The sequence below is a fragment of the Gastrolobium bilobum genome, unplaced genomic scaffold (assembly GCF_033153095.1).
Source record: "Gastrolobium bilobum isolate Gb01-03AN ecotype WA unplaced genomic scaffold, APGP_CSIRO_Gbil_v1 utg10104, whole genome shotgun sequence".
NCBI lineage: Eukaryota > Viridiplantae > Streptophyta > Magnoliopsida > Fabales > Fabaceae > Gastrolobium > Gastrolobium bilobum.
The window spans coordinates 23,486-95,425 of record NW_026897721.1 but is presented as its reverse complement, the minus strand read 5'-3'; the positions used below and the strand labels follow the sequence as shown (position 1 = coordinate 95,425).

The following is a 71,940-nucleotide window of genomic DNA, read 5'->3' as shown; positions in this document are numbered from 1 at the left end:
AAATTCTGAGGGTAATTAGTCCCTAATTAATTAATTCCATCCTTATCTCTCCATTAATTTTCTTTCCTAGGTCGTTTTCCTTAATATGGTTGATCACTGTCTTGAATTTGAAATTGCATTTCAGAGGCTATATGATATTGGAGCACGTAGGGTACTGGTGACGGGAACTGGTCCACTGGGTTGTGTTCCAGCGGAATTGGCCATGCGAGGCAGAAATGGGCAATGCTCACCTGAACTGCAGCGTGCCGCGTCCTTGTTCAACCCTCAGCTTGTTCAGATGATCCAACAACTCAATAGCGAAATTGGCTCAAATGTCTTCATCGGAGCCAACACGCAAGAGATGCACAATAGCTTCATCAATAACCCTGGAGCATATGGTAAATATACTAAAATTTTGTGTAAGGACGAAAGTTGTGTATTTTTTGTTTTTTTAATTTATGTATTTCTCATAGATGCTAGTATATAGTTATAATATGAAAAATTATTCTTTTTTTTTCTCCACATCAGCTGATGTGGAAAGTGAAAAAAAAAGCATTTTATGTTATAACTATATATTATCGGGAGTACATAGAGTAAAAAAATTTAAAATGACACAACTTACGTCCTTTAAAATGACACACATAAAATTCATATACTACTAGTTTTGTTTTTCACTTGTAACTTAAAACAAATAAATGAAAAACACATATTTTGTTAACTATTCTACAAAATAATTTAAAAAAAAAAATCAAAAACACAATTAAACAGATGCTAAATTTCTTTGTTTTATGCCAACTATTGATCATTCATGAATATAGATAGATAAGAACTTTCATTTATGAATATGATTAAAATGAGGTTCTCCTTTTGACACCAGTGTCAAATTTGAAATTTGACACTTCATCTGAGAGTCGTTAGATCAAAAAATATTAAATTGATTTGTAAGTATGTGATACTATTGATATTTTTTAATCTAACAACTATCGAATAAGGTGTCAAATTTCAAATTTGACACTAATATCAAAGAATCTTTCCTCTATTAAAAGAGGAATGCATCTAAATCGTAATCAAATCAAACAATTAAATGTGGCATTAATGATTGATGATATAATAAAGCGTGTGGTTGTTGTGGATGCAGGATTTATTACATCAAAAGTAGCATGCTGCGGTCAAGGACCTTATAATGGTGTTGGGCTGTGCACTGTGGTATCCAACTTGTGCCCAAATCGTGACCTTTATGCATTTTGGGATCCTTTCCATCCATCACAAAAGGCCAACAGGATTATCACTCAACAGATCATGTCAGGCACCACAAAGTATATGTATCCCATGAATCTCAGCACTGCTTTGGCCTTGGATTCTCAGAATAGCTAAACCAGGAACTGTCATTTTAGTACTGCACCCTCTTTGTGTCCTACAAAAATTCTACTCGTTAATTAATTTGTGATATATCACAGTGTTGCAATGTCATGAAAATTAGTTTGGAGCCAAAGTAGTAACCGAGTCAATGGTTACCAAATAGTATAATGTTGTATTGGATAAATGAGGATGAGTGCCGTCTTTATTCTCATTCTCTCTGTAAGCGCAGAAAAAAACCGCAGAATAAAAAGTGAATTTTTGTGTTCTATAATTTTTTCTCTCTTTTTTTTTTTTAATTTTTTTTTACATGACTGTCTTAAGCGGCTCCTACTACAGGAATAGTTTTATCATCTAACACGTGTAAAGTAATATGAATAATTTTATTATTTAATATGTCCTTATTTTATGTTAAAAATTAATTAAAATTTAAACAAAAAAACAAAGGCAACAAAGATCCATGTTTATGGATTAATTTTTTTAAAAGTTTAAATTATTAAGTAAAAAAATATATAATAACTCAAACATATCCATCACAAATTTAACTTTTTTATTTTAAAAATATATCTTTATTGTATAGAAACTAATACTATCATATAAATTAGTTATTTTAAAATTGTTAATTATAATGGCCAAATGAAAATTCATCAACCGGCCTTAATTTCTACGACACATTGAACAATTTGATTAAAAAATTATTCAATGCTCAAAAGGCATTGAATTTTTTTTTTTCCAGTTCTACAGAATTAAAAGAATTGATGAAAGAACTTGTAGGGGCACATTTGAGGGAATACATATGTCAGGTGACATCTGCTCGGCGCTCTGAATTCAATCTGACCGGGTTAATTTCCATGAATTTTTTTTAAAAAAAATTGCAACACTAATATTGTTTTTAAAAAATAAGTATATATCTAATACAATTAGGAGTCATAAAATAGAGCGCAATTAGTTGCACGCACAATATCGTGCGCAACGAACATAGTGGCAAGGACGATTGGAGTTAATGCTCTTGATGCGATCAGTTTCCTGTAGGCTGATGGAGTTGCTAAGGACGATTGGATAAGGAGATGAACGCTGATCTAGTGCAGCCTGATTGGAGGAGAATCTCCCTGTGAACTCCTCATTGAATGGGGCGAGATAAGGATTAGCTGATTATCCAGCATCGGAAAACATGATATGGAAGCATGTTATTGTTGGGCATGCCCGGTGAGCATGTCTTTTTTTTTTTTTTTTTAATTGAAAATTAAGAATAGTTTAAATAAAAAAAATATTTGAACATATTTGAATCTTGTTTTTTTTTTTTTTTCCATCGGTCTATAAGAAGTGTTTTTTGTTTTGTTTGACATATTTGATCTTTTTTATTATCAGTCTATTTTCTTTTGTGCCAACAATGTTTATTTTTGGGAAAAATTCAAAAAATCCTCTAGCATTTTGCTTTGAATCACTTATTTTCTATGCTTTTTTTTAATTGCTTATTCCCTATGATTTTTCCTATCCAAATCCATTCTTAACATGTTAGAAACTAATCTAACTATTTTATCCTTTTTAGAAGAAAAAATATACTGATGATAAAAAAGAAAAAAAATAAGATCAAATATGTTCAAAACTTACAATACTTATAGAAAAGACTAAAAGTAAAAAAAAAAAAAATAGAATAAATCAAATATGTCTAAATTAAAAATAAGAAAATAAATTAAGGATAAAAAATAGAAGAAAAAAAATAAGATTAAATATGTTAAAAACTCACAAAACTTATAGAAAAAATTAAAGTAAAAAAAATATATAACTGTTGCGGACTCGGCAAGTGCACCTGTCATACAACTGATACAAGTAATAAAGTTTACGAGTACAAGATCGTTCCCACGAGAATTATAGTTTTAAACACTAATTCACTATTTCTACTTAAGTTGGACAATCAATTTTGAATTTGTAACAAGATTTGAATTTGGATTTAAAATATTAAAACTAATTAAAAACAAGAATAAAAACAAGAACGTAAAAGTTTGGATTACTTGACTGAAAAGAAACGTAGTTAGGGTTTTGACTTCCCTCAACCTCTCTATTATATTTGAGTTCGCTCTTTATATTAATCATCCTTAATATCAATCCAATCGATTTTGTTAATTTAATTAGGATTCAATCACTTGACATCATAAATGTTTATAATCTTGCAAGAACCCTAGTTCCCCGGTTATTCTCCAAGAAAATAAGCATTACGTTCAAGAATCATAAGATTGCGCAAAACCCTATATCTATCACTAGAATCATAAATATTACGATGAAATTGTCAGATACGGATCATGCACCAACACTCCTATTGCCATGCATTTACCTAAGATCAATCTACAAGATTCAAGCTCATAGAAAGCATTAAGAAAAGACAATTTCATTCATGATAAAAAGGAAAATTAGCATAAAGAATTATTCAAAACATAATACATAATTTGAGTTCCATCTAACCCTAACTACTATAAAGATTTAGCCGGACATAATGAAATCAAGAAAGAAAGAAATTAAGAAATCTCCCCCAAACTCTATAGTTGAATGGTGAATCTTCAATAATTCCAGTGCAAACTTGATCCTGATCCGTCTCTAACTCTCAAGAACATGAACTAAGTGTTTCCTCCACTTCTCTTATGCTTCCGATCGTCAAGAATGATCAATTCTTTCTCAAATTGCCCTCTTATGGGTAAAGATTCTGTGCCCTAAGTGAAAACCTTCAATTAAGCCTAAGTTGGACCGTGATGGGCGCTTAAGTGTCCATGGGCAGCCATGCAATTTCACATGGGGCACTTAAGCGCAGTGATGGGTGCTTAAGCACCCTCTTCGAAGAAGAATTTTTAATTGGCAGCGTGCTTAAACCCTGAGTTGGAGGTTTAATTAAGCTTTCTCGTACAGAGACATTTAGTGACTTTGGGGCTTAAGCTTCGAAATGGAAGCTTAAGCCTCCTCTTCAATAATTGCAATTTTTCTATATTTGCACTTGGGATCTTCATGATTTTTAAGTCCTTGATCTCCAAGTTTTAACTTCAAATTTGCTTCCATTTAATATCATTTACCTTCAAAATAGGCAAACATCAATTATTTAACTCATAATTCAATAGTTCATGTTTTTATATTAATAAACCCTAGTTTTCATATATTTGACTTGATATTTCATGTGAATTTAATCCTTAAAACTAGATAAACTAAAGGTTTATCAATAACTAAATCTAAAGAAGAAAATAAATTAAGGAAAAAAATAGAATATATATATATATATAGGGATATGATATTCTTACACCGGTGTAAAAATTAAAAGTATTACACTCAATCTTAACTATTGATCCACTTGTATCCAATGGCTCACATTGCTAAGAAATTAGAGCCCTTAGATATAAGTGGGATCAACAGATAAGATTAAGAGTGTAATTTATACTGGTGTAAAATGATCCTGATCCATATATATATATATAATCAACTTATATCAGTATAAAAATAATAAATCTATATCTTAATTATTGATTTTTGTGTATTTAATGGTTAAGATTTATTGAATTACAATAATTAATTAATTAATATGACCCAATAAATTTTTACTGTTGGATGTATAAAAATTAAGATATGACGTAAAACTTATTATTTGATAAAATTCACATGCTAGTAAAAATTGCCTTAGGGGAGAGAAATAATTGACAGACAATTAGATCGTGGCAACTTGTAAACTGCCAACTGGCAATAGTGTCTAAAGCGCTCTGCACCGCAGTCTTAGCTTGAATATTCAATTCGTGACAAGAATAATTCATCACCTAAAAAGTAATTATACTGGTTGTATTAAAAGCATGCATCAACCACAGGAAACATACCTGTTTTCACTTTTCTGTTTCTTTCATCTCTTTTTTCTAATTTTACAATGACGTTTGTTTGGGCGGCGGAAATAATTACTAGTTGCATCTTCGTTCATCCAACCCGTCGTCTCTTTTACCCTCCTCACATGTCATGCACTTTTAGAACTAGAACTTGAATCATTCAGATTCAATTAAAGACCACCTAAAAGTTGACATGCAAGTCAATGTACCCCAAACCTATATTGGCTAGTGGAATATATCTAATAAATAATAATGTTCTTTTCTTTTCTTTTTGGTTTGAAAAAATAAAATAAAAATACAACCAGCTATAAAAAGCCTTGAATGCCTATACACGATACTGCATCCACATACACATCGAAAGGTTATTTTCAACTCAATGGCACATCCCTCAACTTTTGTTACCTTGGTGATAACAGTTCTAGTAGTTGGGGTCATTGTCCCAGGAGCAGATGCCAAGCCAAGGGCTTTCTTTGTATTTGGTGATTCACTTGTTGACAGTGGCAATAACAATTACTTGGCAACTACTGCACGGGCTGATTCCCCTCCTTATGGAATTGACTATCCAACTCGCAGACCAACTGGTCGTTTTTCAAACGGACTCAACATTCCCGATCTGATTAGTTAAGTATCATTAATTCCATAAACTAATTAATTATCATTTATTAATTAAGTATCATACCATAAAACCTTAGTTCTCCAATGTGTATCTAATATTTAATACTATTTGTTGCGTTGATTAACAGGTCAACGACTAGGTGCTAAGTCCGTGTTGCCATACTTGAGTCCAGAATTAAGAGGTGACAAACTTTTACTTGGTGCCAATTTTGCTTCCGCTGGAATTGGGATCCTTAACGACACTGGAGCTCAGTTTGTAAGTCCACTGCCACTATATATATATATATATATAATGCACTGCAAGCTAGAAGTGCATGCATGGTATTCATTTTTTTTGCATGAATTGAGATCTCAAATTTAACATTCCAATTATAAAAATTGGAATGAAAAAAATTAAGCATCTTTGGTTAAAATTAAAATGCTAATGTAAGGTGGCAACGACTTAATTTTGCAGCTAAATATAATTAGAATGTATAGACAGTTGGACTACTTTGAAGAGTATCAGCGACGATTGACATCTCAAATTGGAGCAGCGCGGACTATGACACTTGTCAATCAAGCATTGGTTCTCATCACTGTCGGTGGTAACGATTTCGTAAACAATTACTACTTGGTGCCTTTTTCTGCAAGGTCTCGACAGTATACGCTACAGGATTATGTCAAAATTCTCATTATAGAGTACCGTAAACTCTTGGAGGTAATCAAGTCTCATAAAAAACACACACACACACACATTAACAATAATTAACTTATTGTAAAATGATAATAATAACTTAGCTAGCCAAATGAAGTTCATGCATGTGGTCCTGCTTCTTTGCGTAACAAATTATTAATTATTGCAGAGACTATATGATCGAGGAGCTCGCAGAGTGCTTGTGACGGGTACTGGACCATTGGGTTGTGTTCCAGCGGAATTGGCAATGCGTGGAACAAATGGAGGGTGTTCTGCTGAACTTCAACGAGCTGCAGCATTGTACAACCCTCAACTACAACACATGATACAAGGACTCAACAAGAAAATTGGCAGAGACGTTTTTATCGCTGCAAATACAGCACGAATGCATTTTAATTTCATTAATAATCCTAGAGCTTATGGTACTCTAACTTCTATGCCTACTTGTTTATCGAAATTAATTATATTATTCAAAGGAAACAATATTATAAATTAAGCACCAATTAACACTTATATATAAATATGTTGTTTGTTGGGCAGGATTTACTACCTCACAAATTGCTTGTTGTGGGCAAGGACCCTACAATGGAATTGGGTTATGCACACCGCTCTCTAACTTATGCCTAAATAGAAACTCATATGCATTTTGGGATTCATTCCATCCATCCGAAAAGGCTAACAAACTTATTGTGGAGCAAATTATGTCAGGTTCTACAAAATACATGAACCCAATGAACCTCAGCACCATCCTAGCATTGGATGCTAGCACATGACAACTCTCATTTCTTCTCTGTAATGGAATTTTTATTAATTTGTATCAAGTGTTTGTGACTTTCATAGTCTGTAAAATTGATATCTTGAAACAAATTCTTCATAAATTAAATAATTGGCATCTTCTGTGTTTCTTCCCCCCTTTTTTTTTTATAAATGCTGCTTTGCATGCTTTAGGGTTGCTAATAAACTTGAAACGCATATTCAAGCTAATCTCAATGAAATTTTTGAAACAAATCATGGAGCTAGAAAGTTAGTGCCTAGCTCACGGAGGTTTCGCGCAAGTAGAATTGATCTAACTTAACACTACTTAAAGTGATCGTTAAGTACAATGATAGTTGTTTATTGTGGAGGCAAAAGTCAATTAGGCCACCTCCAAAGTGTGACTTCTATGGCTATATTGGTGTTGTCATGTGTATAGCTATAGTTGCATGTATTGTCAGTTAAGGAGTTGTAGTTGATTGCCGGAATCCAAAAGAGTTAATGTTGATATCAATGAGTTAAAAGAATTATGTTTTGAAGTAGGTGTGGCTTTTAAAGGAAAGTGTGGTGGATGTTGTAGATCGAATTTCGAAAGGTTAAGTTCCGTGCATAGAACCATCTTAGCGCAAGGACCAATTTGTAAAGGTACAAAGTCTATATAAGATAAAATGGAATGGCTAATTCCTTATACAAGATAAATTGCATCTATTTAACTCAGTATTGCACAACCTGTAGTAGTTCTTTGGGCAGCAGAGTAAAATTTCAAAATGGCTTATATATGTGGTATTCAATAAAAAAAAAATGATAAAATTATTGAAAACCAATAATCCAATCACTACTGGGACTTACAAAAGTTTTGCAAATACCTTGAGGTGTCATTTGCTTGCTACGGTATCAATTTGGGTCAAGTTAAATTATTTGGATTAGCCTGTTGTAGTTCAAGCCAAATTTGATCTGACCCGTAATTAATGAGTCACCTATGGTTCGGGCTGATGAACTGTTAGCCAATAAAATCCTATGCTAGTTACAGGTTATTCAGCTGACCTATTGGCTTGCATTTACTTCTTTATTTATTTATACAGATAATTTTAAAATGTTAACTTTAAAAAATTTGTATTGAAAACTTAAATTAATTTATATTATAAGATTTAAAACTAACTATTACTTAAAATAGATGAAATGTTGGTTTTAAAATAACATTGAAAGTAAACATAAAAAAACCCTAATAATTATATAGTTAATTATATATTTTTTAATTAACTGGTGGGAGTAGTACATGTGGCAGAAAAAAAAATGAGAGAACATAAATTGATGTGGTTTGGGCACATAATGAGAAGATCCCTTGATGCTCCTATAAGAATAAAAGTTTGTTACCAAGAGTTTGACACAAATATAGGTTGAGGTAGATCGAAACTTACTTGAGATAAAGTAGTAATACATGATTTAATGAAATGAGATATAGATTGAAGAATAGTGCATGTTACGACGGAGTGCAGAAAAGCAATAAGTATGGTGAATAGTTAGACCCGTTTTTATTCTGATTGTCTAAAAACGGTCCATTTTTAGTCATTTTTTTCTTTATCTCCCCCCCTTCCTCTCTTTCTTTTTCCTTCTTTTCTTCTATTTCATTTTTCCTTTCAATCTTTTTTCCTTTTCTTTTTTCTCTATATTTATTTTATTTTTATTCTATTTATTTTTTACTTCTTACCTTCTTATTCTTATTCTTTTCTTTCCTCCTATATATCCTTATTTGTATTTTATTTTAATTTATTTTTCCTTGTAATTTTGTATTACAAATAGATGTATATACTTAAAGTTTATTTTGATTATTTTTCTCAATTTTTTCATAACATTTTTTGCGTTCATGTATCACCGACTCTAACTAATTTGAGATAAATGTACTGTTAAGTTTATGTTGTTGAATTATATATTTTTTAAGCGTGTGCGCTAGCCAAAGTCACTACGGATCAGCCTATGTGGCCCCTATGGAATATATGGGCCAAACACTTGAGCGTGAATGCAAGGGAAACGAGGAATGTTCCAATGCATTGGCCCGAAGTAGGTCTCAAGGAACGCTAGTGGTGCTGGTCAGGGACAACTTTCATTCCATTTCTTATTTTTTTTCTGATATTTTTAATTAAGTGTTATAATGCTTTTCTTATTTATACATGCAATTCAAAGTTATCACTAAAAAATATGAATATATCTAAAGTAAACAAGTCATATTTAATTTTACGAATAATTAATTTAAATAAATTGCTTATTTTAGAGAAAGGTGAGGGTGATGGAGATAACTCTACCTCTTACTTTGGTTGAGGAGAGAACAACTCAAGAGTTATTGTTCATCAAAAAGTATTTACAATGTAAACGCTGGTTTTAAATTTTTTTAACTTAAATTTTTTAATCAAAATATAAATCAATGTATTAAATATTTTTCATTAATAATATATTTCTGAATTTTTAATACATACTAATGATAGTTAAACAAATTAAATTTCATTAATTTGAACATTTAAATAATAATTGCGCAACACATAGTAGAATTATATACTGATTAAATAGGCTAAGATTAAGTAGTTCATTGATATTTAAACGTTAAATAATTGAAGTAATTAAAAGTGGCTGGTGATAAAGTATTTGGGTAGTTTGTGACGAATCATAATTGCATAATTTTGAATATAAATTCTTACAATGGTATTAATTACATTGACGTTTAAACTTTAAAGTAAATGTTACATTGAGTCATGCATGCGGAAAAGTGATATCAGAATTTCTGTCTGAAAGATGTAATATGCTTGTTGACTATTGAATAATTAATAACCATCATTAAATTATTATTTTTAGCTACTTAACATTGCTCTTTATTATTCTCTTAAAACTGCTAAACTGAAAAATTAAATGTCAAATCCATAAATCTTTAAATGAAATGGTTAAAATGAAATCCAATAATTTAATGGATAAATTAAGTAAAGTGGGATTTTGCATCTCCAGCTTTGTACCCTTAACTCTAGCTTAAATATCAAGTCAAAATTCAAATGAGTGGATCTTATTTATTTTTAAAGTAAAGATTTTCTTTGGGCTTTGTCCCGAGTGTTCATCAACCGATCCAAACCGATTCAAACTGCGGTGACCGAACCGAAAAATCGAAAACCGAATAAATCGAAAATCGAAAAATTCCAAACCGAAAAAAAACCCGCAAATTTTAATTGAATTGAACTGGTTTTCGGATGGGTTGATGAAACCGCGGTGATCCAATATATTAATTCTCTTTTACCTACTTGGGTCTTTCCCCAATCATAGCCCAAAAATTTCTTAACCCAAGACCCATCAACTGAAACCAAGAAAAAACCTAACCTAATGCTTTTGTATTTAAAAAAAAAAAAAATTACAAAACCAATATATACAAAAGATGTTATTTGCACAATAATCATGAAATAAATTTTAGGATTTTCAAAAAACCGAAAACCGATCCAATCCAAACCAAAAAAAATTGGATTTGATCGGATCGGATTTGAAAAAAAATCCAAACCGAAACCGAAGAGATTGGATCAGATGATTTTTGCTTCAAAAACCGATCCAATTCAGACCGCGAACACCCCTACCCTCTAGTGTAAAATAAATAAATAAATAAAGAATTTTAAATGATGGCCAGTGACAACGTGTAGCATTTTTATGCTCGATACAGCATCAGCCATAAAAGTATAATAATTATAGGGCAATCTATTTGAATTAAATATAATTATATGGTGATAATTATTACACATTCAATATATCAAAATTAATAATTATTGCGTATCTGGGTGGTGAAAGTAATCACTAAAACGAAAATACTTTTTGAAATTTTATATCTAAATTTTCAAAAGAAGAAAAGAAAGACAACCATACAAATCAAACTTTCATATTATTTTATCTTTTCTCTTTCACTTTAGTATTTTTCCCCAACGAAAATTTGATGTATATCTTGCTATCTTTGTATTAATTAAAAGTATTATCTGAAATTTATTGAGTATTTATACAGATCTATTACAGATAGAACCGTAAGATGAACAGTTCCCGGATAGAGCGCTTCTTAAAAGTTAGAAATTAAAAGTGAGTAGTTCGAACACATTTTCTCTCTGTCCCATAATCATAATCTTCTTCTTATTGCTTTTATAATGTAAAGCATTTTCATGGTGATTGTATAAAATTTGTGTGGCGTTTAATTTACTTGATTAGTTAAGCTTGAATTTAGGCTAACAGTTAAGATAATTGATTATGGTAGATATAGTATGAAAATATAGAGCAGTGCATCCTTAAAAATTTTCAAGAAATGTATAGTATCTTCAGTTTATTTTTGCTCTGGACCCATCTCACAGGTCGTCAGTTTTTAGAAGCTATAATCCTAGTTAAGTGGCTAGTTTAAATGATACGGGTTATTATCTGCTATTTTGTCTATGAGAGTTTGATTCTTAATTAATGAAATTCTCTCATCTCTTTTATAAATTAAAGGTTAAACAAATTTTATTATCTTAACTAGCACTATACATGGTTCACATTTGCAGTGATTTGCGTGTCTCTTTCATAAATTCCCTTAAGCATAAATGTAACCTTACTATTGCACATCCTCTCGAATTCATCAATTTTATAGTTGGATTTTTATTTCTATAAATGTCATTCTGTATAATTTTTCTTGTTATTTATAATTATCTTTTTATTCAGATATAATTAATTTCTTTATGCTCAATGGAATGGGGACAGGAATTAAATGGAATCAAAGATGCAACAGAACACTGGAGACAAAGCGAAAATTTCAGCACTGATTGTGGACGATGATTCTGCAACTCGTTTAATCCACAAGAGCATGCTTGAAAAATTGTTTAACATAGAGGCGAAAGTGGTTAAAGATGGAAAGGAAGCAGTGGATCTGTATATTTTTGGGACAAATTTTGGCATAATTTTCATGGACAAAGATATGCCTATCATGGACGGTACAGAGGTACTGTATACATTTCATGTTAATTATTAGTTTAGATAATTAATCAACAAGTGAAGTTTATTCAATAATAATTATTTGTTAATTACTAATAAAATGAATTGTCTCACAACAGGCAACAAAACAGCTGGATTGAATTACTGTTTTGAGAAGCCTCTCAACCGTGCAATGGTTGAAGTTGTCTTGCAAGAATTTGAAAATTTTTAAATTTGATTCACCTTTATGGTTTTTGTTACCGCCCAATAGACAAAGCCACATTAGTCTTTTGTGTTGTTTGGCTTCTTACCTTTGCCAATTATCTCTAATGTTATCCGCAACTTCGTGTTTTAGTATGTAATTGTCAAATATTGGGCACCCTTTCTAATAATCGTAGTTAAATAAATGTCATTTTCATATTTTGCATGCAATGCAAGTACGTAAGTATTCGTGTTTGTGTTTATTTGATAATACATGGATTTGATAACACGAAAGAAAACATGTAATATTCCTTACATGTTTTCTTGTATATATGTTTTCGCTTTATGCATCGTCAGTGAGAAATAAGACGGAAAGAAGTTAATGTTGTTTAATTAATACACATTGATAATAATAACAGTAAAGAAAATTATATAAACATCCACCGACATTACTTTATAGATAATGTTACGTCAGGTACAAAAGGAAGTTATTTTACATAGGTCCTACAGTCTACTAAATATTACATCACTTCAGTTTATATGTTACATACTGGCATTACATAATTATACAATACAAAAGTCTTATCCTAATCTAGTCTATAGGTGTAAGTCTCCACACTCTCAGCATAGAATATGGAAGCAGCTCCTTGATTTCCTACTACGATATAAAACTCCATGCGGTCCTCATAAAAGTAAATATTGATACTCCATCCTTCACCTTATAAGCTTAGACTAGGCATTATGATTTTCTGGAAAGGTTAGCACAAAACAAACACGCGTGAGAAAATTCTCAATAACATTGAGGTTTTCTAACTATAACTATTTCCAGCCGTAATAACGGAAAATACCATTCTCTCAGATAATTTAATAAAATGAAATAATATAATAAATAATACATTGTGTAATATTTAACTGAAACTAAATAATTTCCAACTTTGTGATCTTCTGCATATGAAAGATTTATTGTGGAGGAGCTCAAACCACGATAAGGCGTCCCTTACCCTATAATCGTCTGAACCCAAACTCTGTGGTTCAGTTCATAGCAGTCTTCATCAGTTAAATATACACATTCTCTTCATAATTATTTGATACTAAACAATTAGTTAACATAACAATCAGTTGCTGAAAGACATAAAATTTAAAAGGAAACCAATAAACTGCAAAATATAAAGTCAAGGAATAAACTTAAACAGAAGAGTAAACTTAAACAGAAGAGTATACAAGGAAAGAGCTCAGTAAGATGATAGGGGTATAAAAATTAAACATTATTTTAGCAAAATGATGGAAAAATATGAGAGAACATATTTTATATTTACACTCAAAGTTACCTTCTGCTTCTGCTTCGTCGCTTTCTTTCTTTCTTTCTCTCTTTTTCTGTTCGCTGTTCTTTCTCTCTTTTTCTTTTCTTTTCTTTCCTATGGACAGTGATGTATATATATATATATATATATAAGGAGACTTGTTTACGTTTTAGTTGCATCTCGTTAGATTCGAACGAAGTGGAAACTAAGTAATCATTACTTCGGATGATAACTATCCACGTTATCAGCAACGTGAGAGTTTCTAGAAATATTTCGTAAGTGCCTCCACGTAATACGTAATACATTTTAATTTCTGTATATTATTATTATTATTATTATTATTATATTATTATTTATTTATTTTATTATTAACATATTATATTTTATATAATTTATTTTAACATTTAATTACTTATTTCTTATTAATATTATTATTATTATATACGCAAACATAATATATATATATATATATATATGTGTGTGTGTTCAGCGTAAAGTTGACGTGAAAGGCGTCACTATTTAGCGCTACTTTGGCGCTAAAGGCGTCATCATTTTTTTAAATTTTTTTTTTGAATATTACAGGTGTATTAGATTAGGATTTTAAAAGACTTTTTTTAAGATAAAAAATCTTATAAATTTTAAAGGACTATTTAGAATTGGAGGAACTTGCACCACTGGGGTTAGCCTAGTGGTGTGGGGTGTGTGTGTTAGGAGTGTGTGTAGTGTAGGGTGTTGTGTTCAATTCCTTGTAACCTCCAAAAAAAAAAAATTGGAGGAACTTTAAAACTTTTTTAAAAGATTTTTTTTACAATCAAGATTTCATAAGATTGGATTTTAAAGAATTTTAATATAATTTACAAGATTTGAAAGGATAATATGAATTTATAAAATTTTAAAAAACCATATGAATTTTTAACAAACATTCAAAATTACAAGAGTCAATAAAAAATAACAAAGAAATGCAATGATATTAATAAAAAAAGAGTAAAGCCAAACATAATTTTCTCAATCAGTAAAACTTAATATAATTTTTAATAAACCTTCAAAATTACTAAGTAACAGCTCTCAACATATCTAAAGCTATATGATATGCCTCAAGCATATATATGATTTTAAGCCAAAAAGAGAAAGAATATTGATCAATCTTGGATAAAAGGGCTAGAATTGTTATTAAATTGATAAATCTCAATCAGATATTTTGTCACTGATTTTATTATATTTTTGTAAGAAAACAGACAAGAAAGAAGCCCAAATTGGAAGCACAACTCTAAAGCCCCGCGCTATTAGCGCGGGTGTGACGCTAGTAGCGCCAGAAGAACTTTTTAATACAGAGACTCCCACGCTTCTAGTGTGGAACTGGCGCTAGTGGCGCCAGCCATTCAAAACTCCCACGCTATCAGCGTGGGAACCACGCTAGTAGCGTGAACCTGCAGTATGCTGAACAAAACTCCCACGCTATTAGCGCCAAACTAGCGCTAGTAGCGCGGGAGGCATGTGGTGATTTTTCAAGCTTATATCAAATTATATCAGAAAAAGATTGGACCAACATATATGATGAAGATTTGATCAATATTTCTACACAAGGTCATAAACTCTATAAATAGAGACTCAGACCTCACAGACAAATAATCTTTGGCTGGAGAGAATTCTTGGAGACTCACGCTGGAGATCAGGATTTCGACGGAGTTGAAGAACGAAGACCATTGATCCTTCATCTTCTTCTTCTTCTTCTTCTTTATTGTTTTCATGAATACTTTTTATTTCTTCAATTTGTTTAAGCCAGCTATGTCTGACTAGTTTCTTTTTGTAGTTGGGATCACGGACCCGATGTGAATCTTTTATATTTTCTGTAATAATATTTTATAATTTAATTAGTTAGTTTGTTTTATTCTACTTGTTTTAATTTTTTCATATCCTGTTTAGAATTTACCACTCTAAATTATAGGGCTTTGAGGGTTAGAATTCACAATAAACATATTGGGGTTTTAATCTGGATAAGAGTAGAATAACAATTTGTGTATGATCTATACATAAGCTTACATAAATTGCAGACTCATAATTCATTTGCTTAAAGCTTAATTCAATAGGTATTACTAAGACATTAGAATTCTGATTGGGTTAAAGGGTTGAAATCACTAAGACATTAGAGTTCAACTATTTTATAGGGAAATAATGAATTGTCTGAACAAACGAACTAATTGATTATAAAATACAATATAGGAATATAAGGGAGGATCAGAAGTGAAGTGCATCCTGGCTACATCGTTTTTATAAATTTTTCATCAATATTTTCTCTCGTTCTTGATCTTTTCTTGCATACGTTCAAAATTAATTGTTATTAATTTTCTGTTTTAAATTTAATTGTTTTTAAATCTGTTTTTAAATTCCAAAATCAATTATTTTCACAACTTAACCAAATTTTATTTTTCAACTTAAGGGGAATAGTTAAACTTGTATTTGGTGTATTAATCCTCGTGGGAACGATATTCTACTTATCACTTTATTACTTGAAACGAATGGTATACTTGCCGATTACGCAATAAGTTTTTGGCGCCGTTGCCGGGGATTAATTACGCCAATATTATTTTTAACTTTCGATCTTTAAGATTGGATTTTTATTATTTTTTATTTATTTGTTACTTATTTATTTTATTTTAAAAAATAATTTTTTATTTTTTATTTATTTATTTTTATTTATTTTTTATTTGTTACTGATTTGATTTCTCTCTTTTATGTGAGATAAAGCTAACAACGAACCTTTACAGTTTGATCCAGAAATTGAAAAGTCTACAAAGAAAAACCGAAAGCTAACCAAACTAAGGAAGCAAGAGGAATCCTCGAGTTCAGAGCCAAAAGCAGAACTCGAGATGACAGCACCTCATCCACCACCGGAGGAGGAATTGATGGAGTCAATCTTGGCTCCACTGTTCACAAGGACAAATTCTAGCATCATCAGACCACCAATCAACACCAATAATTTTGATATCCAGCTAGTACTGATATCCTTGGTGGAGAAAAATCCATTTGGCGGGGAAGACTATGAAGACCCTTATGATTTCATAGACAGATTTCTGAGAATCTGTGACACTACCAAGCATAACGGGGTGTCTGATGATGCAATTAGACTCCGACTGTTCCCTTTTGCTGTAACAGGGAAAGCTCTCAGATGGTTGGATAGACAAGCTCCCAGCAGCATCAGAACGTGGGATGAGCTGTCAGCCAAATTCTTCGCAGAGCACTTTTCCAGGGAGAAATACAACAAGTTGGTGAATGAAATCACCAACTTCACTCAACAGCCAGGAGAAGCTCTATGTGCAGCTTGGACCAGATTCCAAGAACTGATCAGAAGGTGCCCCGCATATGATTTGCTAGACGGAAAGAAGGTCAGAGTCTTCTATAATGGGATGACACCAGACTCCAGAATGATTGTATATGGTGCAGTCGGTGGGACCATAGCAAAGAAGACAACAACTCAAACTTTAGAGCTGATCAACTTAATGGCGAGGGCTGAGAACGCATCAATGGCAGTTCAACCAATTCAACTAGTTCAACCAAGAAGGGAAATTCTGCAATTGGGAAACAATGATGCATCGCTAGCAGAACAAAAGATCCTATCTCAACAGATAGCCAGTTTGAATGCTAAGTTGGAAAAGATGCAACTTTCTATAGCTCAAGTTAACTCGTTTAACTGTGAGTATTGCAAAGGATAGCATGAGACCAACGAATGCCCAACACTTCTAAGAGCTGATTCCTTTCAAGTTATTAGAGTATGATATGATCCAAGACCACAACAGAACTTCCAAAGAAACCAGAACAATGCTCCAGGAAACAACTTCCAAAGGAGATTTCAAGGGGGAGGTTTAGATTACAAATCCGACCAATATTTACAACCTCCTCCAATTTCACAAACTCCAACATCTGAGCTAGAGAAAGCATTGATACAGTTGACAAAGACAACTAAAGAATTCGTGAATGAGACCAGGACTCATCATAAAAATCAAGATGCTTCAATCAGAAATCTGGAAACTCAGATTGGGAAGTTGTCAAGACAATTAGCTGAGAGAAGTCCTGGAACATTCCCCAGTGACACTATAATCAACCCAAGGGAGCACTGCAATGCCATCACTACTAAAAGCGAAGATCTAGAAAAAGTGGAAGTTCCTACAGGCAAGGATGAGCACACTCAAGAAGGCAAGGAAGAAGCAAAAGAGCAACCTCTTGTAGTTCAGAAGAAGCAATGAGATTTCTCACGTTTTGAGAAACCTCTATATCCCATGGGGAGCAAGCAACATGGGCAAAGGAAGCAAATGTCTAAATTTTTAGATATTTTTAAGAAATTGCAAATTAACATTCCTTTTGCAGAAACTCTGGAGAAAAAGCCTTCATATGCAACGTTCCTGAAGGAGACATTGTCTAAAAAGCGGAAGCTCAGTGCAATCCTACAGAAAAACTTGCCTCCAAAGTTGGAGGATCTAGGGAGCTTCAATATTCCATGCACCATCGGCAAGATGACCATAGAGAAATTCAAACTTGCCTCTAAAGTTGAAGGATCTAGGGAGCTTCAGTTTCATACTTCTTCTTTTATAATTAAATTCATAAATTTGATTTCAAATTTTGTAAATACAAATTTGTAAAATTCAAAATACTAAGGACACCGATCCTTGCAAAAAAATAATTATTTACATAAAATGCTGATAGTTAAAGGTAGAAAACTGGGCTTGTCCCATAAGGGCCTGCTTGACCCGCCTGTCAACACATTTTTATAATTAAATTAAAATTTCATCCTTCTTCTTTTATAATTAAATTCCTAAATCTGATTTTAATTTTTGTAAATATAAATTTGTAAAATTTCAGATACTAACGACACAAATTCTTGCAAAAAATAATTATTTATTATTATTTTGTAAATACGTTTGTAATAAATGAAAGTCCATCTATGAGAAATACTGAAAGAAGCCGAATCAAACTTTGTAATTTTGAATGACCACAAGACAAGCTAAAGTATAACGATATATTTTAGAATGACCACATGACAAGCTAAAGTATAGCGATATATTTTGAAATGATTACAGGATAAATATAGAAATCCATTACATGTTAATATAAAATGTTAATAGTTAGAAGTTGGTAAAATGGGCTGGGCCCGGAGGGTCGACCCACCACACCAAACAAACCGATTTTTTTTCGTGAATCGCACGGGTAATATACTAGTTGAAGTAGAAAGGAAAATATGAGATAGAAGGAGGGCATTATAGTCCATACATACCTGCTCAGCCTAGTCTTACAATGGAAGCATTCTCTAATATTATGTATGTACCTACCGAGAGGAGGTGGAAAGAGAAACTAAGCAATTCTAGTTGATCTTTCCTCTGCAGTTCTGTGCGTTGTTCTGTGATTTTTCTTTAAGATTTTGAGAAGATCTAGTTGATAATGGCAGTACCCGTAGAGGAAGCCATTGCAGCTCTATCGACATTCTCCCTGGAGGTACTTGCTTCACAAACAACTCGCACCTGAAATTGTTTCTTTCTTTAAATCTAGTTCCTGCCACATTTTTTCTCCGTTCTTTTGTTACACAAAATTGAAATGCGCTTATGGATCGTTCTTATTTTGTTTTTTTTATTTTTTTGCTATTTCTGGGTTTGATTCAGTCTATCGTTTACTTAATTCGTGCTAATTCTAATTATATAAACTTTTATTTTGGTTATAAAGTTGTATGAGTTTCGAGCAGCTTTTTTCTTTTCTTTTTCCCAAATGTTTAGTAGTCAAATAATCACTGAAACAAATTATTGATCTATGAATACTAGACTTACATGGGATGTAATTTGATGTTTGAGGTTCCAAGATAACGCATTGCTGGAACTTGAAGTTTTTGTTTCCTTATATGCCATTTTTTTTTTTTTCAAATATGTAGGATGACCAACCAGAGGTGCAAGGACCTGGAGTGTGGGTGTCAACTGAGAGAGGTGCAACAGAGAGTCCAATAGGTACTGTGATTGCACTTAAAAGTTTGAGCACTTTGCTTTACTTCAAAGATGCAGATTGCAGACTTATTAGTAATTATGACTTACCATCCTCCTTTTCGTAGAGTATAGTGATGTTTCTGCATACCGACTATCTCTATCAGAGGATACAAAAGCTCTCAATCAGCTGGTATGCTGCTCTTGGGCTATTTTTGTGGTGTAATCTGTCATTTAGATGATATTATTGTTATTGTTTTCCGATTATAAATTTCGACTGCTTTTGCTAAAACAAAATGCAGAAGGCCCTTACCCAAGAGGGAATGGAGATGACATCGGTACTTTATACATATCGCAGTTGTGTCAAAGCACTTCCTCAGGTAAATTTTCTCTTGAGTTACAGGTAGGTGAATTCAGTCAATGGACATAAAGTACAAAATTGTCTTTTTGATAATGAAGATATTTTTTCAGAAATGTGGTAGTCAGAACTCAGAAGGAAAAGGGTTAATGTTTGGACATGAAGTACATTGTCTTTGAAGTTTATTGGCACTAATCCAAACTTACTATGCTTGTGTGCTAATTTCTCATGACTAGGCATTGCTTTTTCAAAAGGGGAAGTACTTCTAAAGGTTATGAACAAAAAAATGTCACCAGTTTTTGTTTTTGGTTGGATGGTCCTCACCCAATATTCCAACTTTAAACCTAGCTATTTGGGATAGTGAATGGAGTCAACTAGATGAGGCTTCACTTAATTGATAGTTTATATGCAGTCATTTTCTAAATTAATTTTGATTGGCCTTTGATTACTGATAATATTAAATTTACCATGTAGGATATCCATTTTAATGCTTTTATATGTCTATATTGTCTCATGTAATTTATGCATTATGCTATGATGGAGCAGCTTCCTGATTCTATGAAGCAAAGTCAAGCTGACTTATATTTGGAAACATATCAAGTTCTGGATTTGGAAATGAGTCGTTTGCGTGAAATTCAGCGATGGCAAGCGTCAGCTTCCTCAAAAGTATGCAATGTTCTTTACATGTTATGTGATCCTTTTTAATTTTTTCAGAAACTTAGCCTGATCCAGACTTAGCATGTCCAGTAAATCTGTAAATGTCATTTTTATGCAGTTAGCTGCTGACATGCAACGTTTTTCTAGGCCTGAGCGGCGCATTAATGGCCCTACAATATCTCATTTATGGTGTGTTATAATGCTTCTATTGTTTTGTTTTGTTTTACCTTTTCTTCTTTTTTTCTTTTTAAAAAAAGGCTTTGGTCTTGACTTCAGGTCTATGTTGAAGTTACTTGATGTTTTGGTGCAACTTGATCATCTTAAAAATGCTAAGGCTAGCATACCTAATGACTTTTCATGGTATAAAAGGTACGCATTTAATTTCTGTCTATGTCACTAAATCTTCAGGTTCAGGATCTTCTACTTTTCTTTTAGGTTCAGTTTGTTTCTGTTAGTTATATCTCATATCCATTCCTTCTTGGAACTCTTTTTTCATGCATGGTGCTTTTAGGCGCATGGTTGAGCATGTGACTGGGAAGACTTTCCAAGATACATGATATGCTTGATAATCTTTAGGAATATTATTATGCAATCATCTTTCTCACCTGATTTAGGATATCTGTATTTGAAAAATTACGTAATCAAGTTTCATATTCATTCATCTTGGTGTTTCCCCCCGAATTTGTCAGGACTTTCACTCAAGTTAGTGGTCAGTGGCAAGACACTGATTCAATGAGGGAGGAGTTAGATGATTTGCAGGTGCATAATTGTTGAAATTTCCATGCTTTTGACATATATAATGCTGCAAATTTATTATTTTGTTGATTGAATAAAAAAATCTTTTTCCAAAATTTTCCTCGTTTATGTTTTATTTTTTACTGAAAATGCCAAACCAAAGATGGACCACGATTGACCTATTTTTAATTGTATCTGCAGATTTTCTTGAGCACAAGATGGGCTATTTTATTGAATTTGCATGTTGAGATGTTCCGCGTGAACAAGTATCCTGTATCTCTACTTAACATTATTTTTCCATGTAGCATGCTTGGAAGGTTTAACTTGCTAATGTTTGGTTATTAGTGTTTAGATATGGGAATTGATTCAATTGACATATAATGTGGTCTATTAAAAGATAAATTGAGTGGTAGTTTTGTTCAACTTTTAATGATGAGAGTGTGTGTACTGAGACTGGAGGAATTTCTCCTTAATGTAGATGTACTTTCATCCAAAAGAAACAACCAGATTTGTTCAAAACTGGAGCTGGGAAATAAAGAAAAATAGTCAGAGAATAACTGGTGGCTACTTAATCCTTCTTTTAATTAATTATCCAAGTTTGCAATCTAAAGCAAGTTAGGGGAAATCTAGCTGATGAGAGAATTTTTTAATCTAAAATTTAGTACTCGAATTTTGTCCTTCAATAGTGTCACAAACAAGTGCAAAGAACTCCAATTGATCTATCAGACCCTGATTTACAACTTTTACTTGTATCACTTGTTTTCATATCCTCCTCTTTTATTTCTGATTCAATTCCTTGACTTGGAGTAGCGTAGAAGATATTCTCCAAGTCCTTATAGTCTTTGTTGTAGAGTCTTTGGAGTTGGACTTTGCACTTCTCTTTACAGAGCGCCACATTCTTTTGCGTGTTTTGCCTGTTCTTGTAGTCCTAGTGACATCATCAGAGAAAGATAGTGAGTCTCTGTACAAGAGGGTGAAAATCAACAAACTGATCAATATATTTAAGGTACTGTTGTATATATGCTTAATGATAACATTATATCTACTGGTATATTAAAATAAATGATGCTATTATTAGGTTACCTGAAAAATTTCACATTCCATGCACTGAATTATTCTCTGTTATCAAGAAGTTTAAATTTATGTATCTTTATCTCCTTTTCTTTTTTCACAGAACGAAGCAGTCATTCCTGCATTTCCAGATCTGCATCTTTCCCCTGCTGCAATATTGAAGGAATTATCAACATACTTTCCAAAATTTTCTTCCCAAACTCGCCTTCTCACCCTTCCAGGACCTCATGAACTTCCTCCTCGTGAGGCACAAGAATATCCTCCAAATTGTTTTATGTTTTAACTGATAATCTGATGCTGATTTGTTATTATTGTACTAGTATTTTATTTATTTGACCTGTGTCATCCGTGAACCAATATTACTTGTTTTAACTGCAGATGGATGAATTGTGAATGTGACATATAATTTAAGATGACAAATTCATGTTTTCTGTTCTTTAAAGTCAAACAATGCAAGGAGGATGGTCTGTAGTTCTTTCCAGTCCTGGTCATTGAAAAGTTTATTATATTCTGTTTCGGCCAGAATTGAATAATACATGAGTTGAAAACCATATTGGTTGTAGGAGCCTTAAAAAATTTGATTAACAGTTATTTTCTTCCAGCAAAATTTTGTTCTTTTCATTGTTGGATGATATCAAAAACTTCACCGGTTTATCTTATGTTCTTGCTACCCATATTGCATACATGACAGAATTTCTGTTGAAAAAAATTATTGAGGAATTCTTTTACTTCCGAAGTGTTACATTTTTATAAACTTATGAAGCATCTTCCTGCTGTGTCTTTAGAATGTAACCTTAACATGAGACACATATCAGAGACATTATCTGATCATCAATCATATTGGAGCCATCCGTGTTGAGCATGATGATTTCACAATTCGCTTTGCTTCTGCAATGAATCAGGTGCTGCCCCTTTGCTCTGTCTGGGCCGCAAGAGAAAAGCCCTCTCTGAAATCTTATTTGCTTTGTTTCTGTTAACTGTTGCATAGCTTTTAAAGCATGCTAGTTTGCTCTTTATCTTTGTTTTTACAGCTATTATCGTTGAAGTCAACTGATGGTTCTGATGTTGATTGGAGCAAAGAAGTCAAGGGGAACATGTATGATATGATTGTTGAAGGTTTTCAGCTATTAAGCAGATGGACTGCACGCATCTGGGAACAATGCGCTTGGAAATTTTCTCGACCATGCAAGGATGCATCCCCATCATTCTCTGACTATGAAAAGGTAAGTAATGCTCAAATCTTCTAGTTATTGCTATATTCTATATTCTTGTGCTTTTCTTGTCATTCTTCTTGTAGCCCAAATAATTGCTTGTGATATCTAATTGATGTTCTAATCTGGTACCGCCAATATTGCCATCATTTTTTTTATTTGTATAAAATAATTAACTATTTATGGAAAAGAGCAATTTTACATTGCAATTTGTATTTCCAGTGGTGTCGATACCACTTCAGTTTTATCCACATTAAACTTTAATTAATCGGTTTTATTTTTCCATTAGCCACGTCAAAATTATCATTTCCTCATTAACCAATTCTGCTTTCCTTTTTTATTTGTATGAAACAATTAGCCATTAATGTTATAAGAGCAATTCTAAAATACATTTTGTGCTATCAGTGATGTTGATACTCCTTGTAGCTTCAACCATGTTAAACTTGGATTAGCCAATTCGTTTTCACATTAACCACATGAAATTTAACCATTTATCACTTAAACTAATTACTTTATTGTATCACTTAACCACTTATTAATTCAATTAACTGCTTATTGTTTATGTTAATCATGCACAAACCTGAATTTGGTTAATTGTACTTAAGTTTGATTTAAGTCAAAGTTGGGATACTACCACTTAAAGTCAAAGTGTATCTTGGAATGTTTCTCGTTTAAAACATATGTTACCATTACATACTGTGTTTTCTTGTAGGTAGTACGATATAATTACAGTGCAGAGGAAAGGAAAGCGCTGGTGGAACTTGTGAGCTACATAAAGAGTGTTGGGTCTATGATGCAGCGGTGTGATACACTGGTTGCTGATGCTTTGTGGGAAACAATACATGCTGAGGTCCAAGATTTTGTCCAAAACACATTAGATTCTATGTTGCAGACTACCTTCAGAAAGAAGAAGGACCTCTATAGGCAGGATTCTGATTTCACTTTACATAGTATCAAATTGTTAATTTATGTATCTTGATCTGTTCCTTGGACAAATGCAACTCTTAAAGCTCTCTTGGAATTGTTGATCAAAGTCTTAAAGCTGCTCTTAGACTGTGTCATGAAAACATAATTCTTCTGGATCAGAATCAAATATGAAAAAACATTTTCATAATGCAACTTTAAGATAATTGGTTTCAAGAGAAAATTTTGATGTCTGTTGAATTAGATCGGATCTAGACAGAAAACTGTTTCTGTTGAAAGTATGTAAGTGGTCGACTCCTTATATTTTCTATTTTTAGTTAATGCTTGGAGTGGCTTATTTTGTTTTCAGAAAAGCTTATAATCGAAGTGCAGCAACAAGAGCATTTGGCTGAAATGTTGTTTTTGTGTAAATATTAAGCAAAACTGAACATGTGCTTGGTCATTTTATGCCAATTTTTGTGATATCTGAGAATAAAAAGAATAAATGATTTGAGGGAGTATACGCTCAGCAAAAAAAAAGATTTGCTTCAATTTGAGAGTATAAAACTCAAATACAGATTCTGACATGTAATGGAATCCAGAAAAAATGTTTTATTTTAAATATTAGTATATGTTATTTGCTAATCAAAATTCTCTATTTAGCTGATGTATTTCGTCTTTGTATCTTGCTTTCTTTCCTTTGTTCTAAGTTGCATTGAATGTTACTCGTCACATATGTGAAACAGCTTTTCATTTGATATGAAGTGGTTTTAATGGATTTTGTTGATTAAGAAAACCTTGTCTCTCTCTTATGTAGAGTCGAGGTTTGTTGGTAGAGTTTAGACAATTGGAAAAAGCCAGGATTTGCAGTCTGCAAATTTTTGCTTGTGGTTTCAGTTATTATTATTATTATTTTTTGGTAGAAGTTGAATTTTATTTTTAAACACAATATTTGATGGTAATTTGAAATATCCTATGTTACTTAGCTAACTTCTTGATAGAATTTTTGGGTTGAATTCTATTTCTTCATTTTGAAACTTGAGAAAAATTCCAGGAAAGCAGCTCAATGATAGAAAAGTCTGCATTGTATCATACTTGCTTCAATTTTTTTTAGATCACTCATATTAATCGCCCCAATGTGGACTTTCAGGATTCTTTCTGATATGAGGACACTTTCAGCTGATTGGATGGCTACTACAAACAAGTCAGAATCTGACTTACAGTCCTCACAGCATGGAGGTGTAGAAACCAAAGCAAACATATTTGTTCCAAGGGCAGTTGCTCCTACAGCTGCTCAGGTCTGCATCGTTTTCCATTTTCTTAGTGCTGTGTTGTTCAACTTGTTATTATTGACACACTTATATGTAAGAGCCACATTTACAGGAGCTCAAATTATTAAAGCTATTTATTGAAGTCTGTGATATTTGGGACAATGTTGAACTAGCATACGGGCTTACTAATGCTTTTGTAGAAAGTAAATGTACATAAAGATCCTCATGTGTGCTTTTATTTTGAAATGTTGAACAAGCATTCATTTCTGTGGTCATGCTTGCAGACAGACATGTTCTTTCACGTTATAATTAAGTATAATATATTTTCTTCTCTTTTGTATTTTTTTTTCCAGATTATTTTTCAAACTCAGGCCTTCTGCGTGAAATTTACGTCTTGTTCATGTGTATTCATATACATTGTAGCAATCAATTTATTCTAACTCTATAAGGCCTTCCCGATAATTTTTGTGGAGAAGCTTATCTAAAGTTGTTGCGGAAGATTCTCTATATCCTAGCTTGAGCTGCTTCATGAATTCTTTCTGTGGATATGAATAGTTTTGTGGTTTATCACGTAATAATTGTTTAACTAGTCTCTTCACTGCAGGTGCACTGCTTGCAATTCTTAATATATGAGGTGGTTTCTGGTGGTAATCTTAGGAGACCAGGTGGACTCTTTGGCAATAGTGGCTCAGAAATCCCAGTTCATGATTTGAAACAGCTGGAAACATTTTTTTACAAGCTTGGTTTTTTCCTTCATATTTTAGACTACTCAGGTAATGGCCTTAAATTGACCCTTGCATCAATGTTACTACAAAGATTCATCCTTTGGGCACATTCTCCATTGATAAATTAAACATCTACCCCAACAGCCTCTTCCTGTCTCTTGCTGCATCCTGCCCCTGATGGTTCCTCTCCTATATTTGAGAGCTATTTTGGAAGTGTTACATTCTGTGTTATATATCTGCTAATGAATAATACATGGCCCATAAATATATATGGCGTCAGTCTGCACTGCTTCTGTTCAGGGCTCGTCTACTCTTGTTTTTATCTGACAGAATAAACATGTAACCATTCTAATTCCCTGAAATTGAAATAGAACATACTAGCAGTGTGTTCATGTCGTACTCTTACAAAAAGTTAAAGCATCTAATACCACACTATTAACCATTGGGTTGAGAGGGCAGGTTGATGTTTAAAGGATAGCAGAACACCACATTAAACTGACATTTAGTTTCTTGATTAGAATAACTGCTGAATAAACTTTAGCTTTTTAGGTGCAATTTACTTGTATGCCCTAGATTATGTTTGCCCCTGCCATATGGACCTGACAGTGAAGATTGGCCCTTTTAAAGCATCCGAGCTCAGTTTTTGTTCTTATGGTTTAGCTGTTACAATTTTCATTTATCTGCTGATTATTGTACTATAAGTGTACCAAATGAGAGGTCACAATGCCGTTAATTCTTTTAGAAAAATCTGGAAAGATTTCAGAGGTGATTTAGAATGAAAGAAGTTAATTCTGAATGACTTTGGTCCTCTACCATTTGTAACAGTTAAATGATGTAGAATGCTTTGCTTCATTGCCTTATTTCATCCTTCAGTGTAATTGACTTGGGTGATGATGCTTGCAGTGACTATTGCTACATTGACAGATCTTGGTTTCTTATGGTTTAGAGAATTTTATTTAGAGTCTTCACGAGTTATTCAGGTAATACTTATCACCACAAGATTATTTGAATTTCAAATCTATAATGTTCACCAGAAAGACTCCTAAATAGGAGCAGTTACATATTTCCTTGCTACTTGCAAGATATTGTATTCCTATCTTTCACTCATTGAAATCTATTTTTACTAGTAGTTGAATCAAACCATCAAATAATGGTAGGCTAGCAGCTTGGAATGCAGTATTTCTTAGAAAATTTTCAGTGGAGATAGCCGGATGATGGTTTGAATCTTTGTTATTTTGAATTTTTATTTTTCAAAAAAACTCTTACTCTTATAGATGTTTTTACTTTTGCCTGACCCTTTAGAAGTTAACAATTTGTCTCTATTCCAGTGTACTTTAGTTGTCCCCAACTCCCCACCCTGTCCCAAATTTGTTAATTTTACATAGACTACTCATGGAGACTGAAAGAATAAGCAAAGGAAGGATGATAACTTAGTAATATTTTGCTAAGTCTGCATATTGACGCGTTTTGGTTTTTAGCTTGAGTTGTTTGTGGAATTGTTTTTTAAAAAAATATGAAAAAAGGATCACGGAAAGTTTCCAATTCTACTGAAGTTGTGGCCTTTTATTTGGATATCCTTTCTTATATGCATTTGATTTCTACTTCCTCCTCTTGTACTAAAATTAGTTAATTTGTTCCCCGTAGTTTCCAATTGAATGCTCTCTTCCCTGGATGTTGGTGGATTGTGTACTTGAATCTCCGAATTCTGGTCTTCTTGAGAGTGTTCTGATGCCATTCGACATCTATAATGATTCAGCTCAGCAAGCCTTGGTGTTGCTGAAGCAGCGGTTTCTATATGATGAAATTGAAGCTGAGGTATTAGATACTTCTAACTTAATGCTAGATGCTTACATGGTGAATCTCATGAAGCAGTATAATGTCTGGTACAGTTGCTTTTAAGTGTATATAATCCTCATATAATGAAGTGTACTAAATTCAAGGGTGTAACATGTGTTGTGAGGCATCCTACAGTTACTGAAGTTAAGAGATGATAAAAAGAATAATAGGGGAAGAGAGGACTAGGGGCAGAAGTGGTCATTGGGCCATAACAACCTTGCTTACATGGCAAGGGGTGAGGGAAGGAAGGGGGAAACATGGGGTAGCAAGGATAAAAGGGGAAGAAGGATCCTAGTGGAGGCATCCGGAAAATTGAGTGGGAACTTAGGGCCTCTGGACAGGGAGGAGGCAGGACCCCGAAGAGCCGACATTTCTATGTCTCTCTTTTCATTTTCTTTTCTATTTGAGAGTTATATGGTAAATCCATACCTTTTATTGATATCAAGTCATGTCAGTAGCAGATAGTGAATTCTGGTGTTAATACAATAATATTTTCAGCTCTGATTGCCAGTTTCCTATAACGTGCTTTCTCCATTGATCATCTGTTTTCTGCTTACCTTTTTTTTGACAGGTGGATCATTGTTTCGATATACTTGTATCAAAATTGTCTGAAACCATTTTCACATATTACAAAAGTTGGGCAGCAAGGTATACTCATTTTTCTCTGGCGTATCCAATTTTTCTTTTGATTATTCCACAGACTAACCTTTTATACTGTTGCATGCCAAAATCATGCAGTGAATTGCTTGATCCTTCATTCCTCTTTGCCTCAGACAATGCAGAAAAGTATGCTGTGCAGCCTATGAGGCTCAATATGCTGCTAAAAATGACTAGAGTGAAGGTGAATGGATTATATTATCACAATGTTTCTCTCCCATGATATGATTTCGTGAATTAAAGTGTAAGCTGGGTGTATCCAACTGGCTGAACAATTTTTGAAAGTCATCATTAAAAGTACCCTAGGTGGGGTGGAGAGAGAGAGGGAGAGGGGGGGGGGGGGGGGGATTTTAAAACATGCATACGAGTATTATGTTGTTTGATGCATCCTTCATCGCTCTCCCTGCAGGATTCAAAATACTTGACTTTACTGCTTAAAGCGAACACTGAACATAGCTTAATTGCTTTATTACGTTTTTTTAACATATACTAGGGTGTTACTACCAAATCAAACCTCATTATCGTCATAGTGATTTGGGAATTATGTGGCTTACTATAACTTAAGGAAGTACCACAAAAAACATGTCTTTGTGTATGTTACGGACCAAACACAATGGACAAAGGTTTCAAGGAAAATGAATAGAAATTGTATTGATTGAAGCTGAATCAATAACAACTCAGCCCATTCCAGTACATGATATTGACCCTACAATCTATATGACAGAAACTGAAATAATGGTGGGAAAAATACAAGAGAAAACGAAAAGATGATTTCTGAGTATTCGAGAGACTCAGAGCTCTCCCAGCCCAATGCCCAATCTGATTTTCCAAGATGATCAGAATTCATTCCTAATCCTCTATTTAAGCAACCAACTTTCCTCCACCTTTAAACCTCTAACAGAATATTGTTTACCACCTTCGGGAACCTTCTCTATTAACAAACTTTTTGCTGACTCAGCACTAGGCTATATTCTCCTACATCTACTTCTTTCCTACACCTTGTTTAATTGAATCGTAACAGTGTACTATTTATAATACAGCTGGAATAAGTTGTTAAAATATTCTTCCTCTAGAATTTAATATCACTCTGATTATCAGTTAGTTTCATAAAAATCTTCCCAAAAGTTGCTGTCTGAGAAAAAACAGATATCTTTGTAGTGACTCATTCTTATCACACTGATTATCAGTTAGTTTTTTTTCTTCAATATTTTGTTTCTGGGGTAACTCCATTCTTATCATCAATAAAATTCTTGTAGAAACTTTTGCTGTCAGAAGCATGGAAAGCTGGTTCTGTCATCACCAATGCTGCGTCCTGCAACAAACTATAGATTGTTTAAGAAAATAATTATGGATATGATGATTAAGATTGATACTTACATGATTTATGAACTAATAGTTTCATGTTTTATGTTTCATGGTTTATTCCTCCTTCCATTTATATGATCTCTCTCTCTCTGTCTCCCTCTCAGACTCTCTCACCCACACATTCGCACACATATGTTGCTGGATATCGTAGTTAGAATTTTAGTGATTTGCAATTACTCTGTGATTAAAATACTTTTGATGCGCAGCTGCTTGGAAGGATGGTTAATTTACGAAGTTTGATCACTGAACAGATGAACAAAGTTTTCCGTGAAAATATTGAGTTTCTTTTTGATCGTTTTGAGTGTCAGGATCTGTGTGCTATAGTGGTTAGTGATTTTGCTTTTACTACTTTCCTTGGCCAACGATTATGAATGCCTTTTTCTTTTCTCAATATTAATTAACTAAAGTAACATTATTTTATTTCAGGAATTAGAAAAGTTGTTGGGTGTCTTAAAACATTCCCATGAACTTCTGTCAAGAGATCTTTCTGTAGACTCTTTTAGTCTCATGTTGAATGAGATGCAAGAGAACATCTCTCTTGTGTCATTTTCTAGTCGACTGGCCTCACAGGTTTATCCTTTTGGACTCTAAAGATATGTTTTAATTTTGATGTCTCTCTTCTCTGCACATTAACATTACGCTACTGCTTGTATTGACAATTAACTTCATATTATTTTGTAATCTTAGATGCTCATATTAAAACCATTATTTGAATGGTAATTGATAATTTTATGACTTAATCTGTTCACTGCAATTTTATAGTTCAATTTCTTTGTCTATGCTAGATTTGGTCTGAGATGCAAAGTGATTTTTTGCCAAATTTCATCCTCTGCAATACTACTCAACGTTTTATCAGATCATCAAAGTCTTTTCCTGTTCAAAAGCCATCCATACCCTCTTCCAAACCTAGTTTGTATTGTGGTACTCAAGTAAGCATTCCTCTTACTGCCATTAATGATACAATCATCATCAAATCAATTGCAATAGTGTTAATGGCTTACTTCGTCATTTATATGTAATCATAATAAGCTTATTAAATACAAATATTTCAATGTTTAGCAAAATTGCTTGTGTGCACGAGTGAAAAAAATTGTATGTACTATCTGTGACTCTATTTGTTCATCTCACTTCCATTTTCGGAAACTCCAAAATGTATGTCAGTATTTCACATATAAGACCTTGGGAACAAGGTGCCAAGTGGCCGTCACCCAATTACAGAAGAGTCCAGTGCTAATTTCACGGAGTGTAGAACACTTGTTTTTTTGTCCTATTCTTTTTAACTATCATTTTTTATTTCATATATTCATTTCTGTTTTTTTTTTTTTTTCACTTTTGAATATATATATATATATATATATATATATATATATATATATATAGGGTTTAGTGAGTATCAAGTGACTTGATGTAAATTAGGTCCAGTGCATTATATTCTCCCGCGAGAATATAGTGCACAAAAATTTTTGCCTATGTTCTCGCGGGAGAACACCTGCAGAACACCATTGTAATGTTTTTGCACTATATTCTCGCGGGAGAATATAGTCAAAATTCACTCACTGGACAGTCCAGTGACTGAATTTTGGACTGAATTTTGGATTTTTCGAGATATATATATATATATATATATATATATATATATATATGAGAGAGAGAGAGAGATGAATAGTGGTTGTGTGTTCTACTATTTTCATTGAGTACTCACAAGTTCTTCATGGTCTCACTCTATCTCTAAATGTTAGGATTTGAATTCTGCTCATCAAAGTTTTGCACGACTCCATAGTGGATTCTTTGGAATACCTCACATGTTTTCTATTGTTCGGCTTCTGGGATCCCGATCATTACCTTGGCTTATCAGAGCCCTTCTTGATCACATATCAAACAAGGTATGCCATTCTTTATCTTTGCTAAATTGTGAATAAGTTCCAAAATACTACTCCCCATTAATCCCTAAATAGTGAACAAGTTTGCAAGATACTTCCTTTTCCGTGAAACCTCCTGAACATTGTAAAATACAATTTTATATATGCATAAAGTTTGATAATCAACTATGGAAATTTTTATAAACTGTTAGAGAATAATATAAAACCATTAAAAAGACCCTTATCCAATAGTTTAAGCTTTTGGGTTAAATTGGTTCTTTACATGGTATTAGAGCCTCGGTGTCATGGGTTCGATCCTCACCGCCCCAATTTAATTAATAATTAATTAAGTCTTGTGGAGTTTGTTAGCACAGGTAGGTGGGCCTGTGCATTGTCCACCCTTTAAGTCCAGTGAGCTCTCGTGTGAGGGGGCATGTTAGAGAATAGTATAAACCCTTAAAAAGGCCTTCACCCAACAACTTAAGGTTTTGTGTTGAATTGGTTCTTTACATAAACTAATTAAAATCATCCTTGCTTTCTACCCCGTGTCACTCTTTATGATACAGAAAATCATCCTTCATCATAACGGACCTTGGGCATCGTTATTAAAGACACCTATCGCATCTGTCAATAACAGGTCATGAAGTGCTAAATTGTTTGGACTTTTAAAAACTGATGAATTGACTCTGTATAAACATTTGAAAGAGACTCAAAAACAATGAGTAAATGGTGGCAAGACTTTGCATAAAGAAGAAAGAACTGAGTGCCAAAACCTATCAAGATATGAAAGAATACTAAAAGTTTGACCATAAAGTTAGGTGTTGGTCGGTACATAAGGATATGAGAAATGAGAGATTAGATGTTACAATGCATTTTTTTTTTCAAATATATAGATTCTACAATGACCTTCACTATAAGTTTCTACCTTGTGTTAACCATATTGGGCAACTGATTGTTATTTATAGATTGGCAGCACACATATTAGATACATATAGTTTGCGCATGTCTTATTTATTGATATAATATAAAATTTAGATGTGGCTGACTAACAATGTAATACGTGCTATTCCTAGATTACTTTACTTGAACCGATGATCACAGGATTACAAGAATCCTTACCGAAATCAATTGGACTTCTGCCTTTTGATGGAGGCGTGACAGGTACATGATGATATTTTTCCTTTCCTTTTTTTTTTAAAAAAAAAAACGTTTACTCTGAAATTTACTTAAGTGTGAATGCTTAAAATGTAAAAGCTATAATTTATTTTTCTTTCCACTTCTTGATGAAAAATTATACATCCTTAACTTCATAATTTTTAAGTATCAAAAAATTCTCAATGTGTTGAAAATTGAGAAAGGAAAAATTATTCACAAAATAGTAGCGAGTATTATTATGTAAATCATATTGCTGGTTCATATCTTTGGATATGCATGTATAATACAATATTCCAAATTATGCACTAATTGTAGAGTGCCTGACCCAAGAATTTCTTAAACAAATATCAATTATTCATAGCATATAGTTCTTTGTCCTCTTTTCTTTTTAGTCATAAAGTGCTGCTATATCCCATTATGGTTCATATTTACAGAGCTACATTGTTTTTGAATTTTGAGCTCTTTGGCAGAGGACAATTTTCAAAATCCCAAAGCAATGAAACGTTTTGCCTAGAAATTTTTTAAGACAGCTATATGTCATGGTGATTACAAACTAGTGTTCTCATAAACAATTATCCGTACTAAGGAATCTAGAGCATAGATATCTGGCTAAATCTGAGAAATTATTTGTTTGTTTATTTCTACTCAGGTTGTGTAAGACTTGTGAAGGAACATCTTAACTGGGAGACAAAATCAGAGCTGAAAGCTGAGGTTCTTCATGGCATAAAAGAGATTGGAAGTGTATTATACTGGATGGGGCTTCTAGATATTGTGTTGGTCGGTAACCTAGTGCTGTTATCAATTTATTTATTGTAATTGTCTTCAACATAGCTGGATGACTTAATAAATCTGTTTGTATTTTTCAAGATAACTTTTTTGAAAATTATAATGTTTTTTGAAACAAACAGAGCGTAAACAGGAAAAAGATGGGTCAAAACCTATGAAAAAAATTCTCTTACTGTAAAACCTTTATGATAGGATATAAAGTACCAGAAAAGTACCTATAGTCAAGAACCTTTATGATGCCAAGCTGACTCCGAAAATCAGACAAGATGTTGAAACTTGATTGAAAGCCATTTATGAACGAAAAAGAAATCCTTATGTTTGCAGATGTTGAAACTTGGTCAGAAACTTTAATTAGATGGAGAGGGCAAAGTTATTTAGGTAGTGCAAGGAGAATTTGGGTTTAGCAGGCATAAAAATGGTGAAGAGGACCCAAGAACAGATATCTGAGTGTGAAGAGGGTGGTCATAGGACAGGTTGGGCTGGGTCTAACTGATTCAATCCCATCCTGATATTTGTTCAGGCCAATATTTTGGACTTAGGCCGGCTAATTCTATATTTAGATAAGATGTATAAATTTGGACTTTATGCATAGCCATGTAATAAAATTTTAGAAATAGAAAACTAAAACTAAGAGATGTTTTATTATATATATTTCGAAACAAGTTATATCAATATAAGTATATTATCATGTTATGAAAGGTTTTTAAGTCTATAGTATTATTATGTATCACCAATTGTCAAAAGAATTGTTTTAAAATATTGTGTTGGGTTGGGTTAGGCCAATCCAAAGTGGGACATAAACTCAACCCAAAACTAGATAACATCTAATTTCTAAAATCACGAACCCGTATGGAATAGCTCTGGGGTTGTAGGGGCTGGGATAGGTCTAAAGCATGAAGATCCAATAAATTGGGATAAATTTAACCTTAAATCAGTTTATTTTCATGTAAAATTGGAATTTTTATTTTGGCTTGGAATGAGACTTCACATAATAGCTCAACTTCTTGGTCAGAGATTTTATGACCTAGTAGTCAGAATTCGATCCTTGCTATCTCTTTCTTCTAGACAAAGTTGAATTTCAGCACATAGTAGAGTAAGGCTGTGTATTATCCATGATTCAAGACCAAATGACTCTTACACGGGGAAGATGAGAGATATAGACCCATTCATGTGACTTTTTAAGTAATAGCTTAAGCTTTTGCGAGATTGGTCCTTGATAGAAGGACTCAAACAAAATGGACAGGCAAAGAAAAAGGACACCAAGTGAGAGGTCTTTATGGAGTTTGTAATCTCTCAGGCTTTTTAGGAGTTTGAGCTAGATCTCATGTCATTCAAATAATAACACTCAAGCTTATCATCATCGAACTCCCAAATTATTTTACGAAAATACTAAATGTGGAAGAATAAATTTCACAGAATGGCTGCTTTGTTACCTGGGAAATAGGGAGAAATAACCTCATATTTTCCTTAATTGTAGTTTATTGATGTTTTGTTGTGTGCTACTTTAGTTTGTGAGAAAGAGGGATGAATATGTTGCATTCTTGACAGAGAGAAACAGATACCATGAATTTCATGCAAACTGCTCCCTGGCTGGGCTTGCTTCCTGGAGCAGATGGACAAATATTAACTTCTCAAGATGGTGGAGACAGCCCTGTTGTAAGCCTCTTTAAATCAACAGCTGCTGCAATGGTTTCATACCCCGGATGCCCATCTCCTACATCTTTCCACATTATGTCAAAACAAGCAGAAGCTGCAGGTATGCTATGGGTTACGTGTTCTAATTCTCGTTGTTAGCTTGGCTTGTTCCCTAGTAAAATAAAAGGTGCACATGCTTGATGTTTAAAAAATAGTTGAGAACAAACTTAGATTTTAACATTAGGGAATATAACGGCCATAAGGTATTTCAAAATGATGGAGGAAGTGAAATAAATAAAAGTAAGAAGGAAAAAACTTAGGTATAACTGAAATTAGTATATTATCAGCCTGGTGCAGTAGACAAAGCTGTTCTTTCTTGCGCAGGATTTTGTGATTTACAAGAATGTTTCTTTTCTTCTTCATTATTGTAAAGAACCATTTCTAACTCAAAAACTTAATTTGTTAAGTGAAGGTCACTTTAATGGTTTTATATTAGATTTCTCTAGCGCACCCCTTCACACAAGAGCCATTGGGCTTGAAGGGTGGATAATGCACAAGTCCACCTACTTGTGTTAAGAAATTCCACAGTTAAATATTTATTAGAAGAATGGGGAGCGGATAGGATCGAACGATTGACCATTTGGTTACTGGCTCTGATATCATGTAAATTACCATTTCAATCAAAAAACTTAAGCTGTTAAGTGAATGCTACTTTAATACACTTTTCTAACAATTACTTCTACGGACCTTAATGTTATGCTATGTCAATTTACTTTTATGATCTTTTATTAATGGTGCAAGCATTGTTTCATTTATTACAGATCTTTTATATAAGGCTAACTTGAATACTGGAAGTGTGCTGGAGTATGCGCTTGCTTTCACAAGTGCTGCATTAGATAAATATTGTAGTAAATGGAGTGCTGCGCCCAAGACAGGCTTCATTGACATTACAACTTCTAAAGATTTCTATCGAATATACAGTGGTCTCCAAATTGTAAGGAGCAACCTTCCTTAACTATTAATTTTTGTATTCCTCACAGTTTGCTAATGCATTTCAGTATATAAACTGTAATGTCATAGGATAAACATCAACTACGAACTTCTCTATTTGAATGATGAATTATCTTTGCATATAAATTTCCATTTGTTTGTATCTTCGTACACCTTTAAGTCTTCGTTTTGGCAAGTTAAAAGTTGGTCCTAGTTATTCCCTCCCCCAAATCCGGGGAGGCTTAAATTGGGCTCAAAATTTTCTGAATTCTGAAGCATGCCTTGTCTTTCTCCTTTTCAAGATGACTAAAAATTAGCTTGAATCACATTGTTATATTTTGTTCGATCCATTAATGAATTGGCTAGTATCTTTTTTCTTTTTTTTAATTTTCTTTTGACATTGACTTTTGCTGGAATAACATAGGGATACTTGGAAGAGTCTGCCCAAGTGCCATCAAATAGTCATGAAAGGCTGGGAGATTCAGTTGCTTGGGGGGGCTGCACTATAATTTATTTGCTTGGTCAACAGCTGCATTTTGAGCTCTTTGACTTTTCATATCAGATTCTCAATATCGCAGAAGTGGAGGCTGCGTCTGTTGTGCAAACACATAAGAACTCACACTTCGCTGTGCAGGTTTATTATATTGCTTCTTCAAATAAAAGCCAAAAGAATCTTTGCTTGTTTAATCATTATATTAATAAAACTATTGCCTTCGTTATGGTTAACGTCGTGCCACACAGGCACTATAGAAATGTGTTCCTTTTTGTTCATCGTTTTCTTTTGCCTTACTAAAGTTTCTGTTAAACTGCTTTTATGCCTAGAAAATTATTGTCTATTTCTTCAATTTACTAACATAATGTCTGAAGGTGTGATCAACTTCCGGTTGACCATATTGTGAAAGAAAACAAATTTAATTTAGTTTGATGTCATAACAAATTTTTAACAATGTCAAAATAGTACATATTTGTGAAGAAGCTGCGACTTGGTTATGTCCAATTTAAATTCATAGCTCTCACATCTAAAGTAGTGATGACTTTATTTGTTTGTATCTCGTGTGCTGTTATTGATTGCATTTATTTTTATTTTAACAGGGATGGGAAGCCTTATTAGAAGCAATGAAGAAAGCAAGGAGATTAAATAACCATGTATTCTCTATGCTTAAAGCACGCTGCCCCCTTGAAGAAAAGACAGCATGTGCTATTAAGCAAAGTGGTGCTCCATTGCATCGTATAAAATTTGATAACACAGTTTCAGCGTTTGAAACACTGCCGCAGAAAGGTGCTTAAACGGCTAGTCACAGGCTACATCAAATTTTGTGCCTATTCGGTGTACATGTAACGTTCAAACGTTGTGTAGTATGTAAGTATGGTATGTATATGTTTAGTTGCAATTAAACGAGTGACAATTTTGCATTTGATAAATAATTGTTTAAAATAGGTTTTCGATTTGGACAAAGAACGAATGAGTGGAAAATATTTGACATGAAATTTATGAAACTCAATCCAAACCGAAATTCCTACCAAAAATATCCAAACCAAAATATCACCGGTTCACCCCTTAAATCTTTAAGTGGTACCTGAAAATATGGAAGGTAACCATTTATTTGGTGAAATAATAATAATAATAATACTAATAATAATAATAATTTTTTAAAAGTTGTCCTACAAAGTTGTTTCAAAAAAGGTTTCTGGTCTAAAAAAAGAAATAATTTAAAAACGTAAAATTATCATTTTGTTCCTAATGTGCAATTTAAATTTACTGTTAAGAAATTAAAGAGTTCAAATCTAGAACATATGCGTATGTATATTATAATAAATTGTAATTTAAATTCATATTAAAACATATAGTCTTTAAACAATAATTTTTTATTTTTTTGGAAATATTTCAATTAATTTATCATTTTGCGACTAGTTCGATTCGGGCGTGTTGAGATATATAGTCTCACATTGATTGTGTGAGCAACTAATATAGCCTTTATAAGGCCTTGAACACTCTCACCTTTTGAGCTAGTTTTTGGGGTGGTGTATCTCAAGGTTCTTTACACGGGACAGGTCTAGGATTAAAGCTTTAAATCTCTTTCTAAGGTGATACTTGAGAGAATCGAATACATACTTTTGTCTCACCTGCTTAGTTCCTACGTGCCAATCGAGTTACTTATCATTTGGTTTTAAACAATAATTTAAACACACATAAAAATGCAGACATTGCACGAGCTACTATCTAATTTTATAATTTCATATTATCTCTTTTCTTTTTGCAGAATTAACATTGGTTGAAGACAATTTTTAGTAAGAGAGAAAAAGTGGATTTTTAAAGATTTGAATATGTACTATTTTCGAGAGAGAAAAAAAATTAGAAAGAAAAAAAAAATCAAATCAAAAACTGAATTGGCAATATTTTAAATTTATAATTTTATGGTTCAAATAATTAAATTTCTTATCAAACCATAAGTAATTCATGGTTGAACTATGTAATATTTGCATTAAAAATATTATCAGTTAATGATCTAAAAAATTAAACGGGATGACCCAATTTAATTTTTAAAATAAATTTTTTAAACAGAGGAAAATTTTAAAATATATTATAATATATAAAAGTAAGAGTTCACTGAAAATCCTTTTCTCCCTTCGAGCATATTTCTTTGAGATTAACGATTCTCATATTATAGGAGATTATCTCTTATAATATGAGAAACATTAATCCTTATTTTTTTTCCTTCAAAACTATTCAATTGATGATTTTTTTTTTAATTCTGTCATTTACTTATTTTTCAAACTTCTTCCAAATCTTTTATTTCTGTAAATTCTTTGTAATCTTTTATATGATTGATTGTTATCAATATATATTCAGATTATAACATCAAATTAATTCAATGGTTGAACTTATATTAGCAAGACATCTTTAAAATATTTGATTCTCTTTGCAAAAGTTTACTAGACATTAACTAACATATTTTTTGCTTGTCTCTTTTGTTTTTTTAGATACTAACTCTAATTACCTCTTTGAGGCGAGTAGGCTTCATCGAATATTCCCATAAACTTCAATTCTTTGAATTGGTTATGAGACTAATTCGAAATACGAGGCGAGTTCGAGATTAAAATCTTATACCCATCTCAAAGGCTTGTCACTTTCTTTGCTATCAGATTTATTATTTATTTTTCTCAAAATGTAGTTTATGTTCAATTCATTAGTGTTTCTTCAATAATGTCTCAATACGAATATTAAATACATAAACATTTGCATCCTTATTTACACAATTACCTGGTTTTCATATGATCAATAAATACATAAACCTGAATACTTAATTTTGGATTTTATCAATTTAGGGATATTTCATTTTATTAATAATCTTGACTTATATGCGGCATTGTCGGAATATTTTTTTTATAGAAAAAAAGCTATTATCTTATAGGGGTGTTCATCAACCGATCCAAACCGATTCAAACCGTGGTGACCGAACTGAAAAACCGATAACCGAATAAAACGAAAACCGAAAAATCAAAAACCGAAAAAAACCGCAAAATTTAATTGGATTGGATCGATTTTTCGGATGGGTTGATGAAAACCGATCCAATATATTAATTTTCTTCTACCTACTTGGGTTTTTCCCTAATCATAGCTCAAAAATTTCTAAATCCAAGACCTGTTAACCCATCAACTACACCCAAGAAAAAACCTAATCACATCTCATCGAAAAAAATTCATTTGTGTAAAGCTTCATATCTCATTGCCCAAAAAAAAAACTATATTATCGTTTACTGATGCTTTTGAATTTCAAAAAAAAAACTTACAAAACCAATATATACAAAAGATGTTATTTGCACAATAATCATGAAACAAATTTTAGAATTTTAAAAAAATCGAAAACCGATCCAATCCAAACCGAAAAAAATTGGATTGGATCAGATCGGATTTGAAAAAAATCCAAACCGAATGGATGATTAAATGATCAAACCGAAGGTATTGGATCAGATGATTTTTGCTTCCAAAACCGATCCAATCCAGACCGCGAACACCCCTATTATCTCGTGTATATGTTGTTTTGACTTATAGCTTTTATGTTGGGAGGACTTAGATAATCATATGTGAGTAAATATATAGTGCACCCGGCTCATGTGAGCCGCCCAAAGACAAGGAAAATGAAAAGAGAGAGAGAATAAGAAGAAAGAGAAAGAGAAAGAGAAAAGGATCAAGGAATTAATTTCCCTGTCCATCACTCATAAATCAAGGATTAGTCTAGAGAAATTTTGTCAATAATAAAAATATTCGAAAAATAATTATCAATATTTATAATTGTTTTGATTAGATATAACCATTATTTTTCACTTATTTAAGGATTTAATGTTTCTATTTTTACTGCACAAAAAATTTCTCTATCACACTCACATAAAAGTGAGTGAGTTCCATTGTAAAGAGAAGAGAAAGAAAATATTGATGGGACCCATTAACTTATATATTAGTGTAACAAAAATTTTTTATCTGTAATAAAAGAAGAAACATTTTTTCTTTATTTGAAATGTTTTATTGTGAAAGTGTAAAATACTGGAGAGAAAAATATTCTGTCTTCCTGGTTTGATATGTACTTTACATACATATATATATATATATATATATATATATATATATATATATATATATAGAGCTTAAAATCTCTGCAGCAGCCGTAGATAATGTTATCTACAGCTGACACAGAAAAGTGGGCCCCACGACTTTAAAAAAAAAAAACTCAGGATCCGTTGCCGTATCCTAGGATCCGGACGTGGATCCTTACTTGCTGTAGGTACAGTAGCTGTAGAAATCATTTTGCTATATATATATATATATATATATATATATATATATATATATATATATGGAGAGAAATCATTTGACTCCAGAGTAAGACTTATAGCTGTTGATTTTTGTCCATCCAACGATTATAGTTTAGGAAATTGTATTAATTAATTAATTATTAATTATACTATAAATGACAACCATTGATTTCCTAACCTATATATATATATATATATATATATATATATATATATATATATATATATATATATTATCAAATGTACAGTGACTGCACATAAGGATTGATGCAGTCATATAAAACTAAGTTGTTTTATAGTGTGAAAGCATTAAATATGGAGAATTATAACTATACAAAAATGAAAATAAATATAAAGCATTGAATATAGGAAATCATAACCATACAAAGATAGAAATAAATATAATATTTTCATTTTCTACAATTAATTTTGAACGCGAACTTCCTTTATCCCATCCGAAACGGCGTAGTTTTTAGGTGATTGCACTAATGCTTATATGCGGTCACATTACAAATTATTTTGCCATATATATATATATATATATATATGGACTTATCGTTTCTCAAGCTGCTTGAGATAATCTTATCTCCGGCTAGTAAATCATAACCGTACAAAGATGGATCAATGGTGATAAAAGAAGAGAGAGAAAAAGAGAATCATAACCATTCAAAGGTGAATCAATTAATATAAGAAAATAAATAAACAAAACGACATAGTTTTGGGGTAGCTGGAGATCAATTTATCTCAAGCTGCTTGAGAAATATTTTTTCATATATATATATATATATATATATATATATATATATATTATTTAAGGGGTTTATGAATGTTATGTAACATAAAGAAGTTTATGTCACACGACAGAGACAACACAAGTGAGTCCCATCAGTTTTTATAAAAAAAAATGATGCACAAACTTGGATTAGTCTTGGGGATGAGAATCAAATATCATGTAACATGATATTTGATTTCCCTATTATTTAATTAGAATAATAAATAGTAAATAATAAGAATTATTTGAGATTGATTATGATATAATCGCTATAAATTTTTATGTTCTTGTATACATAAGTCGTTTAATTAGAATCCTAATAATAACTTCTAATTGGGTCTAATTGAATCGCTACAAATCTGGATATAATAAAGGCAAGAATAAAACAAGGGTTCATTTTTTTAGCGTGAATATAGACAAGTTATTTGCATTAAGTCTAAAATGACGTTATTTTTGTACAAAAATTAAAATATTTTTATAATTATAATTTATTCTAATATTATAATAGAAATTTATTTGCATTCTCTGTAGCAACATTAAAGGAAAAATATCATAAATTAGGCTGAGCTCGTACTAACAAAAAGTTGATATGCTTAGGAATAATGAAATAAATCAAACATTAATTAAAATAAAAAACATTGATATGATTATGAAATAAGATTAATAGAAGATAAAAATTATCTACTATAAATTTAAAATAATGTCCTATTTTTTTTTCTGGTGTTAAAATAACACTATTTTTTATATCATGTCACAAGAGAAATATTTTTTTCTTATAAAATTATATTATATAAAAAAAACAAAAATGTGTTTCTCACGTAACGGTAGGATATTTTAGAAATTTTATGTACTGTTGAAAAAAAGGAATGATTGTATTATATTTCTTGGTTTTAAATTAATAAATAAAAATTGAATAATAAAGATTTGATAAAGATTATTTTTAAATATTAACATAACAACTTGCTAAGATTTAAAAGATATTTTATTTTTTAAAAGATACGTCGTTCCTAACCGAAGCATATTTTATATTGGCCGAATAAACGGCCCAGATTTCATCTTGTGCAAGATCCTCCACTTTATAATTAAAATAAAACCCCTTCTCACCTTCCCAAATCCCAATATTAACAGAAACCGCAAACAGCAGAAGAAGAAGAAGAAGAAATACTGATAAATTTTGCCTCATTGGATTACCATTTCTGTAGCAATTTTCTTCCTCATCTTGATGATCTTCTTCCATCACTGAATAATCTCCGATAATTTCTTCCGTCCCTGTGTATCTGCATCGCCATGATCTCAGTGCATGGCGACCGCCACCACCACACTGGTTCGGCTGCCACATCTCGGCCGCTGTTCACCGGAGATCGCATTGAGCCGTTCTCCAATAAGCCCGAGCCTTCCTCGCGCAGTCTCCTGGCGTTGAATGGTCATGATTCTACTGAAGGTTCATTTTAATCCGAAATACGATTAACTGATTTATTTATTTTTTCAGTTATATATCGTCATTGTCGTTACTGTTCTTGTTAAGTTATTTCAGCCAGAGGCTCGTCGTTCAGGTCGTTTTGCCCTCTATGCGCGCCAAAAAGAATGTATTTTAATTTTGGATTCAACTACTGTTGGAAATCATAGCCTCTTGGTCCCGAGATTCTGTTCTGATTTAAATACTCGAATAATAGTGTGTTCGAGCTGAAAATAAGTTTATAGTATGTTGATATTTCTTTTGCGGAATCTCGTATAAAATATGTATATCATGGTTAGGGTTTTAATAAGGCATGTTGTTACAACCGATTTGACCAAAGAATTGCTATTAGAATATTGCTGCTGTTATATTAATTAGTGGGTAGTTATTTATTTGTTTTGTTGTTTGAATTTCAATTTTGCTAAAGGATGGGTCATGGATGTTAGTGGAGCCTATTTAGCTGTTATTGAGTAGTTATTTTTATATTAGTGGTTGGCTTGTATTATCTATTTAAACCTTGAAGTATTTAAATAAAGGGCATGAACAAAAATTATTTGGAAAACACTATGTGGTGCAAGTGGTCAAGCTTCCTTAAAAAAGCAACCCTTCTATTGTTATTTTCCTTGTGCTATTTTCTACCAAGATAGGTAAAAAAGGTCAGAATAAGCCCTTGTATGTAGAATAAGCACAGGCATGGACGAACGTGTGGAGAGATTGGAAGATACGGTCTAGTCTTTGTTAGAGTAATTTAAGGAGATGTTTGCTTAACTTTCCAATAGGTTGGATGTTGTGGCCACTACACCAACACATTAGAAAAGGGATCATACTAGAATCAGTATGAACAATGAACCAAACACTGCTCCCACAATGCATCGGGTTTGCACACAACATACGCACCCAAGGTGGTGAAGTTGGATATTTTGTGATTCGATGATAATGAAGACCCAACAAGTTGGCTATGCCAGGCTAAGCAATTTTTCCAATATCATCGCACCTCAGAAGAAGAAAGAGTTCCACTGTTGTCTTTCCATCTCACTGGAGATGCTCTGTTGTGGTACCAATTACTCATCCAAGACCATCCGAATATCACTTGGTTGGAGTTTCACGATGAAATATTGCAACGTTATGGCGCCAATCAAGTTGTTGATTTCTTTGGGGAATTGACCAAGTTGCAGCAACACAGTAAGGTGCAGGAATACCAATGCCAATTTGAGAGGTTTCTTTCCAAGGTGGGACGATTGGAGATGGTCAAGGTAGGTAAGTTGCTTCATAAGTAGATTCTCTAAGACACTTAAGGTGGATTTGCAGGCCCTGCAAATCGGCCTACTTCTCTATCTTATGCTATTGGGCTTGCCAAATTCTAAGGGTGACAATTTTCAACACGATCCACTGACACGATACGAATACAACTCGAAAAATTTGTGTTCGGGTCAACCATTTTTCAAATTTGTGTTGTGTTAGGGTTGGCAAAAAATGACCGAAAAGATTCGTGTCGTGTCGTGTGTCAACCCGCGTACCCGAAATTGACCCGCATTAATTATCTTACAGGTTATTCGTGCTATGTCGTGTCGTAAACAGGTTATTTGTGTCTTACTGTGTTGTGTCGACCCGCATAATAGCACAATTTGTGGTTGACAGGTTATTCGTGTCATGTCGTGTCGTGTCAACCCACATAATAAGCGATACACTACGAGTTTGCAGGTTATTCGTGCATGTCATGTCAACCCGCAAAATAAGCAAGTCGTGTTCTTGTCGAATGTTTTAACCCGATTTTAAGTTCGTGTTGAGTGTATTCGTATTTGTGTCGACCAAAATCGCCACCCCTACCATATTGTGTAAGACCCAAAATAACAAGGATTATAGAGGTTGCAAAGCAAGTAACCCGACCCGCCCTGCTTTTGAAAGTGGGTTGGAAATTTTAACCCACCCTACCCGCCTCCAACCCACCCCGCCCTGCCAATACGCCAACGTATTGAAAAAGTGAAATTTTTTTAAAAATTATACTCGCCATAGATATAAAAAGTATTAAATGAAGACAAAAGAGGTATAAAAAAAATCATGAATTAATATTTTTAAAAAAAATTAAAAATTAAAAATTAAAAATTAAAAATTAAAATTAACCCTACGGGACAACGTGCCCCACCACGGTTTGAACCCGTTTTGTCCCGCCCTTAAGTTGGGCGAGTTGGAAATCCCATCCTAACCCGCTATTTATGGTGGGTTAAACGGGCCAACTCGACGGGTTGGACCAGTTTTGCCACCTCTAGGAATCCCTAACACTGCAAGTCCCTCCCCTTCCACCATTAATAACCTAACTCAGAACCAAAACCTATTGGTCAAACGATTGCTCTTTGATGAAATCTTGGAATGATGACGAAAGGAAGTTCTTTCAATTTAATGACACTTGTGAACTTGGCCACCACTGTAAGAAGTTGTTCGCGATTCACCGTCATGGAGGGTAGTGACTGAGAAGTTGATATGGAACTGGAAGAAAAGCCCCTCGATAGGGGAAAGCAGAAGTAAAAGGGACAAGATTGGATGGGACAGAGAATTGTTATAGCCGATTTGACCAAGTCAGGGAATTGCTACTAGAATATTTCTGTTGTTATTTTAATTAGTGGGTAGTTATTTATTTGTTTGTTTTGTTATTTGAATTTGCCTATATAGTGTTAGGGGTAGTTATTTTTATGTTACTGGTTGGCTAGTGTTATCTATTTTAATCTTGAAGTATTTGAATAAAGGGAAGCAGAAAAACTTATTTGAAAAGCACCGTGTTCAAGAGGTTAAGCTTCCTCAATAGACCTTCCCTTCTATTTGTTATCTTCCTTGTGCTATTTTCTGCCAATATAGGTAAAAAGGGCCAGAACAAGCCCCTGTATGTACCACATGTCTAACCCTGAATATTCTTTATTTGACATTTTCAATCTAATATATTTCTGATTGTGATCCGAAATAGACTATGTTCTTACCTTTTAGTGTTTTTGTTTTTGGGTGAACCAATTAGAAAAACTGTTATTATCTCTTCTGCTATTGAGTCAGAGGACTAATAGTTTTATGTATACTTTCCCTTTTATGCAAAATTGGCGCTAATTATTATAATCTTTATATTTTCTTTCCGCAGGTGCTGACTTGCATTTATCACTTGCACACCAAATGTACAAGGCTGGCAACTATAAGCAAGCGCTAGAGCATAGTAACTCTGTCTATGAGAGAAATCCACTACGCACTGACAACTTATTGCTCATGGGTGCAATTTATTACCAGGTTTCCTTATCTGCCAGTTTTTGGACCATTTTTTTAGGATGCTTAGCATTAGCTTGTAGTTCTTTTGTACTGCATTCTCAACTTGTGGTACTATTTGTGTGCAGTTGCATGATTTTGATATGTGTATTGCAAAAAATGAAGAAGCACTTAGGATTAAGCCACAATTTGCTGAGTGTTATGGGAACATGGCAAACGCATGGAAAGTAAGTAACCACTGCTGCTAACCTGGTCTGACTATGATGGAACTTGTTCTACTATTTTTTATGCTGTTGGAGGATGACATGCATTTTCTATAGAATTAATAGTTTTCTTTTGTGATTTTAATATGTGCAGGAAAAAGGAAACATTGATCTTGCAATTCACTACTACGTGCTTGCCATCGATGTCAGTGTGCAATTCAGGACCTATAATATTGTTTATACATGTTTTTTCTCTTATCAATTGTCTTATGAACTTATACATTCTTGTAGTCTAGTTTTTTTCGTTTCTTTATTTTCACTCCTCTAAAATGTTTTAGTTTAGTTCTAATGTTTCTACAAGAAAGTTCCTATTATTTGTGTCTGGAAACTGAAAGCACATTTATGATGACATACCTTTTATAAATTCAATTCTATTATGAATCTGATTCTGTTTATTATTTTTTTGGTTGGCTATCATAATATCTTCCTTTGTTGATTTTCAGTAAAATCAATATTTTCTTAAGATTGCACAGGTCTCAGTCTTATAATTGATGTAAAATTTTATCATATATGCCCCTTGCAAGTAAGCAACAGAACCAATGGGTGTTCTCAGGTTTAAATTTTTAAGTTTATTTTTTTGGGTCTTTAATTGTTTGTTTCTTTTTCTTCTTCTTCCTCTTCAATCAGTTTATTCTTATTCAATTACACAACATTTAAGAAGACCCTAACGGTCCCCCCCCCCCCCCCCCCCTTTTTTTTTTAACTAATGCTACTCCTTATCTTCTCGGCCCACATGGCTAGCCCTTTGCTTATTTCTTCTCTTATACATATGAATTATTGGTGGTTTCCTTACAATATCTTAGATCACCTTTATGCCTTAAGCACCATGTCACAGTCAAATCTTCTTACTACTTACAACTGCAATTTTACATTGATTTTGGTCACTTATTGAGTCAAACCCCCGTTAATACTCACAATTTTTTTGAGGATTTTCGGAGGGAATCATGTTCTTCCTGCAATCAGACGACTGTCTTCCAAATGAAACTAATTATGTTCAAACTAACAAAATATGTATTTCTTCTCTTAAAGCTGCTGTTCTGCACTCTAGTTTAGTTTTAAACACATGCATTTTGTTGCATTTGGGCTGAGTAAATCACAGGGTTTCACATGATATAATAAACGTTACATGAAATTCGTCTGCTATGATCCTCCAATCTTTTTGTTATATGCATTTCTTTCCATGTCTAGTAGTTTTCCCCCTCTCATTTGTTGCAATTTTTCCTTTATGTCCTTTCCTGTCTGTTATTATGTCATCCTGGATTAGATCATTTATCTTTGTTTTTGTTCTGTTGTTGTAGGTTAATCCCAATTTTTCTGATGCATGGTCAAATTTGGGTAGTGCATACATGAGTAAAGGAAGACTTGCTGATGCATCACGGTGTTGTCGCCAAGCACTAGCTATAAATCCTCTAAAGGTATCTGTAATACCCCATATTTTTATTAACTTTAATCTTATGCTTTTTAGTTAATTTGAGGAGCTCAAACTTTTAAGTTTCGAGGACGAAACTTCTTTTAAGGAGGGTAGAATGTAATACCCCATATTTTTATTAATAAAATAATAATAATAATAATAATATAATAATTTTTTTATGGATAATAATGATATTTAGTATTTTTGTAATTAATAATATTGGTATTTAATATTTTTAATTAATGAGTTAATAATAGTTAAAATAGTAAGAGGTAAGATAATAATAATAGTAATATTATTTGGTTTATGTGATAATATATATAAATATATATATATATATAAATATATATATATATATATATATATATATATATATATATATTAGATGATAAATCATGATTAATTGATTTATTAATTGATTGGTGATTTATGCATTAATGTTTGATTGGATTAGGATGAGTCAACAAACATAAATTGTTTAGATATGATGAGTCAACAAACATAAATTGTTTAGATATGATGAGTCAGCATTGAGTCAGTAATGTATAAGCCCAAAACTTCAACTATAAATAGAGACCTAGCCTAACCAAACCAATTCACTCTCCTCTACTACTCTCTCTCTTCTCACTCCAAAAAGTTTATTTTAATTATTTTCAATCTTTATATTTTTTTTGATTATCAACCGGTTCTCTGTCCCAAATTACTCTTCTCTTCTAGAAGTTAGCAAAAACGGAGACCAGGTAATCCTAATCCCTAGAGAGTCATAGATTATATTGATATGAATTTTGGTATATGTAATCCTATTCGTAGGTTATTTCTTTTATATAAAACTTGGATGTAATCCTAATCCCTAGGTATTTTTAGATTATATTTTATGTGAAATTTGGTATACGTAATGCTCTAGGTGAATGTAAGATAGTTTTATATTAAATTTGTTGAATGTAATCTTAATCCTTAGAAAATTTTAGGATGTTTTCATGTATTATATGTAACCCTTAGGGTATTTAAATTGTTATGCAGAAGGCATAGAGTGTAATCTTTTATTCTCCTTTTCTATTCCTTTTCACATTGTGGTTCATTTGTTTTGGTGGTGATTTATAATTGTTTATGTAATCTTGTCTCTGTGTAATACAGGTTGATGCCCATATCAACTTGGGGTATCTAATGAAAGCTCAAGGGTTGGTGCAAGAAGTAAGTCCTGACATTTGATATGCATTTTTTATTTTCATTTTATTTCTATACTTAGTAATACTTTTGACATTTTTATCGGACCTGTAATTTAGCTTCTTGTAATATGAAATCTTCTAGCTTGGGAGATTACACTATTTTAAATGACCTTTATGACAAAGTGCAACATTTCTAGAATCGGATTTTTGTGCACCACATCATATTGCTTTAGCCAATATAGCTTCTCTTAAGAGCAATTGGGCTCCCTCTTTGGGATGATTCTCTACTGGATTCCCCAGTACTAGCTCTACCACTTCCTGTTCCATTAGTTTTTCCTCGTTGGAGATTATACTTTTTTAAGAACTTTTCTTTCACAGTGCTTCTTATCCAGACTTAGGTGTACTGCATGTCCAAATGTGGTTGCTAGAGCCAGTACAGTTTCTTGATTGTAATTTGGTTTTCTTGTTTGAGCTATTTCTCCTGATAGAGACCAACAACTCAAATACAGAAATAACACAAAGAACAAGGACTTTGGCCTGAATAATCAGATTTTATATATTCATCAAGAGACAATTCAAATGATAGTGAAACAGAGACAATTACAGAACAAGGAAAAATTACAATGAACATGGAAATGAAATAACAATGTAGAAATGTAAAAGTAATGTGAGACAATTGGAGAGGCCTCACTCTCTCCCAAGTTCCAATCCCAATTCCAGAATCTCGATGCCTTTACCATGCTACCTTCCCTATATATAACTAACTCAAGGTCATCTTGCATTCCATTCTGTTACGGGGTAATTTGGGAAACTCTTAGCTGACGTGGCAGCAGCTGTGTATTAGTTAAATACCCCTAAGGGGTGGTATCGTATCACTCTACCACTTCCAGTTCCATTAGTTTTTCCTCGTTGGAGATTATACTTTTTTAAGAACTTTTCACAGTGCTTCTTATCCAGACTTAGGTGTACTGCATGTCCAAATGTGGTTGCTAGAGCCAATACAGTTTCTTGATTGTAATTTGGTTTTCTAGTTTGAGCTATTTCTCCTGAATGAGTGGCATCCTTATGCATTCTGCAGTCCATTCCCATCTCCCATTTCTTATAGCGAGATAAAAAAAATAGTGGCTTTGTGCTTTCCAGGAGTACTTAGTATTTTAACCCTACATCCCCTGTTTACATTTTAGTGTTACTGATTTAAACAATTGGTGCATGAAAATGTGTTCAAATTCACAGTTCGATTCAGATATCAAGTTGTTGTCCACAAGCCAGGCTCAGATGATGGTTGATCTTCTTGTAACTTCCATATGCACGACTGCAAATAGTCAGAATCTAACATTTTGTGCAGGCATATAGTTGTTACATTGAGGCATTGCGCATTCAACCTACCTTTGCTATTGGATGGTCAAATCTTGCCGGTCTGTTCATGGAGTCTGGTGATTACAAGAGAGCCCTTCAGTATTATAAGGTATGTATCTTACATTACCTGCCTAACTGAAATTCTTAGACTTTTGACACAAGGGGGCAGTGCATCAGATTGCCTAACCAGGGACAGTTTTCCATATTATATGCTAGTAATGGTGCGCATTTCCTAAATGTTTTGCATTTTCTGCTATGTTCCTGATGCTGATATAATCAGATATAACTGCTTAAACAATTCTATCAGCTATATGATCTAATTTTATTTTATTTTTTAAATATTTTCAGGAAGCATTGAAACTCAAACCTTCCTTTCCTGAAGCATTTCTGAACCTGGGGAATGTATACAAGGTAAGCTGTTAAGCAAGATGTTAGCTTCATAGGTTGGATGCAACTAGTACCTTGATTGTAATTGGAGGAACCATGAAAGTTTTCCTTTATCAGGCTTTGGGGATGCATCAAGAAGCTATTGCATGTTACAAACATGCTCTTCAGACACGACCAAACTATGCTATGGCTTATGGTGAGTTCTGTTGTTCTATATCTGTTTCCTGCTAGTTTTATTTCTTTGTAAAACATTAGTGTATATAGCTTACCCTTTTTTCCTTCTTTAAAAAGTCTGGCTTTGGTGTTCTGTGTATTGTTAGCCATGACCTTCTGATAATCATGTTGTGGATAATCAGTTTAATTAAAAAAAAGGATCTTATGAATACTCAGTTATATAAACAATTATACAACTGTAAGTCGTGGACTATTTTTTTCTAAAATCACTTTAATAGAGATGACACAACTTCAATGGGGGCATTGACATATTATAACATAATTTCTTTTGCGGTTTTGCATTACATATGTGTGTGCCTGCATGTGATATTTTATTTTCATGACTTTAGCTCAATTCAGGAAATTAATGGCTTGCAGAAAAAATAAAAATAAAAAAAACTTCCTTTATGTTGCCTTGACTTCTGGTCTCTGGCCTGTTTTGTTCAATGCATATGACTACAACTGCTTCTTACTGCAGAGTTTCTATTTAAACCCAAATCGATTTGCATGATAAGTGTTAAGAATGGACAATAACAATGTAAAAGATTATAACAATCACATCCAGCTGTCTACTGTCCTAAGGCTGATCCAAATATGCTTTTCACATGGCATTATGCTTGTTTACAATTTACAGTCTAGTAAACTCGACCTCTGCTAAATTGCTAATTATTTTGAGCATACTGTGTTTAAAATGGGGGAATAGGTAATTTGGCCGGTACATATTATGAGCAAGGGCAACTGGATATGGCAATTCTACACTATAAGCAAGCTGTTTCTTGTGACCCCAGATTTTTGGAAGCTTACAATAGTTTGGTAGGTTTTATTGTTTTCACACAGTATAGTTTGGATTTTGGAAATAGCCTAAATTTGAGATTTTACGTGCAACTGTTTAATATTTTCTTTGATTTTCTTTTTCCACATGTAGGGAAATGCGCTAAAAGATGTTGGCAGAGTGGAGGAAGCAATCCAGTGCTTCAATGTATTCTTTTTGACTTTTATGCATTACATTTATTTTTAAATTTTTATGCCTTCATTATATTTCCATCCTACTCAACTTACACTATTGTGTTGTGAAGCAATGCCTTGCCTTGCAATCTAACCACCCTCTAGCACTGGCCAATCTTGGAAATGTATACATGGGAAGGTATGTGGTCCCCATATCTTCATGTTAATGTTAATAATTCTGTTGGACTGGAATAATTGCTGTTTTGCAGGAACATGATGTCTGCTGCTGCTTCATATTACAAGGCTACACTAAGTGTGACTACTGGATTGTCTGCTCCTTATAACAACCTCGCCATGATATACAAGCAGCAGGTGTTAAAAATTTAAAATTTAGACTAAAATTCCATCTCAGTTGATACTAAAGTTAATGCCTTAACAGGGTGTTTTTGTGTTAGTGTTGGTAGCTTGTTGGGCTTGCTCTATGTATGCTTTGTGGGGTGTTTTTCTTTGATTTGTTTTGGTTGGGGGGGGGGTGGGGGGGGGGGGGGGGGGGGGGGGGGGCATATCGTGCTACAATGAGGTTATCCGCATTGATCCCTTGGCAGCTGATGGGCTTGTATATAGGGGCAATACATATAAGGAGATTGGTAGAGTTAGTGAAGCTATTCAAGATTATATATGTGCAATTACTGTCAGGCCCACTATGGCTGAAGCCCATGCTAATTTGGCTTCAGCATATAAGGACAGGTATACTGACTTTAAGTTTTGCTTCTTGTTGGGGAAACCCATATCACTATTACTTTAGAAACTATATAATTCCAAAACATTGTTAGCAGTGCCCCCGAAATCAAAATACCTTTTTTTCCTGATATTGAGGTTGAGCCATTGAACTTCTTACATCTTTGAGTTTATTTTTATTTTTTGGGCTGTTATTTACATGTTCTGTGTCAGAAATTTTGAAGCTTCTTTTTGTATTGTTTGGATTTTGAACCCCTTCCATTTTCCTCACTCTAATCAAAGAATTGACTTCTGGAAATACTAGCTCCAGAGACTGGATCATATACTCGAAACTCATCTTTTTTAATTATTGCAGTGGGCATGTAGAGTCTGCTGTGAAGAGTTATAGACAGGCATTGATTCTTCGTCAAGACTTTCCTGAAGCAACTTGTAATCTCCTACATGCACTTCAGGTATTGTATGTTATGCATTTGGTGGAGCATCTTTTGATAGAGAACTTTCACGTTTGCCTCAGCATGAGTTTATTCTTGGTGATTTATGTCCTAATACACAATCCATACATTTGTAAAAGAATTTGTTGCGAAATCGGCAAGTATACCGTTCGTTTCAAGTAATAAAAGTGATAAGTAAAGTTCATTCCCTCGAGGATTAATGCACCAAATACTAAATTAACTCTTCCCCTTAATTTGGAAAAACTCGGTTTGATTGTGAAAATATTTGTCAACAGAAGTTTAATGACAATGAGAATCAAACGCATTTAGGAAATATCAAGAACATCAAAGAAAATGTGAATAATTGAATTTGTAAAAGAACTGCAGCCAGGATGCACTTCACCTCTGATCCTCCTTTATATTCTTAAATTGAATTTTATAACTAACTAATTTATTAGCTCAGACAATTCATTATTTCCCTATTAAATAGTTGAACCCTAATGTCTTAGTGTTTTCAACCCTTTAACCCAATTAGAATCCTAGTGTCCTAGTAATTCCTCTTGAATTAAGCTTTAAGCAAATGAATTAAACAGTTTGCAATCTATATAAGCCTATGTCTAGATCATACACAGATTGTTATTCTACCCTTGTCTAGATTAAAATTCCAATATTACTATTGTGAGCTCTAACCCTCAAAACCCTATAATAGAGTGATCAATTCTACAAAGGATGTGGAAAAATTAACACAGGCAGAATAAAACTAACTAAATTAAATTAATTATAAAAACAATTTAAAAATTAAAAAGGATTCACATTGGATCCGTGATCCCAACTACAAAAAGAAAACTAGCTAGACATATCTGGCTTTAACAAATTAAAATAGTAAAAAGAAATCATAACAAAGAAAGAAAAGAAAAAGATGAAGAAGAAAGATCAATGGTCTTCAATCTTCAAGTTCTCCGGAATCCTGATCTCCAGCGTGAGTCTCCTCTGAATATTGCTGCCTCTGTCGAATTACTGGTTTGTCATCTTTCTTTTTCTGAACCACCTTCGGCTTTTCTTAAGGAGTAATCACAATTCCGCTTCTTGTAACAATTGAGTTGCAGTCTTCTCGTGGATTGACTATAGTGTTACTTGGAAATTGACCTTTATTTCTCTCATCAAGCTGCCTAGACAATTGGCCTATCTAATTCTCCAAGTTCCGGATGGAAGCATCTTGATTCTTATGATAGGCTCGTGTCTCATTTATGAAAGCATCAATGGTCTGGATATGGTCATTGGTGGTTTTAGAAAGCTGCAGCATTGCTTTCTTCAATTCAGACGGCTCCTTATGTGGAATAGGAGGAGGTTGTAAGTAATTGTTGGATTTGTAATCCAAACCTCCCCCTTGAACTCTCCTTTGGAAGTTGCTTCCTTGAGCATTGTTCTGATTCCTCTGGAAGTTCTGCGGTGGTCTTGGATCATACCAGACTCCATTAACTTGAAACGGCTCAGATCCGACAAGTGTTGGGCACTCGTTAGTCTCATGCTCTCCTTTGCAATACTCACAATTAACTGAATTAACTTGAGCTGTAGAGACTTGCATCTTGTCCAACTTAGCATTCATACTGGCGAGCTGTTGAGTTATGATCTTATGTTCAGCTAAAATAGCATCATTATTCCCCAATTGAAGAAGTCCCTTCTTAGGTTGAACTGCCATAGATGCATTCTCGTTCTTTGCCATGTAGTCAATCGGCTCTAAAGTTTGAGCTGCTGTCTTCTTCCCTATGGTTCCACCAGCTGCACCATTGACAACCATTCAGGAATCTGGTGTCATCCCATTGTAAAAGACCCTGACTTTCTTACCGTCTGGCAAATCATACTAGGGGCATTTTCTGATCAGTTCTTGAAATCTGGTCCAAGCTGCACATAGAGTTTCTCTTGGTTGCTAAGTGAAGTTGGTAATTTCATTAACCAACTTGTTGTATTTCTACATGGAAAAGTGTTCAGCAAAGAACTTGGCTGCCAGATCGTCCCATGTTCTGATATTGTTGGGGCTTATCTATCCAACCATCTGAGGGTTTTCCCTGTTACAGAAGGAAACAATCGGAGTCTAATTGCATCATCTGATACTCCGTGGTGCTTGGAATTTTAATCTAGACAAGGGTAGAATAACAATTTGTGTATGATCTAGCCATAGGCTTATATAGATTGCAGACTGTTTAATTCATTTGCTTAAAGCTTAATTCAAGAGGAATTACTAGGATTCTAATTGGGTTAAAGGGTTGAAAACACTAAGACATTAGGGTTCAACTATTTAATAGGGAAATAATGAATTGTCTGAGCTAATAAATTAGTTAGTTATAAAATTCAATTTAAGAATATAAAGGAGGATCAGAGGTGAAGTGCATCATGGTTGCAGTTCTTTTACAAATTCAATTATTCACATTTTCTTGATGTTCTTGATATTTCTTGAATGTGTTTGATTCTCATTGTCTTTAAATATCTGTTGACAAATATTTTCACAATCAAATCGAGTTTTTCCAAATTAAGGGGAAGAGTTAATTTAGTATTTGGTGCATTAATCCTCGAGGGAACGAACTTTACTTATTACTTGAAACGAATGGTATACTTGCCGATTTCGCAACAAGTTTTTAGCGCCGTTGTCGGAAATTATAAAATCAAGATTTAATGGAGTGAGATATAGATTGGCGGATGGTATGCCTTAGAACGGAATGGAGAAAAGCTATAAGCATGGTGGAGGGTTAGACCCGTTGTTATTCCTATGTTCCAGATGGTCCTTTTTTAGTCCTTTTCCTCTTCATTTTCCCCTCTTCTTCTTTTTCCTTTCTTTTTTACTTATATATATATATATATATATATATATATATATATATATTACTATTTTATTTATTTATTTCTATTTTTTTTTATTTTTAATTTTTCAACCTTTTTGTATCTTTTATTTGGGCTCATCTACCACCGACCCCAATTAATTTGGGATAAAGGGTGCTGTTGATGTTGATGTTGATGTTGACACAATCCATACATTTAAGTGGCCATTGGGGTTGGTAGGTTTCACATAAATAGTATTGGTACGGTCATGCATGAAGTCATAATTTGAATCATGCCATCTACGTAAGTATACGTTGTGGCCCCTCTATTATTGGTAAATACCTTATTTTTGGCTTTTGTATCTACCTTTGATAATTGATATCACTCCATCTGCTCGTATGCACACAGTGGAAAATTAATGTTTATACATTTCTCTGCTTATGTGGGATTATCTGATGTATATATGTTTATTGTAGTTTCCACAATGCTTTGATTTTCTAATTTCATGAACCAAGTGCGGTTAATATGACATTTTGAAGTAATATAGTTTATAATTTTTTTGGCATCAATTGGTTAAATCTGTCATCATGTTGCAGTCTGTCTGCAGTTGGGAGGATCGTCATACAATGATCGGTGAAGTGGAAGGGATTATCAGGAGGCAAATTAATGTCAGGATCAATTCATTATCTATTTTAATCTTCTTAATCAAATATATGATATGGTGCACATATGGTTGTGTTGAACTTGAAAATGGTTCAATTGTTATCATCTTCTGTTTAATAGATGTCAGTTCTTCCTAGTGTCCAGCCATTCCATGCATTAGCATATCCATTTGACCCAATGCTTGCTCTGGAAATCAGGTATGATTTTTTAACTAGACATATCCAATATAGAAAGGAAACTGTGCTAAAATAAATTTGTTTTCCTTTGTTTCGTAATATGTTTTTCGCTCACTGTTTGCAGTCGTAAATATGCTGCACACTGCTCCTTAATTGCATCTCGTTTTGCTCTTCCTCCGTTCAGCCATCCTCCGCCTATTCCAATCAACAATGAGGGAGGATATGAGAGACTTAGGGTTGGGTAAGTTCTAATTTCTTTACTAGTATCTATATTTCTCTCTCCCAAACTTTTTTGGTATATTTTCTCTTTTTATATTTTAACTATGGGAATCTCTTTGTTTTGAGATGTAGGTATGTGAGTAGTGACTTTGGTAATCACCCCTTGTCACATCTCATGAGATCTATTTTCGGCATGCACAACAAGAAAAATGTTGAGGTATAAACTTGGTTTAATTCAATCCGTGTCTTCTTCCTTCTATTTTTGGTTTGTACTTAATGGTCTATATATGTAGGTGTTCTGCTATGCCTTGAGTCCAAATGATGGTACTGAATGGAGACAAAGTATTCAGTCTGAAGCAGAGCACTTTGTGGATGTATCTGCCATATCATCTGATACCATAGCAAAAATGATTAACAAGGATAAGATACATATACTTGTCAACCTTAATGGTTACACAAAGGTTGCTTCTTATCTGGAAGCCATTCTTGTGTGATTTTTGTAGTAAATCAAAATTCATTATAAATTTGATTTTTATAAAATCAAAATCGTTGGTTTATATTATTTGTGTACAACATTTGACAGCAATATTTTTTTGTGTGAAACCTGAATTGTTGTTTGCTTGATGTTATTGTCCTTGTTTTGTTGCAGGGTTCCAGAAATGAGATATTTGCTATGCAACCTGCCCCAATTCAAGTTTCATATATGGGATTCCCGGGGACAACAGGGGCTACTTACATAGATTACTTGGTCACCGATGAGGTGAGACACTCAACGTAGTCCATCAAAATAGAGAGCTTATTGTTTTTTCTTTGGACTCAGCTGACATTTATTCTTATTTTTCTTTTTACTTCTAATTTTTCTTATAGTTTGTTTCACCACTACGGTTTGCGCATATTTATTCTGAGAAGCTCGTCCATCTTCCCCATTGCTACTTTGTAAATGATTACAAACAGGTTTTTTTTAACTCAGAAGGGAGAACTTTTTGGATTCAATTCATTGATTCGTGTGTTGTTTGTTGTGTGTTTAGATGCATGGCATTGATTTTATTGTTGTGCTGCATAATTTGTTTGCTCAGAAAAATCAGGATGTTTTAGATCCAAAATGCCAGCACAAACGATCAGACTATGGTTTACCTGAAGATAAATTTTTATTTGCATGCTTCAATCAACTGTACAAGATGGATCCCGAAATCTTTAATACATGGTAATGTCAGCATTCTCTTTATCGCTTGGCTAGATAAAAAATGATTGCTCAACTATTTCTTTTCATGTCTTTCATAAAAAACCAAGCCTTATAGGGTTGGCTGCATGGATCAATAACACTATTGTGCTCTATCAAAAGAGAAATTCTTGTATAGACCCTGTCTACATACTGTCTGTGTACTAAACCAATCAATAATTGGGAAATTATCACTTTAAATGTAAAATAATTGTGTGGCTCAAGAATTTATGTAATAATTTAATATAAAATGATGTGTTAATTGCTAATTTGTTTAGTCTCCACAACTTGTGTGGATGAGGTCTAAGAATTTCTCCTATTTGAAACCATCCTTTTCATTTATTCTATTTTTCCGCAAAATTGGTTAATTGTTCATTTATTCTATTTTTCTCCTATGGTTGTCTGCTCTTAGGTGCAATATTCTTAAACGAGTACCCAATAGTGCACTTTGGCTCGTGAGATTTCCTGCAGAAGGTGAAATGAGACTGAGGGCATGTACGTGGGTTTGTTTAATGACCTGCTTTTGTAAAAGTTATGTGATTGGTGTTGTCTGGTTCATTTTTATTATTGCTCCAATGGGCATTGGGCATTGGCCTTGCGGATACTCATGGCACCTTTTACTATCTCTTTTTTTTTTATTTGCTGCATAATTGTAATACTTAGTGTAGCAGCTTTTGGTGAAAAAATTTCCTCCATTTTGGTCCTCCTTTCTGATCAGTGGACTTCCTTTAGATGCTGCTGCACAAGGGGTACAGCCAAATCAGATTTTTTTCACTGATGTAACAATGAAGAATGAACACATAAGGCGAAGTGCTCTAGCAGACTTATTTCTTGACACGTAATTTCATCTCTACTTTTTGTCTCGCTTCTTTACATTTGCTGATTCCCCCTCCCCCTTATTTTTCTGTTGTAGTTTTAGTTGTTTACTTTATTTTTTTACCTTTTAATATGCTGGTTATGTTTTCTTTTAGGCCTTTATGCAATGCACATACAACAGGAACAGATATATTATGGGCAGGTTTGCCGATGGTGACTCTTCCTCTTGAGAAAATGGCTACTAGAGTTGCTGGGTCACTCTGTCTTGCCACGGGACTTGGGGAGGAGATGATTGTTAGCAGGTGAGTACTTGTTTGTATTTGATTTTAAAGTAAACCTCATTTTCTTCGCCAAAGATACAAGCACTATTACTTTATTTTTAGAAAGACTTTTATCATCTATTTAGTGCCTCAATAACTTAAAGGGTCATCATTTTTGTCTTTCTGTTACCCTCCATTGGAAGGCTGTCTAATAGACGTTGAGGTGGCCAGTTATCTGCTTGTGTGGATGCTGATGTAGCCTGTCATCTCCTTGTCATTTTATTGTCCATTATAGGGCCTTCTGGCAGAGGGTATCACTGTAACAGATGGTAAAAAATGATGACACTTCAAATTATTACTAAATTGATGTCAGAAATTGTTTGAAATATAAAGTGATGACACTTGTATCTTAGGAGGACGAAAATGGGAGTTTACTCTTGATTTTACTTTTGTGCTGGTTGAGTTCTCTTGAAGCTTGGTATCATGATCCTCTTTTAAAGATTAGTATAGTGCAAATGTTCTTATGGCTGACATTATTGCTGGCAAAATGGTAGTACTTTCACTGAACAATCTACTTTTGGGGTAAACTTTGCATAAATTGATGTTTAAAATCAAATTTAGTCAAATCAGATGTGCTGCTGTATTCTGTTTATTTTATCTACATATTATTTCGATTATTCAGCTTTGAAGTGCTTTGCTTTATTGTCTTTTTTCTTGAAATATTTGTTGTCTGTTATTTGACAGTTATTTGCTATTTTCCTGTTTCATGTGTTTATGTCGTAATATATGATGGAAGATATTTCTTTAATTTTGAACTAATTGTTTTTTGAAACCATTTAGCATGAAAGAGTACGAAGACAAGGCAGTATCGCTGGCTTTGAATCGCGCAAAGCTTCAAGCTCTTACTAATAAGCTCAAAGCAGTCCGCATGACTTGCCCTCTGTTTGACACAGCCCGCTGGGTGAGTTTGATATGTATTTTATATGATCTGTGGCTTTTCCCTTGTCTGTACGGTGAAATATTAAGTTATTCTGAATGGTTGTTGCAGGTGAGGAATCTCGAAAGAGGATATTTTAAAATGTGGAATTTGCATTGCTCTGGTCAACGTCCTCAGCATTTTAAGGTCACTGAAAATGATCTGGAATGTCCTTATGATAGATAGATCTAGGAATTAGATGGGAGTGTAGATAAGAAATCAAGAGAAAGTAGTAATTACTTGCAATGTGGATGGATTCCGAGTAATTCAGGTCAGAACAATTGTGTCCTACTTTTACCTATTAAAGAAAATATTTGCTTCTTAAATTTTGCCATGCTTTATTTTTTGGACTATATTTTTCTCATGTTATATGAGATAACATTGTCTTACGTAGAGACATAATTAGGTATGTCTCACAACTAAAAAAAAGAAAAAAAGAAAAAAAAATGTTGCTTGGATTTCATTGGATGTGTAACATGAGATAAACTTTTTTATGTAACATGAGAAAAACATTTCTCTTATATTTTATAGAAAAAATGACAAACACTTTTCTTTTTTTTACATGGGAGTTTGTTTTGTCTTTAGAAATACTACCGGGCTTCCTTACTTACAAAAAAAAGAAAAATACTACGGGGCTAACAGACCAAAATCAAACGCTAGGCAAGAACAAGAACAACACGATCGAATTGCTTTTTTATATTCGTACCCAGCTAGGTTTCCTATGAAACTTTTCGGTTATGTTTGAATTGATAGAAAGATATAGAATTGAAGGAATATGATTAGTTATTCAACTTGTCAAAAAGTAAAAACGACGGTCTGTATCTCCAATGGGTGAAGCATATCGATCTGACGATGATTGATGAGGTGATGGTACAGACCAAAGTTCAATAGTGGAGAAGATGATCCCACTTTAGAAGGTGAGGTACTCTATTTATAGGATAGGGAAAATTCTCTTTTAAAGAGGAAAATGTGATGTCATAGCTGTTTTAGTTCTATGGACCCACAATAGTGTGAGGGTGTGTGACTCTTGAGTGGAAAATGTCATGCATGAGGGGGATATGTATAACTAGGAGCCAAGTGCCCTGAAGGTAAGGTCATTCAATTGGTCCAAATGAGTTGTCATTGTTTAAGTTAGAATAGAATTAACATGATTAAATTTATTTCGTCTTCTTCCATTTAACATCTTGTTTTCTTTCCTTCAATTAAGAGTACGAATTAAGATCGGGAAGTGATTTTGTTCCTGGTTGGTTTTCACAATCCAATACCTACTGGCATATAAAAACTCGTTAAGAAGTCACACTCCTGCCTCTCGATAGGGAGAATATAGATCTTACTTTAAAAGATTTCTCACTTTCTACACAGCTCATCTATCGTATACGATAGTGGAGCAATTTCTCACCAACAACAATGAGGAGTGGAAAAAAACGGTTAGGCTCCTCTTTCTCTCTTATAGTATTAGGAAATATGATTTCCACCCGTATAAAGTCATATTCTCTCATTGAAGAGGCATCTAAAAATCACTATAGTCATGAGTTATTATTCTGCCAAAATCTAGAGTTGCTATGCTCATACACGATCTCCTCTTCTCAATCCCGCCTGAGATTGCACTTTCAGTATCTCTCATAGAGCTTTGCTTCACATCACTGCTACTTCGAACACCCACACAGAGATATATATCGCCCGTTACGAAATACAAACCAAGTCCCAAATCCACAACTTCAAATTTAAAATTAAATATGGAATAAATATACCTTTGCTTACCTTCTTATCATTTAAAGGAAACTTCCCTAGAGGCTAGAATACTGAAATGGAAACTTTCATCAATTGCGTATCAACCACCCCTTTATTCTCATCATTTTACATTATCGTCTTCCTCTCTTTTAATACCTGATACTTTTCTCACTCAAAGCCCCTAGAATATTTTATAATCATACAATTTTTATAAATAATTTTAATATTATAGTTAATTAGTTTTTGAAGTAAATTTGGACCAAACTAAGTTCAATTTTTGAACTGACTTGTTTTTGTATGAGCTTGTCTAACTAGTTTTTTTTGTACCATTTTAAAGTAGTGTTGAAAGTTTTCAAACACTCCCTTAAAATTATCTTGAAAATGTTCTTGTAATCAAATTACTTGCCTTTTGATTTATTGTTTCTGAAAATTACACAATCTTTTTAAGCAAAACTGTTATTGTAAGCAAAAGCCAAAAAAAAAAAAATGCCTTTAATTTCCCCAGTTTGACATTTGTAGAAAATGCGAAACAACTAAACTTGATGATTTTGTTTGCTTACTGTTTCCCGAGATGATAACAGTGTCAGGTTCATCGAAGGAAATGAAATATTATTTTGATTATTTTAAATGATGGCATATGTCTTCTGAAACACCGTGAACTAGGAAAATACTTCAAGAAAAAGTGGAACAAATAATTAGTGCTATGGATGAGTGTAGATCTTTTTGCACCATGTCTAGCCATTAGCATGGAAAGTTAGTTGCCACTTAACAATTGTTTGATAAACTAAATTTATGAGTTAAAAATATCAGTTTATTTTTAAATTGAACTTGATCAGAGTGATGTTGACTTTCACTGATTTAAATTAATCTCTCCTATAAAAATTTATTCAATACTGCTTGGTAATAACTTTGTTGTTTTTTATGAAACTTTTAAGGCTAACTTGTTGTTGATATTTATTAATTATGATTTTATTAAGATTTTAGGTAAACTTATTATTAATTGAGTCATGGAAAGAAAAAAAATCTTAAATCTGTTCAAGAAAAAGTGCTTGATTAAAAATTAATTAAACTAAACTAAACAACCAAAGGGGTTAAGATTGATTTAGTTTTGTTTGAGCATATGCTTAGAAGCAATATAATTGGGTTGATTTACAATAGGAAAACCCATTGGTTTAATTTATATGCTTTTAAAATTCCATACAAAAATCAAGATAAGCTTGGAGTTAACCTTTAGCTGTTTCTAGAAAAGGGATTGCTAGCAAGACACTTATTTTGTAACACTTTTTATTATTGGATAAAATTTAATATAAGTTCACGCTTTATGGATGGGACTAGCATGAGAAAAGAGAAGGTCAGAAAGTGTGTTACTGTTATATTTCTCTTTTTGTGTGTGTATTATTGTAGGGTTTTATAATTTTCATTTAACATGAGAATTACAATTTTCCTACACACCTTTCGATTTTCGTGATGACATGGGTTCTACATATAATTTTTTCTAACACATAGGTCTTATATGTTTTTTATCTCTACAACATGAGATTTCAATTCTCCTTCAACATGAGAATTATAAAACCCGTTATTGTATTTCTCTTTTTAAACAACAAAGATATTGGATAAATCTCTTTTTATTTTTATTTTTCTTGGTCTCATCAGACTGTTTTTTTGTTACGTTGAGTTTTATAGTGCCTTGGTAAATGTCTAACGCCTCCAAGCTGTGTTTCTGGATGAAGCTGTAGACTTGTCGCTTACTTATTTTAAACAAAAACAAACAATATGACCATGTGTTTGATACTACATCACCAGATGGCGATAGAACTAATATCTTAATTAATGGGGAAAACAAAATCTAAAACTAACCAATAGTTTTATCCGTGAAAGTCATTGGCAACAAATTCCAGCCTACTTTGATTGACCAAGAGTTTAACAGTGATGTCAAGAGGTAATGCCTTCAAACGTATGACAAGTACCCATGCTTAACATCTTGTCTCTCAAGTAAACCAATAGTTAATTTTGAATTCTACTCTATTCTGTCAAATCTTCAATCCTGGCATTGCTTCTTTTTTTCCTGGAAAGTTAATCCTTGCATTGTTAAAATCAGATATCCACGTCCATTTCAATAAATTAGTAAAGCAGTACAATGATAGCACGTATATAAATAAACCAGCATACACAGTCTTGCATACATGTAAGACTGAAACCGTAACAAGAGTTGTGTAAGAACTCATACCGTAAATTGGAATCTTAGAAGTTTAATAATAAATAAAGGGGAAATATTAGATAAAAGATCTGATTATTTTAATTAAAATAGGATAATTAGAAGGAAATTCTAAATTAAGTCACCTTTTTGATAAAAGGGTATATATAGGGGTGTAAATGGGCTGGGCTGAGCTGGGCTTTGGCCATCCTGGCCCAAACCTACGTAAAAAAAAATTCAGCCTATTTGGCCTACTGGCCTATTAAAGACTTTATTTGTAGGTCAAACCCGGCCCATTTTCAAAAATAAGAAAGCCTTACATGGCCTTGTAGGCCTCCCACTATATATACTAAACAAAAAAAATAATTGTATAGAGCAAAGAAAGTTGGAGGCAGAGAACCCATAAGTTCTAATGAGTTGTGAAGCCTTACTTAAGGTATAGAACCCATAACAAATCAACATAGACACTTATAATAAAAATCTAAGTCACAAAATGAGTAAACCATGCTTGCGGCTTTGGAAAAAACTCTTTAAGTGTTAGAAATGACAATATGTAAGTTAAAAATGAATGTGGTAAAGTAGGGTATGTGCTAATTGCCTTCACCTCTTTGAATGAGGTTGTGACATTGTTAGAGGCAGAGAATGTGATCTCTTGAATACATTGGAGGACATACCGGCGATAGGTAAGTTTTTGGTTCTCAGGGTTAATCCCCTGTTTGTTCCACCAAAACTCCATGGGATGGGTGGTTTAGTTGTATGTGTGATATATTATTGCTTTGTTAAATTGAGATATTATGCATGTGTATGACTGCCTTGTTGGATGGATATATTATGCATGTGGTTATTGATTATAAATTGAGATAGTACTATAATGCGGTCATATGTATGCATGTTTGTGTGTTACCATTCTAGGTGGTGTCCCATTAGTGTGGCGTCACGAGATTGGGAACACCTAGTGTGGGGTATCGAGGGAATCCTGATACTTGTATGTAGCAAGACATTGCATAAATCATACGATTTCTTCTCTAGCCAATAAGATTAATATTGCACATGCATAAGGATTACATGATGATTTATTATTATGTTTATTATTATGCATTGTTTTATGATGATTATATTAATTTATCATGATTATATTTAAAGTGAACTTGGGGACGGAGGAATCCTTTGAGAACTCCTAGTTTATTAAGATTGTCATCTCACTCCGTTTGGAGAATATTTTTCAGGTGCTTAGATTTATAAGATGGGTGCATATCGAGACAAGAGACCATCGTAGAGATTTTAGCATGACATGAGACATGCATTACTGTTATTTGATATGTTTACATTTACCGAGACATGATTACTATTTATCATATGATGTAGGTATATATTTGATATGAGCATAGTGATTGTCTATGTCATAATTAAATAATCCTCTTTATTGTTGATCGGAGAATTTGTATAAATTACACCATTCAGTATGAATGTTGTCATGATTACTTGATGTAATCTCATGACTGATTAAGTTATTATTTATTGATCTGAAACAGGATATGTAATTATTATTAAGATGTCTTATGTTACGAATAGCTAGGCAGGTTTTATTACTACATGATTATGATGTCGTTATCTAGTGTATGTTACTGAGATAATGGGACTATAAGACAAGAGACCCGTACATAATTGAATTGATAAGATAGACTTGTAACGAGGTAAAAAATAAAGAGTTGATGTTAGGTTATTTTTATAAATTGCAATTTATAAGGAAAAAGGAAAAAGTTTACTTACTATGTGATTTCAATATAAATTGATAACATAAGAATTAACTTCCGCATTTATTTAATTAAACATGCTGCGTATAGTATCATATATATATTAATACATCGACGGCGGACAGAGTGTTACAAGTTGCATTTGAATCCAATTCATGGTTTTTTTTTTTAAAATATTTTTCTCCCGGTTAAGGGCGTTAAGCATATTTGTTATTTTATGTGCAATCATGCTAAATTAATTGGTCCGTAAATTATGCCATATACTTCATGGGAATCTATAACTATTGTTACGGATCAAGTATTGCATATATTCTATCATGTTCGTAAAGAAGTAATAATATTTGTCAATGATACAGAGAGAGATAAAGACAGGGGGTTAGACTAAATAAGTTTATTAATCTCTATTAATTATATCAAACAAATAATTGACCAAAAATCGAACAAGAACAAGATAAATAATAAAATAAGCCAAGATGCATTGTATTATTCATTAATAGTAGTAATTCATGTCTAGAATGTTGCACAAGCAGTAACCTAAGAAATCAATTTATTCCAACAGATTATTGATAAGAGATGATTCACAGCCTGTGCATGCTCGTAATTTCGCTAATTAACCGTTATGCCCGAATTGTTTCTGGAGCTTTTGAACTACATTCTTGTCCAATTGAAAAGCTTTGGTTAGTACTTCTGAAGAGATAGGTGGATCAGATCCAAACACAGTGTCTGCTATGGTGATTACTCCTGGATTTTGGCTGCTAAGAGCACCAATGGCAAGAGCATTGCCATATCCCACGTTCTGCTGGAAATGAATGAGACCAATTGGGAATACAAAGACATCACCCTTGTTGAGCACTTTTGTAAAGAGACGATTGTTATTTTGATTGGATGTGACAAATCCAACAAAAAGAGTTCCTTCAAGGACAACAATGATCTCTGTGCCGCGAGGATGAGTGTGGGGAGGGTTTAGACCCTTTGGTGCAAAATCTATGCGAGCCAAAGATATTCCCATAGTGTTAAGTCCTGGTAAGTTATCTACTGTGACGGCTGTGACATTAAAGCCATTGGGGTTGGATGTGTCCCCAGAAATATCCAATCCACTAAAGAAGAAATCTTCAGGTTTGGCAAGCTTGGAATCCTTGCAGAATTTCCCATTCACGAATACTGCAAATTAGAAAAAAAAAAACAAAAAACTATACACTTAAGTATCAAAAGGATAAAGAAAAAAATGGTCACATAAACATGATGCATGATTGAAATATTGAAAACATAGCCTAGTTAATTAAAACTAATTAACGCACATATGTAATAATAAGTATATAATATATACCTCCATCCTTCATATCTTCTGTTGCCACACAGAAGTCTTGAAGAGGGCTGGGGTCATAAGCAGAGGCAAGAGTGGATGCCAAAGCCAAGAGGGCAACGAAGAAGTAGACAACTTTCATGTCGTTAACTTTTTGAGGATTGTGTTGTAAATTATTTGAGTTGGGTGTTGCATGGGAAGTTTGCTATTTATAGGCGTAGAAGGCATTGAACTAGTCTTCTTTTTTGCTAACTTGCAATAAGCAGATTAAGACTTGGCCAAGTCTTCACTGTAGGGATTGAAACCATTTAACTACTACATGCTTTCATTGATGAAATTGCCTGAAAGTAAAAACGGGACCCTTTTTTTCTAAAACGAGTATTGATTATCTTAATGACTTTACTCTGGCGTGCGAGGGTGTGGCATGATATTTTTTCAAACTTTGAAAATATTTTTGGGTTATGAGGTGCATGTATTAATTAGAGTGGCTATATTCGTAGGAAAGAGTCGATGAACCGGTCTTGATGCTGTGCTTGCCTTGCACGAAAAAGAGGAAATAAATGGTAATTGTACATGATTATGGAATTTATTGATCATCAACACCTGATTTTCTTTCTTTTTGAAAATTTCTTAGGCCTTGCTAGTGCTTCCTTAATACTTGAAAAATAAAAAGGATGAACTCTTAATTTGATCCTTTGAGAATTTACGTATCACTAGGGTGTAAATGTACCCGGGATATGTTTGTGTAAAATACTTCAGATTTAACTTGATTTATTAGCTTTGTGTAGGTCCAAATTATAATGCCCAACTTATATTTTGAAAACAAAAGTCTTAGTCTAAACTTTTTAGCCTATTTAAACTTATTAGATATTCAATAATTAAAATAATATTACTTTATTATTTAAAATCATTAAAATAATATTACGTTATTATTTAAAATTATTAAAATAATAATTTTATTTATTTTATTTAAAATAAATAATATGGTATAGGTCAATTTATAGGCCGAACCTTATAAAAGAAAGCCTATGACTTGTTTTTTAGAATTATTTTTTTTTAAATTTGAATATATTCTATTTTATTATATATAATAAGTTAGATTTGCTCCGATCTAGACGGTGCTATAGATACCTACTGGCCGCCTGACTCATTTACACCCCTACAAATCACTACATTAATCCTTTAAACAAGGTATAAGATGTATGGTGATAAAACCAGCTATGTACAATCAATCAGGTGGTTGAACGTTGTTCTACATATTAACTTGAGGATCCTTGTAAGAACCCGCACCGTTAATTAAGGAAATTAATTAATTAATTATGTTAAATTAGGAAATAATTTCATAATTGACTCTAATAATTATTAAGAGGCTTTAATAATTATGATAAGTGATTAAGAATGCTGAAATTCGCTTTTCGGAAGAAAAGTGCAGATACCGGTTCTGATAGTCAGTATAAATGCGTACCAAAAAAGTATCCCGGAAAATTATTATAAGTTCATGATAATTACTAGAATAATATGTAGGACTTGTAAAACGAGTTTCAAGTTAAAATAATGAGAACTGGTGCCAGAAACTGATACTGGCTATGAAAAGCGCGTACCAGAAAGGTGCTCCAAAAAATATAATAAAAATATAAATTCTTGTAAAATTGAGTAGGTTAAGAATCCTGAGTTTGAGATTAAAATGCTAAGCGTAGAAATTAACTATAAAACTGTGTGATTAACCTTTAAGTGGCTATAAATAGAGAGTGGCACAAAGACCTAGGTTAATTCCTTTGGTCCTCTACGTGGTGGCTGGTCAGCAGCTGGTGCTCCTCCATTTTCTTCTTTGTTTTGTTAGCTTTTCTTCACCTAAACCCTTCAAGACACCTCTTTTATGTGAGATTATCCACCTCTAGCCTTGCATACTTTGGGTGGTTGGCTTGTGAGTGAGTGGGGTGTTGCATTCTGATATGTTTAGCTGCTGTGTGTTGGGTTCTAGTGATGAGTTTGAGAGTTTTGGGTGAGGGTCATCTTGTTCTTGGCTTGAGAGGCTTTAAGAAGCCTTCTTTGTGAAGAAAGGGCATAACTTGTGTTGTCATTTTCGTATTTCCTTGAAGTCAGAACTGTGAGGACCCTTTGGTGAGCTCCAAGAGCACTCTTTCCTCTGTTTTAAGCTTTGGGGTGAGTTACCTTATCATGATCATGAGTTTTTATGGCTTAAAGGTGATAACTTTGCATGTAAATGGGTTAAGCAAGTAACCAGCTGGTAATAAACCTATGAGGGTATAAAAATGCATGCTTTAACGTGTTTAAGTGTTAAAAATGGAACCTTGGAAGGATATCTTTGCGAAAAGCAGAAACTGCATTCTGTCGCAAAATATCCGGATATCTGCTCGTAAAATATCCGGATATTGGATATCCGGATATGGGGATCTGGATATCTGGATATTGATATCCAGATATTGCCAGAGAGATATCCGGATATTGGATATCCGGATATGCCCCCGAGGAATATCCGGATATTCTGGGATTTCGTAGAACAGTAGTTGTGCTGTGTGTACAGTAGGCTATTAGGGGTTTATGGACCCTAGATTGATGAAGTTGAACTTCTGTAATTAATGAACTAAGTCAGAATCATGTTATTAAGGGCTTGTGGCTTTGTTAGAAGCCTTAAGACGTAAAACGTAAAGGAAAGACGTTGTCTTTAAGTGTATGCTTGTAGAGTTTGATTAATGATGTATTTTTGGTCCATAACAGATTGTGATACTGCTGTGTTTGGGCTTTGAGATTTTGTGGACTCTTGGCTTGGATAGCTAGCTTGCAAGGTAAGCTTTCGTGTCCTCGGTTTAGCCATGTTGTGGTTCCACCATGCCCCATGGGGTATGGTTATATGCATGCTGTGTTACATGCTTTTGATGTTTTGGAAATGCTGTTGAGCTGTTATATGCTAGTGCCTTTATGATATGCATGTGGTGTTCCACCTATACGGTAAGCCTGAGTATGTGGTACATACAAGATGGTGAGGCTGTGGGTGAGGTGCAAGCAGTGTTCCTTGTACTACATGTAGGTATAGACGTATTCCTGCATTTCTCTGGCCAGTAGAATAGTATTGACACACATGACATGAATATCTGTTGCACTGCATTGAGTTTTGGAACTTATACTGAATTACTGCTTTTGGAACTTATATTGCACATGTAAGTGAGCTTGGGATGAAAGATCCTTGAAGACCCCTTGTCTTACTGAGATTTCTGGTTTAGAGATCTCACCCCACGTTTGGGGAATGCTTATTTCAGGTTCAGGTAATGTGGGGGTTGAGACCTCTAGTGGCAGGAGGCCAGAGCTTAGCTGATAGATGTTGCATGTTTATGCTGCTATGTGTGATGTTGGATCCTGTTTTCTGTCTTATGCTTTTAGCTTCAGTTTATGGATTATTATGTTGAGACTTGGTTGATTATGTCGTTGATTTGGTGAGCATGGGGATTGTCCATGCCACATAGACTTGTTTATGTCTTGTTTTAGTTGGAGTTGTAATAATGTATCAGGATTATTGTCCGGACTACGGGTAGTAGATCCGTGACTTAGATACTCACATTTATATCTATATATGGAGGTATTTCAGTTAGATGTTTATTGCAATTTACATACAGGCGATATTTTATGAAATTGATTAAGTAATCAACTTGGCTAAGTATAATGACATCATAATTGAAAAGAAAAAGATTTTCTGCATTTTTAATTAAGCGTAGCTTAATACGATAGTATGATAACTTTACCGGGTATACACGGGGTGTTACAA

At 33.2% G+C, this 71,940-nt stretch overlaps 5 protein-coding genes across 7 annotated transcripts in view; 4 read left to right on the top strand and 1 right to left on the bottom strand.

Moving 5' to 3' along the window:
* Positions 1-1,586, top strand: part of LOC133309583 (GDSL esterase/lipase At5g33370-like) — a 2,838-nt gene extending 1,252 nt beyond the window's left edge. Inside the window, exons 3-5 of the mRNA XM_061510370.1 lie at positions 1-11; positions 125-377; positions 1,118-1,586. The exon at positions 1-11 is cut by the window's left edge and continues 232 nt beyond it. Coding sequence (XP_061366354.1) covers positions 1-11; positions 125-377; positions 1,118-1,353 — 500 coding nt within the window. The 3' untranslated portion in view covers positions 1,354-1,586. The remainder of the gene's footprint in view (positions 12-124; positions 378-1,117) is intronic.
* A 3,973-nt stretch (positions 1,587-5,559) lies between these two features.
* On the top strand, positions 5,560-7,244 carry LOC133309594 (GDSL esterase/lipase At5g18430-like). The gene is made up of 5 exons (XM_061510388.1): positions 5,560-5,803; positions 5,927-6,054; positions 6,253-6,495; positions 6,641-6,893; positions 7,012-7,244. Exons 1-5 carry the CDS (start codon positions 5,560-5,562, stop codon positions 7,242-7,244), a joined length of 1,101 nt encoding a protein of 366 aa, XP_061366372.1.
* Positions 7,245-19,035: 11,791 nt separating this feature from the next.
* LOC133309588 (protein PIR) lies at positions 19,036-38,356 on the top strand. Of its 2 annotated transcripts, none has more exons than XM_061510381.1 (30): positions 19,036-19,157; positions 19,585-19,657; positions 19,759-19,823; positions 19,933-20,010; positions 20,535-20,654; positions 20,764-20,834; positions 20,922-21,014; positions 21,335-21,404; positions 21,582-21,646; positions 22,191-22,386; positions 22,555-22,706; positions 23,260-23,353; positions 23,483-23,674; positions 24,375-24,586; positions 25,716-25,863; positions 26,441-26,609; positions 27,465-27,541; positions 28,206-28,376; positions 28,969-29,045; positions 29,136-29,238; positions 30,626-30,745; positions 30,846-30,989; positions 31,205-31,348; positions 32,159-32,302; positions 33,352-33,439; positions 34,083-34,210; positions 35,768-35,975; positions 36,676-36,848; positions 37,269-37,478; positions 37,937-38,356. In XM_061510381.1, the coding sequence occupies exons 1-30, from the start codon at positions 19,104-19,106 to the stop codon at positions 38,129-38,131; spliced, it is 3,834 nt and encodes a 1,277-aa protein (XP_061366365.1). In that variant the 5' UTR covers positions 19,036-19,103; the 3' UTR covers positions 38,132-38,356. The 2 variants fall into 2 exon arrangements, with proteins under 2 accessions (XP_061366365.1, XP_061366366.1); XM_061510382.1 differs by having other exon boundaries at positions 34,083-34,214; positions 35,772-35,975.
* A 5,116-nt stretch (positions 38,357-43,472) lies between these two features.
* On the top strand, positions 43,473-61,472 carry LOC133309589 (probable UDP-N-acetylglucosamine--peptide N-acetylglucosaminyltransferase SEC). Its single transcript, XM_061510383.1, has 29 exons — positions 43,473-43,869; positions 44,263-44,265; positions 47,006-47,148; positions 47,253-47,351; positions 47,482-47,532; positions 48,686-48,802; positions 49,933-49,989; positions 51,310-51,429; positions 51,669-51,731; positions 51,825-51,903; positions 52,624-52,733; positions 52,846-52,899; positions 52,997-53,064; positions 53,135-53,236; positions 53,409-53,612; positions 53,959-54,055; positions 57,445-57,516; positions 57,632-57,708; positions 57,812-57,928; positions 58,039-58,123; positions 58,200-58,367; positions 58,556-58,666; positions 58,774-58,860; positions 58,983-59,110; positions 59,538-59,620; positions 59,858-59,963; positions 60,097-60,243; positions 61,042-61,162; positions 61,250-61,472. The coding sequence occupies exons 1-29, from the start codon at positions 43,716-43,718 to the stop codon at positions 61,361-61,363; spliced, it is 2,937 nt and encodes a 978-aa protein (XP_061366367.1). The 5' UTR covers positions 43,473-43,715; the 3' UTR covers positions 61,364-61,472.
* A 5,857-nt stretch (positions 61,473-67,329) lies between these two features.
* On the bottom strand, positions 67,330-68,325 carry LOC133309584 (germin-like protein subfamily 1 member 13). 2 transcript variants are annotated; one of them, XM_061510372.1, is made up of 2 exons: positions 68,184-68,325; positions 67,330-68,017 (listed from the first exon to the last, which is right to left on the bottom strand). In XM_061510372.1, exons 1-2 carry the CDS (start codon positions 68,299-68,301, stop codon positions 67,467-67,469), a joined length of 669 nt encoding a protein of 222 aa, XP_061366356.1. In that variant the 5' UTR covers positions 68,302-68,325; the 3' UTR covers positions 67,330-67,466. The 2 variants fall into 2 exon arrangements, with proteins under 2 accessions (XP_061366356.1, XP_061366357.1); XM_061510373.1 differs by having other exon boundaries at positions 67,330-67,954; positions 68,190-68,325.
* Between the last annotated feature and the right edge of the window lie 3,615 nt (positions 68,326-71,940).

Excerpts from the sequence above, each read along its gene's own strand:
- LOC133309594 (XM_061510388.1), top strand. The coding sequence starts at position 5,560 with ATGGCACATCCCTCAACTTTTGTTACCTTGGTGATAACAGTTCTAGTA. Across the intron at positions 5,804-5,926 it reads CAACATTCCCGATCTGATTA|GTCAACGACTAGGTGCTAAG; the intron begins GTTAAGTATCAT and ends GTTGATTAACAG. Across the intron at positions 6,055-6,252 it reads ACGACACTGGAGCTCAGTTT|CTAAATATAATTAGAATGTA; the intron begins GTAAGTCCACTG and ends TTAATTTTGCAG.
- LOC133309588 (XM_061510381.1), top strand. The coding sequence starts at position 19,104 with ATGGCAGTACCCGTAGAGGAAGCCATTGCAGCTCTATCGACATTCTCC. Across the intron at positions 31,349-32,158 it reads GTTTGTATTGTGGTACTCAA|GATTTGAATTCTGCTCATCA; the intron begins GTAAGCATTCCT and ends TCTAAATGTTAG. Across the intron at positions 35,976-36,675 it reads AAAACAAGCAGAAGCTGCAG|ATCTTTTATATAAGGCTAAC; the intron begins GTATGCTATGGG and ends CATTTATTACAG.
- LOC133309589 (XM_061510383.1), top strand. The coding sequence starts at position 43,716 with ATGATCTCAGTGCATGGCGACCGCCACCACCACACTGGTTCGGCTGCC. Across the intron at positions 58,861-58,982 it reads TTGTAAATGATTACAAACAG|AAAAATCAGGATGTTTTAGA; the intron begins GTTTTTTTTAAC and ends TTGTTTGCTCAG. Across the intron at positions 61,163-61,249 it reads TGTTTGACACAGCCCGCTGG|GTGAGGAATCTCGAAAGAGG; the intron begins GTGAGTTTGATA and ends TGGTTGTTGCAG.
- LOC133309584 (XM_061510372.1), bottom strand. The coding sequence starts at position 68,301 with ATGAAAGTTGTCTACTTCTTCGTTGCCCTCTTGGCTTTGGCATCCACT. Across the intron at positions 68,018-68,183 it reads AGAAGATATGAAGGATGGAG|TATTCGTGAATGGGAAATTC; the intron begins GTATATATTATA and ends TCTAATTTGCAG.